Source organism: Salvia miltiorrhiza, chromosome 8, assembly GCF_028751815.1.
Source record: "Salvia miltiorrhiza cultivar Shanhuang (shh) chromosome 8, IMPLAD_Smil_shh, whole genome shotgun sequence".
NCBI lineage: Eukaryota > Viridiplantae > Streptophyta > Magnoliopsida > Lamiales > Lamiaceae > Salvia > Salvia miltiorrhiza.
In genome coordinates this window covers 25,722,641-25,794,729 of record NC_080394.1, presented here as the reverse complement: position 1 = coordinate 25,794,729, position 72,089 = coordinate 25,722,641, and the positions used below count along the sequence as shown (strand labels likewise).

The 72,089-nt window shown below is 38.9% G+C and overlaps 4 protein-coding genes across 4 annotated transcripts in view; 3 read left to right on the top strand and 1 right to left on the bottom strand.

The window, feature by feature from the left end:
* Positions 1 to 12,318: 12,318 nt before the first annotated feature.
* LOC130997274 (uncharacterized) lies at positions 12,319 to 13,950 on the bottom strand. Its single transcript, XM_057922540.1, has 2 exons — positions 13,600 to 13,950; positions 12,319 to 12,679 (listed from the first exon to the last, which is right to left on the bottom strand). Exons 1-2 carry the CDS (start codon positions 13,856 to 13,858, stop codon positions 12,519 to 12,521), a joined length of 420 nt encoding a protein of 139 aa, XP_057778523.1. The 5' UTR covers positions 13,859 to 13,950; the 3' UTR covers positions 12,319 to 12,518.
* A 6,312-nt stretch (positions 13,951 to 20,262) lies between these two features.
* On the top strand, positions 20,263 to 24,470 carry LOC130997273 (protein mago nashi homolog). The gene is made up of 3 exons (XM_057922539.1): positions 20,263 to 20,631; positions 20,728 to 20,904; positions 24,146 to 24,470. Exons 1-3 carry the CDS (start codon positions 20,413 to 20,415, stop codon positions 24,203 to 24,205), a joined length of 456 nt encoding a protein of 151 aa, XP_057778522.1. The 5' UTR covers positions 20,263 to 20,412; the 3' UTR covers positions 24,206 to 24,470.
* Positions 24,471 to 55,761: 31,291 nt separating this feature from the next.
* Positions 55,762 to 61,856, top strand: LOC130997272 (peptide methionine sulfoxide reductase A1-like). Its single transcript, XM_057922538.1, has 2 exons — positions 55,762 to 56,354; positions 61,190 to 61,856. The coding sequence occupies exons 1-2, from the start codon at positions 55,869 to 55,871 to the stop codon at positions 61,439 to 61,441; spliced, it is 738 nt and encodes a 245-aa protein (XP_057778521.1). The 5' UTR covers positions 55,762 to 55,868; the 3' UTR covers positions 61,442 to 61,856.
* Positions 61,857 to 71,573: 9,717 nt separating this feature from the next.
* The window catches only part of LOC130997271 (histone-lysine N-methyltransferase, H3 lysine-9 specific SUVH5-like), a 5,497-nt gene continuing 4,981 nt past the window's right edge, over positions 71,574 to 72,089 (top strand). Inside the window, 1 exon segment of the mRNA XM_057922537.1 lies at positions 71,574 to 72,079. Within this exon segment, the coding sequence (XP_057778520.1) occupies positions 72,048 to 72,079 (32 nt within the window). The 5' untranslated portion in view covers positions 71,574 to 72,047.

The following is a 72,089-nucleotide window of genomic DNA, read 5'->3' as shown; positions in this document are numbered from 1 at the left end:
TTGCCCACCGCCTTTAACGCGTCTGCTCTTTTCAATACTAGATCGCCCTTGACCAGTTTTCTTGCTCTGATCCTTTTGTCGTACCCTGCTTTGATGACACTTTTATATTTTGCTGCTCTGATTTGAGCTTCCTCTCGCTGTGCTTCCACAAGGTCGAGCTCAGTTCTTCGAAGATCGGCGTTGTGTTCCGTATCATAAGTGATAATGCGGTATGATTCCAATCTGGCTTCTGCTGGTACCACTGCATTGGATCCATATACCAGCGTGAAAGGAGCCTCCCCTGTCGCCGTCTTTGGGCTGGTGCGATAAGCCCAGAGGACGGTATCCAGTTCTTCAACCCACTTCCCTCTGCTCTGATTCAATCTCTTCTTGATCCCTTCACAAATAGTTCTGTTAGCCAGCTCCACCTGGCCATTGGCTTGTGGGTGGGCCACCGAGACAAAACGCTGTGTGATATCCATTCGGTCGCAGAAATCCGCGATCCTTTGCCCCGTGAACTGAGTCCCGTTATCAGATACAATGATTCTCGGTACCCCGAATCTGCAACAGATGTTTCTCCAAATAAAGCGCTCCACTGTGACTTCATCAATCTTGCCCACCGCCTCGGCCTCGACCCATTTAGAAAAATAATCTACTGCCACGATGAGAAAGCATTTCCCTCCCGGTGCTGTAGGCAACTTCCCGACTATATCAATGCCCCATTTGTCAAACGGACATGCCGCGTACATGACACCCATAGGCTCCCCTGGTACATTGATTCGCCCTGCATGTCTCTGGCAAGCTTCGCACTTGCGGACGAACTCTCTGGCCTCCTTGTTGATGTGAGGCCAATAGAACCCGGCCCGGATAATTTTGCGCACAAGATCCCGAAATCCCGTATGCCCGCCACAGCAACCTGCATGAATTTCTTGCAAAGCAAAATTAGCTTCCTCTGGAGATAAACATTTTAGCAAAGGTTGAGTGAAAGATCGTTTGAAGAGTTGATCGTTGATTAAGCAGTAGTTCTCATAGCGAGCCCTCTGATTGGATTCTCTGCTCAGCCGCTCCCCTGTCTTCAGAAAGTGTATAATCGGAGCCCGCCAATCATCTCTGATCTCTACTAAGAACACCTGCGAAGTTTCCATCTCTCTGGTATCACAGAGTAGAATAATCTCGTCGCTCCAAGTTTGCTCTACTGCGCTAGCCATGCGCGCCAGTAGGTCGGCCTTCGTATTCTCCTCCCGAGAAATCTGTTCGAGCTTAAATTCCATGAACTTTTCTTTCATTTCGCTAATTTTGGTATGGTACGCCTTCATCCTCTGATCCTTGATATTATAACTTCCCGAGAACTGTTGTGCAACCAACTGGGAGTCTGTCTTTATGATGACACACTCGGCTTTAAGCTCTGACAAGATATGAGCCCCTCTGACCACGGCCTCATATTCCGCTTCATTGTTGGATAACCGACAAGTGAATTTGATGGCGAACTGGTATGTCCCATAACCTGGCGAAGTGATATAAACCCCGATTCCACACCCTTCTTTTGTTACTGATCCATCCACGAAAGCAACCCAGAACTCTGGCACGGGACGCCGAGTTGTTTCTTGTAGGAAATCTGCCAGCGCTTGCGCCTTGATCGCCGTTCTCGGTTCATAATCCACGTCATACTCCCCCAACTCCACAGCCCACTTAACCATTCTCCCTGACAAATCCGGGCGTCCCAAAACTTGTTTGAAAGGTAAAGCAGTGCGCACCACCACCCGATGTGACAAGAAATAAGGTCTCAGTTTTCTTGCCGTAATCATGACTACCAGAGCAGCCTTCTCAATCTCTGTATAATTCAATTCAGAACCTTGAATAATTCGGCTGACGAAATAGATGGGCTTCTGATGGCTTCCTTATTCCCTGATAAGCACAGAGCTGATCGCATCCTCTCCCACCGTTATATACAGATACAACGTTTCTCCCGGGATCGGCTTGGTCAGAGTAGGAAGTTTCGCTAGGTACACTTTAAGATCCTCAAATGCCGCTCGGCATTCCTCTGTCCACAGAAACTTACTGCCCTTCCTCAATACTTTAAAAAACGGCATGCTCCGCTCTGCTGATCGCGAGATGAACCTGCTCAGAGCAGTGATGCGCCCATTCAGAGTCTGCACCTCCTTGATTCATCTGGGCGGTGTCATTTCCATGATAGCTTTGACCTTTTCGGCGTTAACCTCAATTCCTGCAGGCGTGACTTTATATCCCAAGAACTTCCCTGTTGTGACCCCAAAGGTACACTTTGCTGGATTTAACATAAGCCGATGGTCTCTGACCACCGTGAAAATCTCCTCCAGGTCAGAAACATGATCCTCTGCCCTCACACTCCGAACAAGCATATCATCTACGTATACTGAGATATTCTTAGCAAGTTGGTCTTTGAAAATTTTTTCCATCATTCGCTGATACGTGGCTCCCGCATTCTTCAGACCAAACGGCATACTCTTCCACCCATATACTCCACAACAGACGGCAAAGGCCGTTTTGGCGATGTCTCCCCTGTTCATCTTTACCTGATGATACCCTTGGTATGCATCCATCATGGATAATAAGGCACATCCTGAAGTAGAGTCCACCAATTGATCAATCCTCGGCAGAGGATAGTGGTCCTTTGGGCAAGCGGCATTTAAATCTCTGAAATCCACACACATCCTCCAAGTGTTTGTTTTCTTGGGTACCATCACCGCGTTTGAGATCCACTCTGGATATTGTACCTCCTCAATATGCCCGGCTTTTAGTAACTCATAGACCTGCTCTCTGATTGCAGCGTCCTTTTCAGCCCCAAAATTCCTTGTCCGCTGTTTCACCGGCTTAACCTTGGGGTCCACATTGAGGCAATGTTCTGCTAATTTTCTATCAATTCCTTTTAGATCTGCGGTGCTGAATGCGAATACATCCGCATTTCTCCGAAGACAGCTAATGAGCTCTTCTCTGACTTGATCACTTATGGTAGACCCAACCTTTGTCTGGAAACCCTCTTTTCCTGGAAATAATTCAATCATGTTGCAAACATCGCTGGTGGACACCAGCGCGGTTTTCTCTGTGGAGTCTCTGTCTTTTAATAAATCTGACAACTCTTGGCGCTCCTCTGCTGGGGCATGCACCTCGCCCACTTTCCCCTTCTTCCGGGCGTTCGACCCCTCTGTCCGTCTTTCCCTTTTCTGCCCCGCTGACTGTGTGAGCATTTGCACGTGGCATGCTTTTGATGTCGTTTGATCGCCATAAACTTCTCCCACTCTTCCACCCTCGATTGGAAACTTCATTTTTAGGTGAAACAAAGAGATAACCGCCCTGAACGCCGTCAAGGCGGGCCGGCCGAGTATGACATTGTACGAGGGTTTAGGCATATCCACCACTAAGAAACGTACCATCCTTGTTTTGTTGCCCGCAACTGTACTGCCAAGAATCAATGGCAGCTCTACATATCCTAGAGGCATGACCATTTCTCCCCCGAACCCAAACAGAGGGGCGTTTGTCGGCTCAATATGAGCGTTGATTCCCATATTTTGAAGACATTCCTTATACAAGATGTTTACAGCGCTGCCCGAATCTACGAAAATACGGTGAATAATGCAGCCGGCAATGTCTGCCGTAATGACCAGCGCATCATCATGCGGGTACATCAGTGTGCGTATATCTTCTGCTCCAAAAGTGATCGCAGGCTCTTCTGCTGCATTCGTAATTTCCATGACCCTTTTAGGATAGTACCCTGTTTTTACTGCTCTGACGACTTGTTTTTTGGCCCGATTTGATGTGGGCATCCCGTTCTCTCCGCAAATCATGTGAACTTCTCTCCTGTATGAGGGGGGAGGAGGAGCTTGCCTGTCTGCCCCCTCTCTGCGATTATCGCGATTGTCATCAAGCCTGCGATCTCTGTTGTTCCCCTGCTCTTGTCGCTGATCCCGGTTATTTCTTTGATCCCTCTGATCTCGCTGATCCCTCTGATCCCTCTGATCCCGCTGATCTCTCTGATCAGTCCTCCTTTGGCCCTCATTTCCTCTGTCAATGAAGTGGTCGAGATATCCCTGACGCACCAGTAATTCCAATTGGTGTTTAAGATGTCCACAATATTTCGTGTAATGCCCGAAGGAATTGTGATATTCGCACAATTTATTATTAGGCCCCTCCTGTGGCGGCCCCGTCCGATAGGTTCCCGGTGCCCGAAAGAACGGCTGATCCTTTATCAAATGAAAAATTTCTTCTTGTGGTTTATTCAAGGGGTGTGTACTCGGTAAACCGTGTAACTTCATTCACTGTGCGCTGCTGTTGAGACGGCATTCCTCCTTGGGGTGGCAATACCCTGGGAGGCAACCCTCTGAACGGGGCCCTTTCCTGATGTCTCTGTCTTTCGGGTGCTTCCTCAGCTTTCTTGACCCTATGCTTATCATTCTCCACTTTTCTTGCCATCTTGGCATCTTCCAACTGCAAATAACCTGGCAACCTTGCCATAATGTCATCAAAATCCCTTGCTGGCCGAATTTGCAATTCGTCAAAGAAGATTCCTGGCCTGAGTCCTCTGACATAGGCGCAATTCTTGATTTGCGATTCTGCCTCTGGTACCTCCAGAGCAGCGAGATTAAATCTTGCTGTATATTCCCGCAACATTTCACCCTGATCTTGCTTGATATCCATTAGCGAAAGAGCCGATTTCCCTACCCTCCGCGAACTCGCGAACTGACGTAAAAAACGAGTTTGTAGATCCTCAAAAGAATGAATAGAGTTCGGGGGAAGCATCCCAAACCACAACTGAGCCGGGCCAGTAAGCGTAGTTGAAAAGATGCGGCACTTGATGCCCTCCGTGTACATATGCAACGTGACTAACCCTTCAAACCGATTGAGGTGCACCTCTGGATCGGTAGTGCCATCATAATCCAGCGAGATAGGCTTGTAGCTTCTAGGTAGGGTATCTGCCAGAATATCCTCAGAGAAAGGACTACGGTTGCTGATGGGGTGAAATCGCGAAGTCTTGGCCCTCTTGTTCCCTGTATGCCTCCCCTGCTCCCTTCTGTCTCTGGGCGCATCACGAGCGTGGCGCTTGTGGATTCTATATTCAGGTCTACCAGAGGAGTACTCCGGTTCCCGTTCCTCTAATCTCTCTGTGTAGCGCGATTTTTCTGATCGATGGGACTTCTCTACCCGGTGCGATTTTCCTGACCTTTGTTCCCTATCCTCCCTTCGGGATTTCTCCCTCAGTGATTCTTCCAGATCCTGGAGTTGATGTTTCAGCTGGGACACTTGGTTTTTCAACCTTGCTTTTTCCTTCGGTCTCCCCTCTTCAAACACCAGGGAGACGGATTGATTATCAGACTCGTCAACCCGCTCTCTTCTGACCACACTGTTGAGTCTAACCCGGCTCCCCTCTGGTCTTCTTTCCACTTCCCTGTCAGCCGGGTCCCCTTGCATTTCCAGAGGCATCGCAGCCTGTTTGTTGATTGCTAAAGTGTTTGCCTCCTGGGCAGTTGGAGGTGGGGCCTCAGTGCCCTGCGGGTTTGCTGCTCCAGCCAGGGGAGCTACAGTAGGCATGATAGACAGCATCGAAGTTCCCATTGCCTGGCGCATGTTAGCGTAACTGAGCAAGGCCATCATCTGCTCTGCTAGCCCAAAGTTAATCGATCCCCCACCAGATGTGGGGGCCAAGCTCGGCACCTCTGACCCTGGCGTCACCAGAGCAGACCTCTGGAAGTTACCATTCAACCCCATCAGCGGAGTAACCGAAACAGCGGGGAATCCCGGTGGCGTAGCGAAGGTTGTGTTGCCCTGCAAGTTGTTGAACAATGAGGTAGGCACCTCAGTGGTAAGCGCAGCGGAGTCGAACTCCTTTTCTAGGTTGCGGTGTGCATCAGAGGATCCCATGGTACCTACACATAAACAAAGTGAGAAACCATTCTAACGACAAAAGAATAAACCCTCTGTTGCCGATTGAAATCCTGATATAAGAAATCCAATAAGAAATCCCGGCTACCAGTACAGAGACCGTTAAAAAATTCCCCACGTCGTAACTCTATACCCTGGGAAATAAACCCAGGGCATAGACTAAGAAAACAGAGCCCGCATAACGGTGGTTTCCCCCGTGAACCCCCACCAAAGTCCGGCGGAGAAAACAGAGCACTCAGAGAACCAAAATAGGAAATCCAAAGACAAGCAGAAACAGGGCAACCACCAACAAACTTATTAGCGTAATACGTTAGAAATGATAGATAAACGAGAGCTATGTAAGGAAACGAACAAGATTAACACGGCAATCAACCCAAGATTAACATGATCCTGTCTTATAATAATCACAAAGCCTATAAACAACAGGATTATCACGACCGTCCCCCAAATTATTAGCGTAAAGCAGTATTCAACGCATAGGACGAGAATTAGTTTAAGCAAGCATGAAGGACATCCATAATTATTCTTTTAAACGCAAATTATCCACCCATCAACAACACAAACCTCATGATAACAACACCAAAACACTAATCAACGTATTAATCGGTGCGAAACCCGTAAATCAACAGTAAAGAAGTTCATGAGACCAGAGACAAAGTGCGAAATAATCTTTCATCAGTTCAAAGCCCCTAATTAACAACAAACCCTCACATCCTCCCAAAAACAGAATAATACTCAACAGCCCGCAAGCACAATTCAAGGATTATCGGAGAAAACATGAAGATCACCCACAATTATCCCGTTTATACGTAAAACACCCGTAAACTAACAGCATAAAACCCAAGATACCGGCGATACGAGGTCAATCCACAGTTCATCGACGCAAAACACTAGATCCGTAAGAAAAAAGCACCCAACATAATCAAAACAGAGCCTCACACCACAATTTTCCCATATAAAACATTAGATCAGTGAAGAAAGCATCAATTCTACCAGGAAACCCTTCGTGCGTAAACAATTAACTCAAACAAACGGTGAATAAACGTAGAATTCCCCGATTCATGATTTGTGCCCGTCGCCACCTTTCCCCATGCACCAAAAACATAAATCAACGCACATCACAGCAGATTACCAGTATATTGAACCAGAAGACGCAATTAACCGATTAAAAACAGCTGGGTGTCCGAATTATCGGCTCGATTGGTGCCAGCGCCCGCAGATCCGATTGGAATTTCAAATCTGCGTACGCCGGCGATCGTGATCTCACATCCTAGCCCAGTAGCTTTCCCACAGACGGCGCCAGTTGGTGAATTACGAAACCAACACCTAAACTACGGAATGAAAGGCGTAAACTATACCTAGTAAAGTTGATCGGAAAGGATGAAGTAACAATCGGAGAATCGAGAGCAAAATATAACTGTAGTATTCGAGAGCAACTGATAGCGTCCAAAATGTAATACACGAGCACGAGGCCTATTTATAGATTACAATTGAGGGTAAAAAGGTAAAATCGATGCTAGTGCATGCGTTTGACGTGATTGAAGGGTATATCAGGAATTTCATCTTCACGCGGGAAAATCCTCCGCGTCTTTGGCGATCCTTCTGAAAGAGGCGATCTCTCTGGCACGGATGACTTCTCTGGCATGAAGGACTTCTCTGACGTGGATGACTTCTCTGGCGTGGAGGACTTCTCTGACATGGATGACTTCTCTGGCATGGAGGACTTCTCTGACGATGGTGACTTCTCTGAGGGGGATGACTTCTCTGATGGAATTGACTTCTCTGATGATGGTGACTTCTCTGATGGAATTGACTTCCCTGATGATGGTGACTTCTCCGATGGGGATGACTTCTCTGGTGAGTGTATTTCTTCTGCCATATTCGTCCCGCCAGTGGGGTCGATTCCTCTGATTTGTATTCTTTCCCTACTCTGCACATATTACTCCTCATCAATATCACTACAAGAAACTGGGCGATTAGCGACGGAATTTTCTGTTGCTAATCGCCAAAATTCCGTCGCCAATTTTGATCACCGACGGATCAACGACGGCCGCCGTGTGTCGTTGTAAAAGTGGTCGGTAAAAAAATTACCGACGGAATTTCGCATCCATCGCTAATTACCGAGGGACCGTAGGTAAGCACACGACGACGCCGGCGTCGTCTGAAATCAGCGACGAAATTCATTTCCGTCGCTATTTTTTTACGAAAAATAATATATATATATATATACATATATTTAATATCAATCTAGCTTTATTCTCCACAAGTATTTGGGTATTTCTAATGTATTTTGAACTTAATTGCATATGTTAAGACGAACTTCTCAGTAGGTCACCCATGTTAGTTGTGCTCTAATTCAAGCACGCTTAACCTTGAAGTTCTTTTCGAGTGGTCACCAATACAGAACACGCGTATTATTGATATAACTATCACCTATTAATTCATTTAAACTATATTTCAAAATACAATATCATTTATTCATAACCTTAGAATATGCTGAAATCATATCTAAGACTTGTGGTGCCGACGAAAGAATGACGGTAAATATACGATCGAATTTAAAATAATAAAAAATATTAATATTATAGTTAGTTAAAAAAATATATGATAATGTATCTTATCAACACCTAATTCTAAGTTGCGAGTTTTATCTAATGTTTGAGCGTAAAAGTTGAGAGAAAAAGCTGAATTGCCGAGAAAGAATGGAATTGTTGTTGTATTGAATGAAGAGCACATAGTCTACATAAAGGGAATGCATGGGGTATTTATAGAGTACAATAGAAGGGTAAAATATTAATTTCATCTCTGAAAACATGCTCCCCGCGTGGTCAGGGGTATAGTAGTAATTTTGCCCGCAGACGAGCGATTCCTCTGCTCTGGCGCTTCCCAGGTAAAACGGTCACTCATTCCGCTGCCTATCTTGAGTGATAAGTCATTCCTCTGTCTTTGGTGATTCCTCTGACTGAGCTCGTTCCTCTGGCGGAACCCATTCTTCTGACCATAGTGATTCCTCTGACTGAGCCCGTTCCTCTGGCGGAATCCATTCCTCTGACCATAGTGATTCCTCTGTCCGAGTTCATTCATCTGCTTTGCATATATTACTCTTCATCAATATATATACTCCCTCCGTCCGCCAAGATTATGTAAAAATTACTATATTTGGCGTCCGCCAAGATTATCTCACTTTCCTTTTGTGGCAATGGTCCCACCATCCTCTTTAATATTTTATCCTTACTAACACTATTTATTTACAAAAAACCCACTCAAAATTCAATCTCAACCACACATCTCATAAAGTGGTGGGACCTTTTCTCCACTACATCAAAATCATCACAAATTTTATTAAATCTCGTGCCCAAGCAATTTTACATAATTTTGGCGGACGGAGGGAGTATTATTGTTGAAAATAACAATAAATTTAAAATATTCTCAATAATTTAAAAATAAAAATAAATTAGAATATTAATTAAAAATAATAAAAATAACAAAAAAAATTAATAATATTTACCGACGAATTATTAATTAAAAATTAAAAAAATAAAAAAATAAAAATAAATAAATAATATTTAACGATGAAAAATATTCCGTCGTTAATAATTACGTCGCTATTTCTGTCGATAAATTTAAAAAAATAAATTAAAAATAATAAATAATATTTAACGACAGATTATTTTTCGTCGCTAATAATTTTGTCGCTATTCCGCCAGTAAATTTTAAAAAATAATTAAAAAATAAATTAAAAATAATGAATAATATTTAATGACGGATTATTTTTCGTCGCTAATAATTCCGTCGCTATTCCGTCGGTAATCCGTCTGTAAAATTTTGAAAACGTCTTCGTCGGAATTCCGCCGTTGTTCCGTCGGTGATTACCAACGGATTATTTTTCGTCGGTAATTCTGTCGGTGTCCGATATGCTTTTTTGTAGTGTATGTTTGACTATATTTAAATAAGGTTATTTTAATAAAAAAAATAAAATAATGCTAATTTAATTTAAAAATTGGACTCTATATTGGGACACCCCCTCCTCCTCCCAACGATTTTCAGCGCTTCAGCGATCAGCTGAATGGCTTCTTGACTCATTTTGACACTTCTTTTGGAGAGTTTCGCCAGGAGGTCTATGCTAGCCTAGACTAGTTCCGTGGGGATATGACATATATGTATGGCCGTATGGATGAGATGTACGGACAAATGAGTGATTTGACGGGTCATATGGGTCGACTTGAGGGCCAAGTCACTCCTTTCTCGAGGCAACTTCACGATATGTATGGCCAGTTCATGAAACTGTTGATAACTTGTATGAGTATACCTCTTCCTGGGATGATCACATGGCCTCCCTCCACAGTTAGATTGGCAACACTGATGCCCATGTCCTTCCCTGCAAGCTCGGTGGGATGCCTGGACCCTCAACGCTCATCCACCACAGCACCCGCCACCGAGGGATCCACCAGAGTGACTCGTGATTTATCACGACTGTTTGTTTGTACATATTTTCTTTCTTTAGAATTTTGTCATTTCATTTTGTCATGGTGGTTTCTTTAGTTTACTTGTTTTCTAGCATTGGTGTTGTGGTTCAGATTCATCACTGGTTGCCCTTAGGACGCATACGTCTATCCTGCATCCGTCACAGTCACCTCTCAGGGAAGTTTCTATTTCTTTATCTTTTGCGCTAAGGACATGGTTGTTTCTTTTTGTGTGGGAGTGGGAAATTATTGATTTAATGGTTGGGGGTTGTTTATGTGTTCTTTGATTGGGCAAATGGTCCCCTTGCACTTAGTGAATGCTTGAAATTGAGATTTTCTATATGGATCTTTTGAAGATGTGGTTCTCAAATGTGATATTTGAGTTTATGTCGTTGGTGGTTGTCTTTATTTTTCTTCTATGCATGTCTCTTATTGGGCGTAATTGTTTGAAATTTTTGTTGCAACACTTTTATAAGTAATTGAGACGTGATTTGTCCGGTAGATACTAGAGGGAGTGTTGTCATTGTGGTTGCCTACAATCTTAATTATCTCGATATATGAATTGTGAAGTTGGTTAGTTGTTGAAATTTCTAATAGCTCTGAGTCTCTACTCTTCTGGTTGTCTACTATGAGCATGGGAAACCACGTGAGAAAACTTTGGAATACCTCCAAAATGTTTGATCTCACGAATTTGGCTCACCTATTGGAAATCTAAGATAAGAACTTCTTTAAAAGATATTAGAAAAAATGGTGGAAATATGTTGAAAGCATGGGATATTGATTATAAAGGCAATCACATTAGGGAATTCACCAGAGAATTGGACCTGATCAAACCATTTTGCATTATGATTGTGTTGCTCCTAACTTCTATTAATCTATACCTTTTGAGAGATATGTGTTGTTTGAAAATTTAGGATTGGTTTGTTGGATGTTTGGTTGGAATTGAGCATTTAAGAACCTTCTCTTCGTTAGATTCATATGGATTTTTCTTGAGGACAAGCAAAAGACTAAGTGAGGGGTTGTTTTGTGCATTATTGTTCCTATTAATGGGTGTTCATCGGTTATATTAGAGTTTAAAATTATTTTAAGTCAACTATCTTAGGATGGTTTGCAAAAATTGGCCAATATTTTTCGCACTTGCAAAAATAGGTCAATTATTTTAAATTTCGGCATCCGTGAGCCACATTTGTACCTAATCAGGCATTTTTGGGTCACATTTTGACCCCAAAAAATTGCCTATAAATGCTTAATTGAGCCCAAATGTGGCCTAAGAACACCAAAAACTAAAATGATTGGCCTATTTTTACAAGTCCGAAAAATATTGGTCTATTTTTGCAAATCGTCCTAAGATAGTGACCTTAAATAATTTAAAACTCGTTATATTATTGATACATTTTTAGCATGAAGTGTATGTGATATACCCCCTCCGTCCCACTTCAAGTGTCTTGTTTCTTTTCGGCTCGGTAATTTAGAAAAATATTAATTAGATTATTAAATGGTGTAGTGTAAAGTTGAAAAGGTGATGTGGGCTCCAAAGCTTCTCACTTTTTGGAACTAACTTTTTCATAAAGAGAAATAAGACATTTGAAGTGGGACAATTCAAAAAGAAAAACAAGACACTTGAAGTGGGACGAATGGAGTATTATTTTGAGTATTAACTATTAAGTTGAATGATTTTATAGTGGGTGACATATCAAATGAATGATCAAGATGTTGACAAAACATTTTTATCCAATGAACGCTATTATCTATTTAAAATTTTCACCAAAATATCTAGATATTTTTTCTTTTAAATTTTATATTAGTGTAGAATGAGTTTTTGGAACGATTAATTACTTTTTATAAATCAATAGTATTTCACAACATATTTTTCGAGACGTTAATTGGTTGTAAATTCACAAACTATTAGGCCATTTCGAAATTTGCCCTGAAATTTAATGATATTCTTTACTGAAATTCAGAATGCAGATAAAGAATTCATTACTGATTACTCAAATAGGGCGCTTCGCATTCACAACATAGTTGGACAATTGTTAACCAACTAGTCTAAAACTAGATTGAGCAACACGACAAAACTGCCTGAATTTTATGAAATAAACCTTGAAAAAGTGCTAAAATGAAATTGAGAATCAAAGAGAGATAGGTAGAGAAGGATTGGTGATGTTATGATCTATTACGTGAGAAAATAGTATTGGTGTCTCTTGCGGTATGGGGCAAGTCTCCAAGGTGCAGAGGTAAATGGCCTGTATCATCGCTGGCTAAGTCACCTTTATTAGCCATTCCTTGAATTCCTTCTGCAACTGAACTTCCTCTTAAGTTGATATCTGCAAATTAATTAATAATTAATTAAATCAACTCATGCACTTTAACTTCGTAATATGCTCAAAATAATTAAATTACAATGACAAACATATCTTGTGCAGTGTAACCGATGTAAAAGATCGTAGGACTCAAAATTTTAGATGAAAATATACTTTTTATAAACGCGAACGATTCTTTTATTTTTTCTTTTCTCTTTTTCTTCTTTTTCGTTTTACGTATTCTATATTACTCACAGTCCCTAAAATGTGTATTCTTTAGATACTTTGAGAAATGAAATTCATCAATTTTTATCCATGAGATTCCCACTTCACTAATTTAGTTACTCCATGGGAGCTACTCACATATATGATCATGTCATTTTGCACTTCTTTTATTTTAGTTTCGGTAACGTCATTTTACAACACCCCCCCCCCCCCAACATCTAATATGTTTTTGGTAGTATTTATTAAATTATACTCATTCCGCTCATAAAAAGTGTATCATTTTTTTCATTTTCGTTTTGTCCCTTTAAAATGTACCACAACTATTTTGGGATATGACACCATATAACTCTTTACATTTTTATCTTTTAAAAATACCACACCTAAAAAATAGTGGCTTCTTTTCTCTACTCAACACGTTATCTATCAACCATTTTTCAAAATTCGTATCGCCTACCAAGTGATACATTTATCATGGATTGAGGGAGTTTATGATTAATATTGTTTGTTGATCTATATTATGTATACCATTTGGGAGGTGCTATATATGATATGTAAAATATTTTTGGGTCTTTTAAATTATAAAAGATCATATATTTTGTACGAGATATAATTTTAGAATATCATAGATATTATACACCTAATTACCGTTAGAGGCCTATGAAATGAAAAAACAAACACAATATATAACGATTTATTAGTAAGGAAGTAGAGTGATTAACCCGGATTAGAAAATATCCAAAGGATAAAAGCGCATAGGAGAAGCACAAAAGGGATGGCATGAACGGCCTTCTCTGCAAACTTGGCCCTCGATTTTTCCTTCTTAGCTGCCTCCGACAGCGGCTCGTACATCGGCAGCTCATTGCCGCTGTCGTCAGACAGCGCCCTCAGAGCCGTCGGGACTTTCGAGGACGGCGACGACGACCCATAGTAGCTGAAATGGTCGTCGGAAAACCTGTTCGTGCTGCCCGATCGATACATCTTTTCTACCTCTGCATGAAACACACAAATTATTGAAAGAATTCTAGTTTTCAAAAATCATGCGAGATCCTTTTGAAAATTATATAATTTCTAACGACTTTAGTTGTGGAAAAAGTAAAATTAAGGAATATTAAACATAGCGGGGTTTGTGGTTTTGACATTAAAATCGGGTTCAGATATAGATTTTGACTTTTATGATGTTTTTTTGGTGTTTGTTGAAATCCTATGGAGATTAATATGGAAACATAATGATTCAAACGCGATGTGTATCTATTGTTAGACTTGATATTGTACTTGACTACATAATAAAATTCAGTTTAATTTGTTTAATACTATTTCTTATCCTAGATTTTATAGAATTAGCACGAGAGTAATCTATATAGTATAAAGATGGAGTTTTTTTCCTTATTTTTTCTCACTCATCTCCCACTATTTATTCACAAAATCTTGGGTACACTTGGGTGTACAGTATAATCGGATTGACCCGTACCAAGAATAGTACTCCCTCCATCCTGCCGAGCTTGAGGCGTTTCTTTTTTGCACGAAAATTAAGAAATTGTAGATTAGTGTTTTAAATGTGTAGCATAAAAGAGATAAAGTAGAAGAGAGAATGTAATAAGCCCACGTTTGCTTGAATGTTTTTAGAGGTTGGAAAGAGAATCAAGTAATTGAATCCATTATTTGTTGTTTGGTTTGGGTAATGAGATAATCATTGCCCTTACTTGAGGGTAGGTAACTCAATCACCCAATTTGTTACCCCTCAAAATAGAGGGGAAACAAAAGAAAGGGAATCCCCTACTAATGATTCCTTTCCATTGTTAAACCAAACACTCAATAAAAGGGAATGAGATTCAGTGTACCATACTTTATGTCCCACTTTGTGTCCCATTTTCAATTTTATGTGTTTTCTTATATTTTTTTTTCTTCAATTTCAACTTTGTATACTTTAATTTAATTTTGTGATTATTAACTAGGGTTTATTCCATCAATCTAGGGTATATAATTATTTTTTATCATTTAATTTCACTTTTATTAGCTAATAATGGGTTGATAAATTCAAAATCACGGTATATACTTTTTTAAATTTTTAATTTTTTGAAATAAAAATTAAATATAATTCATAGTATTATAATAAATTTTATTTTTATAAAAAATATTTTTAAAATAATAGATATTGCATGAGACACAGTGGTATACATAAAATTGTGGGACACTGGATCTCATCTCCAATAAAAGTAATGGTTATTGTTACCATTTCACTCCTTTATTTGATTTCATTCCCTTTCCATTCTTCAACTTGAACCAAACGAGCACTAAAGTGATAAAGTAGGAGAGAAAATGTAATAAAGTGATAAAGTAGGAAAGATAAGGTAATAAGGGGTGCAATTAGTTTTGTAAATTAGTGCTTTAAACTGCCTAATTTTTGCCAAAAAAGAAAATGACTCAAGCTCGACGGGCCAGCCCGAAAAGGAATATGACTCAAGCTCAGTGGGACGAAGGGAGTATTATTTATATGGGTTGAGTCAAGATATGAGTTCAAATCAAGGTGCAGATCAAAGTTTAAATGAAGGTATAACCCGATTGTACGGTACACCAAGGTGTACCCAAGACCACCTCCTATTTGTTACACTAATGTTTTCTCTCTTCTACTATCAATTTTATATTGGAGAAGTAGCAAACAACCCCCTATAATCATATAACCTCCTAGCTTATTTACTTCCCCGTCTTTTGATTTTGGGTTGTCAGCCCCTCAACATCTTATAAGGAGTGCAAAATCCTCCTATTACTGACAGACACTTAACTTCGTCCAATATTTTAATTTTTTTTAATTTTGTATTTCTCAAGTGGGTCCCACTGTAATATTTGTCAATGTATTTGGAAGAATGAATTTTCTTTATTTCATATTTTTTTAATGAACTTTTATTTTGTTTGATATAATATACGAAACTGTTGTCTCAAGCTTTGTAAAAGCTGACAAGTTCCGTGCCTTCGATTTTTATTGCTTTATATAGCTTTTTTTTTTTCCCATTGGGTTTCACTAAATTTTGCTATGTTAAAGAATAAAAAATTTATTTTTTTTCTTTAATTTTTTTCTTTGTGCATTTGATTAATATGAATGCTAATAATTGAGCAGTTAATATGGATGCTAATAATTAGCAATTTTATCTGTAGAGTAGGACCGACTTGAGATGGAGAAAATAAAAAATAAAAAATATTGAACCGAGTTAAATGTCAGTCAAGAATAAGAGGGATTTTGCACTTCTTGAGAAATGTTGAGGGGTTAACAACCCAAAATTCAGAGATGAGGAGATAAATATGTTAGGTGGGTTATATGATAGGGGGTGTATTTGCTACTTATCCCTTTTTATTCATGAAAAAAAATATTAAATATGCAATTCAAATTTAAATTCATAATAAAATCTTGGGTTAAGTATTATATTGCCCCCTATCGATGGCGTCCCTATGGCTTTTAGCCCCCTAAAGTCAGGGGGAGAGCTGCCCACTACCTTAACGTGGCTTTTTTGCACCAATTTTCCCCCTATCGATAGGGGTCCCCCTCGCGTTTAGCCCCCTAAAGTTAAGGGGGAGAATTGCCTCCGTCGAAAGGCTTGGGGGGGGGGGGGAGAAATTGGTGCCAAAAAGCCACATTAAGGTAGTGGGCAGCTCTCCCCCCTGACTTTAGAGGGCTAAAAGGCATAGGGACGCCATCGATAGGGGGCAATCTGATACTTAACCCTAAAATCTTTAATATGGTATAAAAATCATAATAAAAAATAAATTTAAAATTAATAAGTTATGAAAAAATTAAAATTTAAAAAAAAAATATTTTATTTCTCTTCATTAAATTTCTAAGACCTTTTATTTTATCTCCTTTCTATTAATGTTGAACATACCAATTTTTGTCTCTCTTTTTTTCTTTTTTTATATTAATTGTATTTCATTTTCTATATTTAATATTTTAATTGTAATAATGTTTCAAACTAAGAAGAGTGAGATTATATTCATTCATTTTAGAACTCTTAATTTTTAAAATAAAATTTGAGAATCTATAATTTATATTAACTTTAATATTAAGATGAATAATTAGTTATATATCTAAAGAATAGAATTTCTTATTTGATTTATATTTTTTTTTGAAGTTATGTATTTCTATAAATTATTTATTTATATAAACATATTTTCTATTATATTTCAACAAATTCTGATTTTTCCATGAGCTATAAAATTTGAAAAAAAAAAATACACCACTTTTCGTTTTTTTCTGATTTTTTTCACGAGTATGAAATACCCCCAAATATAAGTTGATTTTAGGGTTTTTGACTTAGATTTTTTGATACTTAAGCGTGGGGGATTTTCAATTCACTGATATATCGTCTTTATTATGCCACTTTTACTATTCCTCACACTTGGGTATCAAAAAATCTAAGTCAAAGGGTCTAAAATCAGCTTCAAATTGGAGGTATTTCATATTTGTGGGAAAAATAAAAAAAATCGGAAGGACATGTGTATTTTTTTTTTCAAATTTTAAAGGTCATGTGACAAATCTGAATTTGTTGAAAGTTCGTCTATTTTACGGCAAATATTGCTTTTTAATAACTTATTTCGATTATATATATTAATTGTGGACAATCTTTTGTAATCTATATAATATATAAAAGAGGAGTTTTTTTCCTCCATTTTTCCCTCTCTTTTTCTCTCTCTTCTTCCACAAATTTTTCAATTATTTTTTTCTTTTTGTTTTTTATATTTTATTTATTGTGTAAACATTATCAAATTTGATTCATGAAAAAATATTCTTTTATCATTAAAAGTCATTAAAAATGAATTAATTATGAAAAATTTAAAATATTTTACTTTCTCTTTTATCATTAAAAGTTTACAACTTTTTATTTATATTTGCATATGAAAATATTTATTTATTTAATTATTATGATGCGTAATACTCTATAATAAAAATGTGTAATGCTAATTTTCATTATCATACAATTTTTAAATTTATTTAATAAAAATAATTATCATTATGCGTTACACAAAGTTGAAAATTTATATTTTGATTATGTTTAATATTTATATTTATTTAAATATATCGTTTAATTTTGATGTTTATCGTGCATCGCACAAATAGACATACTAGTGTTAAAGAAAAGGAGAGATGAGAGAGAAGAGATGATAAAAGTTAACGTGCAAAAATTTGAGAGATTAAAGACGAGAGGGAAAATAAAGTAGAGAGTAAAGAGAAGAGATAAAAATATTTTTGAAACTTTAAATACACATGTATTATTCATTTCAAATTTATTCTTAAATTTTCATATTAAATTAAATATTTTGTAATGATTTTCAATTTAAAATCTTTATTGAATATTTTTTCATTAAAATAATATATACAATATAAATATATATCTTACATATAAAAAGGTCATCTCCAAAAATAATGTTGTTTTACCATTTACTTCTTAAAAATTGTGAAATTTGATTTGTTAAAAAAATATTCAATATACATCTTAAATTAAATATTATGACAATTTTTTTAATTTGGGGTATATTTAACCGAAACTAAATTTAAAACTATTAAGTTGTGATTATTTTAAGATTTAAGAATAAACTTTTTCCTCTATCATATTACTTCTCTCCTTTATGTTGAACATAGTACTATATAACTTTTCCTTTAACTTTTTTTATATTAATTTTATTTAATTTTTTATATTAGTTTTTAATATTTGATTTTTACATATATTTTTACTACAATAATTTTTAGTGCAATTAAAGAAAAACAAATTATATTAATTCATTTTAAAACTCTTTAATTTAATCATAAAATTAAATTTAGAACGAACAAGTTATGGTAATTTAAAGTTTTAAAATTATTTTTTCTCTTTTCTCTCTACTCTCTTTAATATTTTTTTTTCTCCTCAATGACATGTTTACTTCTTTTTTTCTACTATATATATGTGTGTGTGTGTATATATATATTTTTTGTGTTTTTAAAGGGAAAATAAGTAAATATCATGTTTTGTGTTTTATACGTTTTTTTTTTAAATTATAATAGTTTAGAATGTAATAAAAGTAAAGGACAATATATTGATTTATTTTATAACACTTTTTAAAAATATTTTTTTGTATTAATTTGAATATAACTTTGTAGATGAATAATTAGTTATATATATATATATATATATATTAAAAATAGGTTTATTGTTAAATACATTAACTTTGAACTAATTTTGGTTTATGAAATGAACTTTAAAAGGTGTAATAATACACCAACTTGAGTGTAATAATTTTAGTTCTTCAAATTCAATTTTGTATTGTAATATCAACTAGGGTTTATCCCATTCAATTAGGATATATAATTTGATCGTTTACTTTTAGTTTTATTAGCTAATAGTAATTCATTATTAGGGTATATAGTTATTTTTATTTCAATTGTTTAAAATAATAATTTGTAACGTTATATTAAAATTTATTTTATTAAAATAATGTAATAGTGAAAAACAATAACACGTAAAATTATGAAAATAGAGTTAGAAATAATATTCTGACAAGTAAGTCATGGATTTTTTAATAAAGTCTACAAACTAGAAACAAATGTTTCTAAATAAATTATGATTATTTTACTGAAGTACGACAAGTTGTATCTATGAAAATTGATGCTATTTAACCAACTTTCAGTCAACTTTACAGATTAAACAATTGATGCTATTTGAAAATAATTTATAATCCACGTCTTATAAGATTAACCTAATCTTCACAAACAAGAATGGCAGATGGAGTTGATTTTTTTTTTCTCGAATTTTAAATTTCACGAAAAGTTAGGTGCAATCGGTTGCATCGTGCAACCAAATTGCACTCGCACTCAGAATCTTACCCGCGTCTTGACTCGAATCAACATCCTAACCCAAATCGTGCAAATGACATTATTCGGTTATATAAATGACACTGCCTATAACTGATAATATTCGGTTATACAAATAACACTAACCGTGTAAATGACACTATTTAGTTATACTAATGACACTACATATAATTAACACTATTCGGTTATACAAATGACACTATAACATTTTAAAATGTTATAACATTTTAAAATGTTATAGTGTCAGTTATAAACAGTGTAATTTGTATAACCGAATAATGTCATTTGTATAATCGAATAGTGTCAATTATACACAATATCATTTACACGATTAGTGTTATTTGTATAATCGAATAGTGTTAATTTAACACAGTGTCATTTACATGATTAATATCATTTATACGTAATATTATATAATTGAATAATGTCAATTACATATATTATCATTTATACAATGCAATCAAATACAATTCGATTGCATGGTGCAATTGGTTACACCTAAGACTACTTCTTTAAATTTTTTTAGGGATTGGGAGCGCAAAAATGTCATACTATAAAATGAGATGGCGTAACAATTTTCAGCTCAAAGGTGGCGGCCCAATTGGCCCATTTGGACAGCTGTAGTTTAAAGGAAGCCCATTTATAACATATCTAGAGCCCTTCCCTTCCCCGCAGTAGCAGAAATCTTGAAGCAGCTGCAATGGCCGACGGAGTCGACGAAGGAGAGTTCTACCTGCGCTACTACGTCGGACACAAAGGAAAATTCGGCCATGAATTCCTCGAATTCGAGTTCCGCCCCGACGGCAAGCTTCGCTACGCCAACAACTCCAACTACAAGAACGATACCATGATTCGCAAGGAGATCTTCCTCACCCCCGCCGTGCTCAAGGAGTGCCGCCGCATCGTCGCCGACTCCGAGGTGACGGCGTATTTCCGATTTTTTTTTCTTTCCAATTTTGTTGTCGCTGTTAGGGTTTTGGATGGGGAGTTTATTGGGGATTGATTCATGTTTCAGATAATGAAGGAAGACGACAACAATTGGCCGGAGCCCGACCGCGTGGGAAGGCAAGAGCTGGAAATTGTGATGGGGAATGAGCATATCTCTTTCACGACGTCGAAGATTGGCTCTCTGATGGACGTCCAGACTAGCAATGATCCTGAGGGATTGAGGATCTTTTACTATCTAGTTCAGGTATTATCTCCTGTACATTTGTCGGCTTGTTAAGATTTATTTTGACTTGAGAAGATGCTTCGTGGTTGAGAGTATATGGATGTGTTATTCGATGTTACCATAGGTACATTTTAGGATAAGTTATCGGAAAAGGTTGTATCAACTGGAGGAATTTAGGTGGGAAATGGTTGAGAATAAACTTGTGGAGGTTTGTGGATACCCATCTGTTCATTTGTAGATATATGTATATATATATATATATATATATATATATATATATATATTACTATTATGTGATTGAGATTTTTTGGGTTGGCTTGTGATTATATATTTGTGTGTATATATATATATATATATATATATATATATTACTATTATGTGATTGAGATTTTTTGGGTTGGCTTGTGATTATATATTTGGCTAAGATTTTTGGGCAAGATTTTGGAGTATTAAGGCTATGTTGTTACTTGTTAGAAGGAAGAAGCATATGAAATAAGAGGCTTTACAAGATTTATGGTATCTTGTCCCTTCATGTAAGAGGCTTGTTGTTCAGGTGCCTTTTCCGAGAGTTTGAATAAATTAAATGATGCTTGCAGTTTTACTTTCATATGTTCTGTAGATGGAGTCACAAGATGACTGTAACTGTTGGCATGAATTCATAGGTATTTTGCCATTCACTTAGAAAGACATGAGCTTGCATGGTATTTCAGATACTAAATAGCTTTACTGGTACTTCTGGTGGTGGTGGCTAGGATTAAACGGCTTTTTCGGCTATTTACTTGTGCAATTTTAAGCCGATAAAATTAAGTATGGTGGCAAAACCAGATAGGATATAGAGGATCAAGCCCTACTCTCATATGCTTGTGCTAAGCTCGTTAATAAATTATCTAGCCCTGGATCGATGCCAATGATCGAGTTCTGCTTGTGACAAGTTCTCAAGTTCGCCTCGTGGAAAGTTCATTTAGTATGTTACACAAGCCTAGCTTGAGCTCATTTGAACATGAAATTCTCAAGCTCTCGAGGACCGAGTTTGAAGAAAACCTCATTTACCTTAGATTACTATTTTCCCTTTCTTTATTTCATTCTTTTTCCTCTACTTCTTTATTTCCCTATTTTTGTGTAAATTTTTCTGACTTCATTTTATTTTTTGGTTGCCTTTCTTTTTTATCTATCAAGATTAAATAAATTTAATATATTGTATCATATTATTTGATGATATGTGTTGTGCATTATTATATATACAATATGATTATAAATTAGAAAATATATCAAACTTAAAGTTCAAAATGTTCATTAACAATGTCTAGAACTAGTAAATAATTATCACATAATCAATAAGGTATTTAGATGCAATATGAATAATTAATTGCTAGACTATGTGAAATTATTTAAGATACATAATATTTATATATTGCAATATTTTACAATCAAATGAACTCATTGAATTATATAGCACAATTAGAAAACACTAGCGTAACAACTATCATTTAGTTTAGCTTAGCATGATGTTGGTTTAATACTCCTTCCGTCCCATAAAAACATGCACAATATGGGACGGCATGGATTTTAAAAAATCATGTAAAGTATAGCTTGAGTGTAGAACAGGTCACATATTGATTGTGATGTTTAGTGGGAAAACTATTACTATAAATGGGGTATGCATATTTTTATGAGACGGACGAAAAAGGAGAACTATGTATGTTTTTATGCCATGGAGGGAGTATTGTTTAGTTTTTAATCATTTTTAATAATATACTTACACTCTTGTTTAATGTTTACTCTTTAGTCTTTCTTAGCCTTAACACTGTTTTAGTGTCATCGGTTTTACTTAGGATGTTATTTCTTATTTTGTGGAATTTCATTTGTAGTAATCTTAATTCTTAGAGTTAGAAATTATAATTTTATTCATTAAAATCGATTTATCGTCATTAGATACCTTTTATTAAGTGAACATTACAAATATATTTAGAATTAACTAATTAAATCATTGTTTCTTGTTTCTAAATTTACATCATAAAACATTACATTTTAAAACAGTTACGTAAACTATAGTCCTATATCTAACTGTAATCTAAATTTACATCATAAGACTTTATATACTTCTACTCTCCTTAATTATTCTTAATTTTTGTTTGTCATTCTTAGTTGAACTCAACATTAGTACTCCCTCTATCCACCAAATGAGTACTCATATTTCCTTTTTGATCCGTCCATCATATGAGTAGTCATTTTCTTTTTTGGTAAGTGTACCCCGCATAACACACTCATAATAAAAGTGGGACCCTCATTCCATTCACACACCCAATCAATTTTTTAAAACCCGTGTCACTCACTCCCAAATGGGTACTCATTTGGTGGACGGAGGGAGTATATCATAGTTGATTTTAAGTTAACTTCTATGGCGATTTTTGCTTATTACTCCCTCCGTCCCATTAGGCTTGTCTCATTTCTTTTGGGCACGGTTATTAAGGATAGTTAAATTATTGTAGTAAAAGTGTGTAAAGGTGTAGGGCCATATTGTTTGTAGTGTAAAATTATTACAAAAAATAGAAACATGACAATATCAATGGGACAACCCAAAAAGAAATACAAGACAAAATCAATGGGACGCAGAGAGTATAATCTTATTTCTTAGAATATGCTTGAAGATGCTAAATAAAAATAATAATTTGAAGAATGGCATGTCTCCTAGCCAAGCAGACTCGCGACTTGCTCAGTAATAGGCTCGTGAGTAGCTCAGGAGAAGCTTGATTAAAGGCTAGAGAGTAGCTCATTTCTCTTGACTGATGCTGCATAATAACTTTGTGGTTGAACAGTGTTGTATTAGAATATAAGTTGGATAAAGATTCTTCTAAGCTTGATCAGGGCCTGTTATATGTCATTGTGTGTAAATTGTATTTCATGGTGTAGCTTGCGAGATGTTCTGTTATAATTAACATCTCCTGTGAAATATTGCTCTTAATGATTCTGTTCATCATAGATGCTACTTTTCACCACTGGTGTTGTTTCAAAATTTTATGGCTTTTGCTTTCGTCAGCTTAGTAGATTCCAAATTCATTTGGGGAGGGTGGAATTTACTTTTAGTGATAGGATGGATAGATAAAATAGTCCAAGATAATCTACCATTTACTTTGATGAATTGATTAATTTTGAGCTTATTTCATCATCTTAACCTTAAGATACTTAATCCAATATTTTATCATATCACTCAAAGTAAATGCTCCCTTAGTGATGTTCCCTTTGTTGTCTTCTTCTGTTGCAGGACCTAAAATGTTTCGTCTTCTCGCTTATCTCACTACATTTTAAGATCAAGCCCATATGAAGACCAGACAAGAACTTGCTGATCTTTTCTTGGAGCTTAAATATCTTGGGTGATCATTTTCCAGTTCTCAATTGCTCATGGTTTACTTGAGTTGAGGAAAGTTATGTAGCATTTTAGTGCGCTGTATTAGGTTGTGTCTATTATAACAAATCTTTCTAATTTTCTCCTTCAACATTTGACTTTTGTTTTGGATGTGTGAAGTTAGTGACCTGTTTATTTTTATCATGTTACTAATGATTGATTATGGAAACCGTTTTGCAATTTATCCTATCAAGTATCAACATGCACATGGGCATATATTTATATAATTGTCAATTGTGCTTATATTTTTGGATATGGTAATTTCTACTTTGAGATTTAATCATTATAGTGTTATTGTCATGATATCTAATCATTTTAAGCTTATGTTTGGTTGGACGTTTTTGGAGGTTGGAAAGGGATTTAGTAAATTGAATTCGTTACTTATTTGATTTGGGTAATGAGTTAACCATTACTCTTACTTGATGGTAACTCTGACTCAATTAACCAATTTGTTATCCCTCAAATATAGGAGAAACAAAAGAAAGATAATCTGTTACTAGTGATTCTTTTTCATTGTTAAATCAAATACTTAAAGTAATAGATATTGTTATCATTTCTTTTTTCTTTTTTTTATTCTATTTTTTTTTTATTTCTCTGTTTGAACCAAACGAGCAGTAAATGTGATATTTGGTCATATTTAGAGCAGCAGGTACCAACAGATACATTCACTCAATAAGTCTAAGTGGAGAGTAAACTTTGGATGGGAAGGGGATCAACTTCCTCCTTACACGCCAATAGGGTATATTATTCGATTGAGAATTCGTATTTGGAATTATATGATTTCCATTTGAATGTGAATTTCTTTTATTTGATTAGTATTCAAATAGAAATACAAAATTCAAAAACGATCACCTACCCACCGTGGGCAAGCATAATGTGTCCACCACTGATATTAAGATAATTTTAATCAGAGTAAGATATGTTAATTCTAATTTTTTGGCCAAAATGATGTTTGTTTTTGGACGCATGTTTCTTAAATTTTCATTTATTTAACATACGATTTTCATGTCTGCAAAAAAAGTTATTCATGACATTTTTATTACTATCTCAATAGTTTGAGTCTTTTATTAATATTATCGATAATTAATGATATTTTTGTTACAATCTAAATAATTCAGTCTTTAATTGATATTAGGATATCATAAATTTTGAGTCTTTGATTGATATTTACTCTTAAAAAAAGATAAAGGAGACAACTAAAAAGTAAAATTAAAGAAAAACATTGAAAAGTAGCTAGAGGAAAAAAAGAATTAGCAAAATAGCCATTCCAAGCTAATCATGTGAGTTGCTTTTCATTAAAATGGGTATTTTGCTGTTGGAAAATTGTTAGTGGAATCACCGTTTAAAATTCAACTTTCGTAGTTTGAAAATAGTAGTGGATTGAAGTTACAGAAACGTTTGTGTATATTCAAATTTGTAACATTCGTGTAACGGCTCTGGCTTGAAAGACTAGTAAGAAATGAAAGCTATTGGTTTTCTCAGCAATGATGAACTCTTAAAAGCCTTTAACTCCGATCCAACAATTTCCTGCATGGGTGAGCTGCCCCTATTTATAGGCAGCTTACGTTTGCATTAGATACTTGCAGAACCACCCTAGCCAGAGCACTCATCACATTCCAATTCGCCGCTGTTTCATATTTCGAGACGACACACCAAACCTAGAGCACTACCGAGGCGTTTCTCATCTTGCAGAAAGAGGATTCTTGCTGCCGTTTGAAGATTTGCTGTGAGGAATTGGAGATGTCGTCCTCTGCTGCTGCTGTGACTATTCCCGTTTCAAAAGCAATCCCCATTGATAACTATACTGGTGTTCAAACCTCGAATCTGATGGGATTCAGCTTTGGAGCGTTTCATAACAGAATGCTGCTGCCTGCCGAGAGGCCGCCCAAGTTTGGAGGATCCGATTTCAAAATATGGCAAGAAAAGATGTTGTTCTACCTCACGATGTTGGGGCTTTCCAACTTCTTGACTGAAGATGAGCCGGCTGCGCCCAAAGAATATGAGACGACAAGTTTCGTGGTTCGTGCTTCTTATGACAATTGGCGTAACGACGACTATATTTGTAAAAATTTCATATTAAATGGCTTAGAAGATGGCTTGTACAATGTTTATGTCGTTCTAAAGACTTCCAAAGAAATTTGGGAAGCACTAGAAAAGAAGTACCGCAACAATGATGATGCACGTATGAAAAATTTTGTTGTAGCCAAGTATTTGGACTATAAGATGGTCGATGATCGACCTATTATGGACCAAGTGCATGAGTTTCAACTCATCTTGTACGAGGTGACATCTGAAGGGATGGAGCTATCAGAAGGATTCATCGTGGGAACGTTGATTGAGAAACTTCCTCCGACTTGGACAGATTTCAAGAGCTACCTTAAGCAAAAGCGAAAGCAGATGACTCTTGAAGACTTAATCGTCAAACTTCGCATTGAATCTGACATGAGAAAGCATTATCTCAAGCTAAAGGGCCCTATCGACACAAAGGCTAACTTGTTGAAGAAAGGCTCCAATAAACGTGCTCGCTCGAATGCTAAACACAAGGGCAAGGGTAAAATGGTTGCTCGAAAGTTTGAAGGGAATTGCTACAATTGTGATAAATCAGGTCACATGGCGAAGGATTGTCAAAAGCCAAAAATGAAGAAAGCGAAGCAAGACACATTTTCCTCTTTAGTTTATTCATAGAAAATTTATGTGCTAGCAGAATCATGTAAATTACAGTCAATTATCTTGATTCATGCTTTAAGGTGTTAGCTAATTTAATATAAGAAGCATCCAATATTGAACTCTTTATAAGCACCACCAACCTCAACTGTCTTGAATCTTGATAGCTTCACAAAAGGGAAATAAGTTGCTTATAATTCAACATTCCTCTTATTATAATTCTTAACACGTATATATAGATTATAGGGTAAGTATACTTGTCATTATATTAATGATAGATCCATAAATTTTTTATTGTGGGAGCATAAAATAACTATAAATATAAAAAATATTAAAAAATATTACTCAATTTGTTCACGAAAAAGAGTTTTATTGTGTGTTGGACATGGATTTTAATTAAGTTGTTAAAATTATTATAAGTAGAAATGTAAAATAAGTGTACAATTTGTGGGGGTAGTGTTAATACAAAAAATAGAATAAATATATATTTAACTAAAAATTAGAATAAAAGTACAATTGATAGATAAATAAGATATAATAGTTCAAAAGGTAGAGTGATTTTTTTTTTGGCGTAGACAAATAAAAATAACGTATACAAATACACACATATTTTTTTTGCCTCCGACTTTTTAATTAATGCATTTTTAGTTTTTCATCTCCCCGTTAAACAAGTGGGGTACCATCGCTTTATGCCATAAATAATCATTTCTTACTTTGTGTGTCCTAGTTCTTTGAGATGTTATTAATGGGACTGAGGGAATATAAAAAAATTTAATTCTTAAATTATAATTTAAATTTTAAATAATGTGATTATGATTAATTAATGTAATAATAAATAAATGAGCTATTGTTAAAACAGGACCGTAACTTTCAGTGTTTTTCAAAAAAAGGACTATACGTTACGAAATTTGAAATTGAAAACTATATATTACGAAATTTGAAAATGAGAACTAGAACTTTCATTTTTTACATTTACACTCCTATTTTGGCTAAAATAGAAATTTTATTAAAAAAAAGAAAAAAGAGGTTCAAGAGATAAAACAAAACAAGCGAAAGCACCCGCGAGAAACCACAGGTAACCGAAAAATGACCAAGACTATGAAAATATTTTAGAGGGTCGTCCTCGTCGTCCAACATATCTCCCCATTTTTTCTTTTGTGTAGAGACCACGGCCGACATGGATCGGGCTGCGTCGGAAGAGGAGTGAATCACAAAGTTTTGTAGAATCGCTCCTCGAGACTGAGCATGCTGCACTTTATTCAAGAACTCCACCGGCAACAGAGTGTCAAGAACGGCGCCTTGCAAAACGGCACCAGCAGCACGACCAACTGCTTTTTGGAAATCTGAAGACATAACATTCTTGATTATACGCTATAGTCGGTGCTTGATAGAGGAATCAGAAACCTTCCCTTTCTTGGTAGCACCTTTCGGACGCCCCCGACCGCGAGGTATGAGAGAATCCTCAATCACCGCATTTCCGGGCGTCACATCTGAATGATCAATAGCCAAAGGGGACGTCCCATTCGGGAACTCAAGTCGGCTCGGCTCCGAAACAGCCGGCGATTGCAGTACCAAAGATCCCGCGGCCTGCTCCTGCTGAGCACGATTGGAAGGCGCAGCCGAGGTAGGGACCTGATCCAGAGAAGACCGGATAGGCTCAGAAGCAACAGCCGAATTATCAATATCAACCCCCTCAGTCGCCAGAATGGCGAAGGCGTTAGTGCCACCAACCGGCGCTGAAAGTCGGGATCCTCCCTCGATAGTGTCTCTTGTAATACCATTGTCGGGTTGCACGGCATCATCAGTGTCTTTGGGGGGAATTTCCCGCCAAACAATCGTACGACCTTTAAGCTTCCGGCTCTTGTGCTTCCGTTTGTGATCCTGCTTGCCCTGATCGGCAGTCGGAGAAGAGGGATCTATGTCCGTACGATTCTTCCTGCAATCTTCAGTACAATGGCCAACAACGGAACAAATTCAACAGAAATATGGGAGATTTTCATATCCAAATTCAATCTAAAAAATATCATCACCACATTTCACATCAAGAAACTCAGGGATCTCATTAGCGACATTCATTTCAACAAGAACACGAGCAAAATAACCAACAAAGGCTCGAGTAGAACAACCATCAATGACAATTGACTTGCCAACATGTCTAGCAATACCAGTAAGGACCTCAGGATGCCAAAAATCATGCGGAATATTGAAAATGCGAAGCCAAACCTGGGCAAGAGTGGACGCAGCTTCGTTAGGATTGAACTTGGGAACCCAGGCTTGAAGGTGGAGAATGCCAGTACGAAGGGGCCACGAAGCTTTAGAGAAAGCAACAGTGTAATCTTCCTGCGAGGAAAACTTTAGAGTGAAGTATCATTTGCCAAGATGAATAATCTCCCACAGAATGTTAGGCTTCCATAATCCAGTGAGCTCATGAAAAAGATCAGCAGCAAATCACGGAGGATCTCATTTCCGGAGAAATAGTCGAGCATGGATGGCGAACTAAAACGAACGAACCTGTCCCTGGTGAAAGGTAGGAGAAATAGTGAGGCATGCACGATCGATCGTCTTCAACCAAAAGCTTGAGAACTGCGTAGTCGTGAGCTGGGACGTCGTCAGCCAGTCAACCTGCCCTTTGCTCGGTAGGGCGACCAGCCCTAGCTTTCAGCTTATCTACAAAAGAGGCCTTCGGCTGAGGTGGAGGCGGCACCTTCTGATGGATCAGACCAGATGGTGAAAGTTCAGTCATTTCCGAGAAGAGAACGCCGACAGACCCGTCTAGAGAAAGACCAACAAAGTTCGACTTGTTAGTCTCCGGCCTTTGTGAGAACATCGGCCCCCCAACCCTAGCCAAATTAGGGTTAGCATTCTGAAGCGGCTGCTGGGTCCGATCAGAGACACACGTCAACGGCAAAGAGCCGTGAAAAAACACCCCAGCAGCGAGCATATTGACATGAAGACTGGTATCTAGAGTATCAAAGGAAATAGCGTGAGTCATGGAAACCCTAGCCGCCTCACCAAGCAAAGACGACGGCTGTGACTTATCGGCCGAACATGGAACCCTAGCCACGGAGTTGGAAGGCGGCGATGCTAAAACAGCAAGTTCAGGGAAGAGAACTGCGGCGTTTGATGGGAGATCAACTGCCATCAGCGGCGGCAAAACCGTACCCCGGTGAGGGGGTAGTGGGGCGAAGTTATTTGACACGATTGGGAACTGTGGGTGCAACGGAGAGAACGCTAACATGGTCGGTCCGGAGAAGGCCAAAGCCGGACGGCCAAAGAGAGATGCCAGAAGAGCAACGACGAAAGGGAGGAGACGGCTGCCCTAGCAGGGCCGCCGTCTGTGAGAGATAGAGCTAGAGCGCATATCCAAGGGATTTCATCCTGCCCCTATTCCTGATTCGTCTACATTCCTATTTTGGGTCATAATGGAAGCTATAGTCCTCATTTTTAAATTATGTAATATATAGTCCTTATTTTTAAATTCTGTAACATATAGTCCTCTTTTTGAAAAATACTATATAGTCTTGTTTTAACAATTAGCTCAAGTATCATAATTATATTACACACCTTAATCATTTGTATGAAATAAGTCCTTGTTCGTTCCCTAGTTGAATGAATAAAGTTCAAACATGCGTGCGTGTGTTGGCCAAGCGGTAAGGGGTAATGCCTAAGGCCAAAGATTTTGGGTTTGAGTCTCTTGTGACGCAACCTTTAAATTTCTTTATTTTAATACTGTAAATTTATAAAAAAAAAAGTTCAAACATGTATTATACCTTCAATCTAATTGATCAATCAGCCATCTCAACTATTGACTTATATATAGACTTCTAATTGACGATCAATATTACCATCATCATTCATCATGTTAATATATATGTATGTATATATATATATATATATATATATAATTGCAATATTAATTTGTTTGACTATCCCAAAAATCAGAATGGTGCCAAACCTAAAATCTTGAAAATATTGCACCAAAGCTTTTCAATCGTCAATCAACGACCAAAAGCAAAAAGCAAAAATCATAAACAAACAACAAGGCATAAATGTTGACATGAACTGACCATAAGAAAAATAGGTCAGTTGGGCAGGTTTTTTTTAGAAGTGGAGAAACTGTTAGTCGACAATTTAACCTTTGTTTGAGGGCTTTTCTAAAGTTGCATGAACATTTACTTCACAAGACAACTTCAATTTCTGATGATTGTGAAGACAGTAGGTGGAAACCTTTCAAGGTACTAGTTATTTTATATATACCTACTATTAGCTAGATTCCCATTTTGTTGTACACAAATTAGTTCTTTTATATATACCTACTATTAGTTAGATTCCCATTTTGTTGTACACACCTAATTGTTGTGAAGACAATTAGGTGGAAACCTTTCAAGGTACTAGTTCTTTTATATATACCTACTATTAGCTAGATTCCCATTTTGTTGTACACAAATTAGTTATGTCCATTTCTTTTCTATCTTGTAGAATTGTTTAGGAGCCTTAGATGGCACTTGCATCAGTGTAAGAGTACCTTTACAAGAACGGGGAAAGTATCGCACAAGAAAATGCACATTTTCCATGAATGTATTGGGTGTTTGTGCATAGGGGTGAGCATTCGGATTTCGGATCGGATTTTTGCCTGATCCGATCCGATCCGAAAATCCGAAATTTTCCTAAAATTCAATCCGATCCGAACCGTATTATCCGAAAATCCGAATCCGAAAATCCGAAAAATTTCGGATAAAATCCGATCCGAACCGAAAAACCCGAAATGTGAAAAAAAATTCGAAATGTCAAAAAAAATCCGAAAATCGAAAAAATCCGAAAAATCCGAAATAGATGTCAACCTAACATATTAGATAATTACAATCAAATTAAGGTCATAATTAACAAGCCATAAATTATAATCAACCAAAATGGGAGTATAGGGTTAGAATTTAGAAATATTTAACTATTTAAAAACTAATAATTATATATATTTATTTATAATATTATAATATTAATTATATTATAAATATAATTCGGATTTCGGATTTTTTCGGATTTTTAAGGTGCCAATCCGATCCGATCCGAAAATCCGAAATTTGCTTAAAATTCAATCCGATCTGATCCGAAAATCCGAAAAATCCGAACCAAATTTTAAATTTCGGTTTGGTTGGGATCGGATATTCGGATTTCGGATATTTTGCTCACCCCTATTTGTGCACCAAATATGGAGTTTATTTATGTTCTTCCGGGGTACCTCGAGGTAAATCTAATGAATCTTTTTTGTATAAAAATATCATAGGCTAGGGCCATAATTGCACAGTTTACATAGCAATTGTCTTTTTCTTTGCCAAATGTAAAGGTAACTATTATTTAGTGGATGCGGGATATACAAATTGCGAAGGATTTCTTACTCCATATAGGGGGCATATATATCATTTAAAGGAGTGGACTGATCGACAACCCGAAAGTGCCGAATAATACTATAATTTGAAACATGCTAGGGCACGAAATGTTATTGAGAGGTGTTTTGGTTTACTTAAAGGAATATGGAGTATACTTAGAAGTCCATCATTTTTTCCCATTCGAACTCAAGGTCGAATTGTTATGGCTTGTTATCTATTACACAATTTGATAAAAAAAAGTCATGCCTACTGATGATATAGAGGAAAGAGAGTTGAGTTCTAATGATGATTCCAACAATGATTCTGATGATGAACTGGAGTACATTACAAGTGTCTCAACTTCGGATCATTGGAAAAAATTTAGAAACAAATTAGCCCAAGATATGTTCAATGGTTGGAGAGTGAGAGGTAGACAAATTTGTTAGTGGGAATTGTATATCGCACCTTTATGTGAATTTTATTTCCTTTTAGATAAATTAGACGACAACTGGTTCGAGATGTAAAGACTGCAATATCTTAATGGCTGAGTTTGTTGTTTTCTCTAGTTTATTTATAAATATTTACAGATTTTCTCTAGTTGTTGCAGCACTGCCATAACCAGAAATATCGCCAATAATCTTCTCAATTTATGACTTGATATCTGCAAAAAATAATGGTTATATTATGCATTCTTGCCTGACATATTCCATAATACTCTAGTAGAAGGAAGTGAATATGTTGTGTTGCTTACTTAGCTTAAACTGAGTTTTGATTTTATTGCACTGAGTAGGCATCGGATCTTTATTGGTTGTTTTATAGTTTCTCTTTCTACGCATGTGTAAACATGTTTTATTGAATAAAGAAAACTAAGGCAGAGATAGGATCAAATAGTTTTACATGAAAGAATAGTGTTGAAGGGAAATAAATATATAAAGTTATGTATGATGAGGAGTGATATATGCAGAGTAGGGAAATGATGCAAATCAGAGGAATCGGCCCCACTAGCGGAACAAGTAGGGCAGAAGAAGCACACCCGTCAGAGGAATCATCCTCACCAGAGGAGTCGTACGTACCAGAGGGATCATTCCCACCAGAGGAATCTCATTCACCAGAGACATCTCATCCACCAGAGGAATGGCTCTTGCTAGAGGAATCATGTTCGCCAAAGAAATCACCCTCGCCAGAGAAGTCATCTCCACCAGAGGAGCTACATCCGTCAGAGAAGCTGCTCTCGTCAGAGGAATGCTCTTCAACAGCAGAGTCACTAGAAAGCGCGGGGAGGTCTCCCGCGTGAAGGCAAAGTTACCATTCTACCCTCAAACACGCAAGGTGCATGCAGCACAGACGAATTTACCGTTTTACCCCTAATTTGTAAATCTATAAATAGAACATACGTGCTCTCTTGTACTTACGCTATCTCTCATCTTCGAATACAGCAGCAAATTTTCTCTTGTGTTCTAGCTTTCCGATTGTTTTTCTTCGTCTTCTTCAGCTAATCAAACTAGGTATAATTTAGATTGTCGTTTTAGCTTAGGTGTTGGTCCTTGATTCACCAACTGGCGCCGTCTGTGGGAAGGCTACTGAGTTAGGATGTGAGTTTGTGGACGCCGGCGTATGCAGATCTGAAATTCCAATCGGGTTTGCGTGTGTCGGTACCGCTTAAGCCGATAATTCGGACACCCAGATGATTTTGAGCTGCTAATTACGTTTTTCGGGTTGATGTGCTTTTAATCCTTTACGATCTGTGTTTAATTATGTTTTTGGTGCATGAGGAAAGGTGGCGAAAGTCGTAAATCATGAATTGGGGGAATGTATGTTTATTTACCGATTGATCGGTTCAATTATGGGTGAATACAAAGTTTCTTCGTAGAATCGGGATTTTATTTATAGATATGATGTTTATACCGGTGAATTGTGGAGTATCGCTCTGTTTCTACTTGAATTGGGTTTTGGTTGACGATTTATGGGGTTTCGCTTCGGTAGAATGTTGGTCAACATTCCATTTTTGCTGCGATTGAGCTTGTGTTGTTGATTTGTGGATGTTTTTCGTTTAAGGGTAATAATTGTCGATATTTTTCGTGTTTTTGTGGCTAATCTTCGTTTTCTATCGGTGGATTATGGGGTAATGATCTATTTCTGTGATGATTGGGTTTGCACTGTTAATTTGCGGCTATGTTTCGACTGAGGGTGATAATTATTAGTGTGCTCCATGTTTTCTTCGACTAATCTTCGTTCTATGCCCTGTTTAGCGCGTTATATTACTAATTTGACTGATTGCCATGATAACTCTGTTGTTTTTTGGGTTTTTGCGGTTAAAATAGCACACGATCGTGGTAATTTCGGGTTATGATGTTCGTTTTCTTGCAAATTCTTTACTATATATCATGCTTAACGTTTTGTGCTAACAAGCTTCTTGGTGGTTGTTCTGTTTACGTCTATCTCTGGATATCTTACTTTAGTTCTCTGGACACTCTGTTTCTTCTACCGGATCTTGATAAGAGTCTACAGGGGAAATTTCTGTTGTTCGGGCTCTGTTATTTTAATCTATACCCTGGGTTTATTTCCCAGTGTATGGAGTTACCTTGAGGGAATTTTTTAACGGCCTCTGCGCCGGTGCTTGGAATTTCTCATATTGGGTTTTCAATCAGTAAGGGAGGATCTATTCATTGGCCGTATGGATTCTTTCTCACTTTGTTTATGTGCAGGTACTATGGGATCCTCTGATGCTCACCGCAACTTGGAGAAGGAGTTCGATTCTGCTGCTGTCACTACAGAGGTGCCTACCTCACTGTTCAATGGCCTTCAGGGTAACCCCACTTTCATTGTGCCACCGGGTTTTCAGGCTATCTCAGTCACTCCGACAACAGGGTTGAACGTCAATACCCAGAGGTTTGCTCTGGTAACACCGGGCTCTGATCTGCCAAGTCTGGAGGGGGATCGCTTAACTTCGGGCTGGCAGAGCAAATGATGGCTTTACTCAGCTATGCTAATATGCGTCAGGCACTGGGAACTCCGATGCTGTCTGTCATCCCCACTGTAGCTCCCTCGGCTGGAGCGGCCAACCCGCAGGTCACTGAGGCCCCGCCTCCCGCTGCTCAGGAGGCAAACATTTTGGCAATCAACAAACAGGCGGTGATGCCTGGGGAAATGCAAGGGGTCCCTGCTGACAGGGAAGTGGAAAGAAGACCAGAAGGGAGCCGTGTTAGGCTCAACAGTGTTGTTAGAAAGGAGAGAGTTGACGAGTCTGATAGTCAATCTGTCTCCCTTGTGTTTGAGGAAGAGAGACCGAAGGAGAAGGCACGGTTGAAAAATCAAGTGTCGCAGCTGAAACACCAACTCGAGAATCTGGAGGAATCGTTGAGGGAGAAATCCCGGAGGGACGACAGGGGACAGAGGTCAGAGCGGTCGTACAGGGCAGAGAAGTCCCATCGTCCAGAGAAATCACGGTACACCAAAAGATCAGAAGAAAGGGAGCTGGAGTATTCTTCCGGCAGGCCAGGGCACCGGGCTCACAAGCGTCACGACCGTGACGTGCCAAGGGACAGAAGGGAGTAGGAAAGGTACAAGGAGGACAAGAGGGCTAAGACTTCAAGGTTTCATCCTATCAGCAACCGTAGTCCTTTCTCTGATGATATTTTGGCAGACACTTTACCCAGGAGCTATAAACCCATCTTGCTAGATTACGATGGCACTACCGATCCAGAGGTCCACCTCAATCATTTTGAAGGGTTGGTCACACTGCATATGTATACTGAGGGCATCAAGTGCCGCATCTTCTCCACTACTCTCACTGGACTAGGCCAGCTATGGTTCGGAACGCTCACCCCCAATTCTATTCACTCATTCGAGGATTTACAAACCCGCTTCTTATGTCAGTTCGCAAGCTCGCGAAGGGTGGGGAAGTCAGCTCTGTCGTTGATGGATATCAAACAAGACCAAAATGAAACATTGAGAGAATATACTGCCAGATTTAACTTAGCCGCTCTGGAGGTGCCAGAGGCGGAATCTCAAATTAAGAATTGTGCCTACGTCAGAGGGCTCAAGCCGGGGCTCTTCTTCGACGAGCTACAGATCCGACTTGCAAGGGATTTCGACGATATTATGACAAGGTTGCCAGACTATCTACAGTTAGAAGACGCCAAGATGGCGAGAAAAGTGGAAAACGATAAACATAAAGCTAAAAGAGCTGAGGAAGCACCAGAGAGACAGAGACACCAGGACAGAGCACCATTCAGAGGGTTACCTCCGAGGGTACTGCCACCCCAAGGAGAAATGCCACCCCGGCAGCAACGTACCGTGAACGAAGTCACGCGGTTTACTGAATACACGCCTTTAAATAAACCACAGGAGGAAATCTTTCATTTGGTAAAGGATCAACCATTCTTTCGGGCACCGGGAACCTACCGGGATGGGCCGCCACAGGAGGTGCCTAATAATAAGCTGTGTGAGTATCACAATTCTTTTGGACACTACACAAAATATTGCGGACATCTCAAGCATCAGTTAGAGCTACTGGTGCGCCAGGGAAACCTCGACCAGTTCATTGACAGAGGAAATGAGGGCCAGAGGAGGAATGATCAGAGGGATCATAGGGACCAGAGGGATCATAGAGATCAGAGAGATCAGAGAAATAACCGGGATCAGCGACAAGAACAGGGGAATAATAGGGATCAAAAAAATGACAATCGGGATAATCGTAGGGAAGGGCCAGAAAGACAAGCACCTCCTCCCCCGTATCGGAGGGAAGTTCATATGATTTGTGGAGAGAATGGAACGCCCACATCAAATAGGGCTAAGAAACAAGTGGTCAGAGCAGTAAAGTCAGGATACTACCATAAGCATGTTATGGAGGTTACAAGCGCGGCAGAAGAGCCGATGATCACCTTTGGGGCAGAGGATCTACGTACACAAATGTACCCGCGCGATGATGCACTGATTATTATGGCAGACATTGCCGGCTGTATCGTTCACCGTGTCTTCGTAGACTCGGGCAGCGCGGTGAATATCTTATATTGGGAGTGCCTTCAAAACATGGGAATCGACGTTCATATTGAGCCAACGAATGCCCCCTTGTTTGGGTTCGGAGGAGAAATGGTCATGCCTCTGGGTTATGTGGAGTTACCGTTAAATCTCGGCACTACAGCTGCTAATAGCAAAACTAGGATGGTGCGGTTCTTGGTGGTTGACATGCCAAAGCCCTCCTACAATGTGATACTTGGCCGGCCTGCATTGATGGCGTTTAGGGCGGTGATCTCTATGTTTCACTTGAAAATGAAATTCCCCATCGAGGGAGGGAGAGTGGGAGAAGTTTGTGGTGATCAAACAGCATCGAAGGCTTGCCATGTACAAATGCTTACACATTCAGCGGGACAGAAAAGGGAAAGAGTGACAGAGGGATTGGATACACGGAAGAAGGGGAAGGTGGGCGAAGTGAATGCCTCGGCAGAAGAGCGCCAGGAATTGGCAGACATATTGAAAGACAGGGACAGTACAGAAAAAACCGCGCTGGTGTCTACTAGTGATGTTTGCAACATGATCGAATTGTTCCCAGGGAAAGAGGGTTTTCAGACCAAAATTGGGTATTCCATGAGTGATCAAGTCAGAGACGAGCTCATTATTTGCTTGCGCAGAAATGCGGATGTGTTCGCATTCAGCACCACCGATTTAAAGGGCATTGACAGAGAGTTGGCAGAGCACTGCCTTAATGTGGATCCTAAAATTAAGCCAGTAAAGCAACGAACAAGGAATTTTGGGGCCGAGAAGGACGCTGCAATAAGGGAGCAGGTCTATGGGTTGTTGGAAGCAGGGCACATTGTGGAAGTGCAATACCCAGAGTGGATTTCAAACGCGGTGATGGTACCAAAGAAAACAAATACTTGGAAGATGTGCGTAGATTTCAGAGATCTGAACGCCGCTTGCCCAAAAGACCACTATCCTCTGCCGAGGATTGACCAGCTGGTGGATGCCACTTCGGGATGCGCTTTACTATCTATGATGGACGCGTATCAGGGATACCATCAGGTTAAAATGAACAGAGGAGACATTGCCAAAACGACCTTTGCCGTCTGTTGCAGGGTTTACGGCTGGAGGAGTATGCCGTTTGGCTTGAAAAATGCGGGAGCCACGTATCAGCGGATGATGGAAAAAGTCTTCAAGGAACAGCTCTCCAAGAATATCTCGGTGTATGTGGATGACATGCTTGTGCGGAGTATAAGGGCAGAGGACCATGTCTCTGATCTCGAGGAGATCTTCACTGTGGTTAGAAAGCATCGGCTCATGTTGAATCCAGCAAAATGTACTTTTGGGGTCACAACAGGCAAATTCTTGGGCTACAAGGTTACCCCTGCAGGGATCGAGGTTAACGCAGAAAAGATCAAGGCCATCATGGAAATGACACCACCCAGAGGGATCAAGGAAGTGCAGACTCTAAATGGGCGCATCACTGCTCTGAGCAGGTTTATATCACGGTCGGCAGAGCGCAGCATGCCGTTTTTCAAAATCTTAAGGAACGGCACTAAATTTCTATGGACAGAGGAATGCCGAGCGGCATTTGAGGATCTCAAGGTATATCTAGCAAAGCTCCCGACTCTGACCAAGCCGGTCCCGGGAGAAACGTTGTATCTGTACATAGCAGTGGGGGAAGATGCAATCAGCTCCGTGCTTATCAAAGAGGAGGGAAGTCACCAGAAACCCATCTACTTCGTCAGCCGAATCATCCAGGGTCCTGAATTGAATTACACAGAGATAGAGAAGGCTTGCTCTGGCGGTCATGGTCACGGCGAGAAAGTTGAGGCCGTATTTTTTGTCACATCGGGTAGTGGTGCGCACTGCCTTGCCTTTTAAACAAGTGCTGGGGCGCCCGGATTTGTCGGGAAGAATGGTGAAGTGGGCTGTGGAGTTGGGGGAATATGATGTGGAGTACGAGCCAAGAACAGCGATCAAAGCACAAGCGTTGGCAGATTTCATCCAAGAAACAACTCGCCGTCCCGTACCGGAATTTTGGGTTGCCTTTGTGGACGGATCAGTGACAAAAGAGGGATGCGGAATTGGAGTATACATCACATCACCGGGGTATGATACATATCAGTTTGCAATCAAATTCACTTGCCGACTGTCCAACAATGAAGCGGAGTATGAAGCTGTGGTCAGAGGGGCGCACATTATGTTAGAACTCAAGGCCGAATGTGTCATCATCAAGACAGACTCCCAGTTAGTGGCCCAACAATATTCAGGGGGTTATAGTGTCAAAGAAGAGCGCATGAGGGCGTACCACCGCAAGCTCAGCGAGATGAAGGATAAGTTTATGGAATTCAAAATCGAGCATATTTCCCGGGAAGAGAATACGAAAGCAGACCTACTGGCGCGAATGGCTAGTGCAGTGGAACAAACCTGGAGTGATGAAGTTATTTTACTCTGTGATACCAGAGAGATGGGGACTTCACAGGTCTTCTCCGTAGAGATCAGAGACGACTGGCGGGCTCCTATTATACATTTTCTCAAGATAGGGGAGCGGTTGAACAAGGAATCTAATCAGAGGGCCCGATATGAAAATTATTGCTTTCTTAATGACCAACTCTACAAACGATCCTTTACTCAGCCTTTACTAAAATGCTTATCTCCAGAGGAAGCTAACTTTGCTTTAAACGAAGTTCATGCAGGTTGCTGTGGTGGTCACACGGGATTCCGGGACCTTGTACGCAAAATCATTCGGGCAGGGTTCTACTGGCCTAACATCAACAAAGACGCCAGAGAGTTCGTCCGCAAGTGTGAGGCTTGCTAGAGACACGCCGGGAGAATCAATATTCCAGGGGAGCCTATGGGCGTTATGTACGCTGCATGTCCATTCGACAAGTGGGGTATCGACATAGTCGGGAAGCTGCCAACGGCACCAGGGGGTAAATGCTTTCTGCTTGTAGCGGTGGACTACTTCTCTAAGTGGGTCGAGGCTGAGGCTGTGGGAAAAATCGATGAGGTGACTGTGGAGCGCTTCATTTGGCAGAATATATGCTGCAGATTTGGCGTACCCAGGATCATCGTTTCTGACAACGGAACCCAGTTCACTAGGTAGAGGATCGCGGATTTCTGTGATCGGATGGACATCACTCAAAGATTCGTCTCGGTAGCTCATCCGCAAGCAAATGGCCAAGTGGAGTTGGCCAACAGGACAATATGCGAAGGGATCAAGAAGAGGCTGACTCAGAGTAGAGGCAAGTGGGTTGAGGAGCTGGATACTGTACTTTGGGCCTATCGCACTAGCCCAAAGACAGCCACGGGTGAAGCACCGTTTACTCTGGTGTATGGATCTAATGCAGTAATACCAGCGGAGGCAAGATTGGAATCATATCGGATAACAACCTACGACACTGAGCACAATGTTGAACTTCGTCGAGCAGAGCTAGATTTGGTGGAAGCACAGAGGGATGAGGCCCGGGTCAGAGCAGCAAAATACAAAAGCATTATCAAAGCAGGATACGACAAGAGGGTCAGAGCACGGAAGCTATCCAAGGGCGACTTAGTCCTCAAAAGAGCCGATGCATTGAAGGTAGTGGGCAAGTTCGAAGCTAATTGGGAAGGCCCGTTTATCATCACAGAGATCCTGGGTGGTGGAGCGTATATATTGTCGGATCCAGACGGCAGAGCTCTTCCTAGACCATGGAATATCAACAATCTCAAAAAGTTCTATGTATAACTGCTACTTAGCAGCACTAATTCCAATGTAGACCGGATACTCTTTTTCCCCACAAGGGTTTTAACGAGGTCCGGGGCCATAATATCAATAAAACAGATATGTGGTTCTAGGGAATTCCCTGGTGTTGTTTTATTTACTTTAAATTATCGCTTTTTTACATCACATATGCTATTTAACATGTTCATGCAGAGCATTGCACATGTCACCAGAGGGGGGAGTAGGGTGTATACCCCTAGCCCACAATTTACAAATTCAAAATACAAACTGCTTCTTAGCAGGACAAGAGAGAAACAAATACAAAAACTGCTTCTTAGCAGGTCAAAGGGAAAGCAAACATCAGGGATTGACGACTTCTCTTCCATGCGCCAACACTTCAAGCTCTTCTTCTCCGCTGAAACATGCCCACTTCCCAGATCTACTCCAGATCTACCTCACGCCTGCAGAGCACCAAGAAAAAACAAACAAGTCAAAATGCCAAAAAGAAAGAGTACAGAAGAGGAACAGACCAACCAACATCCAAATCTCAGGAAGCCGAAGATAATGCTCCCGATTGCCGGAAGCCTGCTCCTTGCAACCACAACACCGGAGATCTACCCCGGAGACACAAAGGGAAGGGCGGAGCCTTCAAAGATGTGGGTGCCCTGAACAGGACTTCCCGCAATTGGGTGCTTTATAACCAAACTAGGGATGACGAGAAAGCTTTCTTCAGGAACCCTGGAGATAAAACTCTCAGGCGGGGGAGAGTCCTGTTTTTTCAGTCGCCAACATTGTGCACTTTCTTAACAAGACTCACTCCCCCGACTGAGTGCTTTACAACCAAGATAGGAAGGGATACATGGAGATCAGATTGGGGCGGCGGAAAGAAGATAAGGGATTCTAAGCTAGGTCATGAATGGTGGGGAGTATATATAGAGATGGTTTTGGGCTTAAGAAAAGGGCTAAGAGGTAACGGGCTCACGCGAGTTTATGGACCGGAGATGGAATAAGGAGTAATTGGGCCAACATGTTCATAACAGAGTATTGCACATATCACCAGGGGGGAGTAGGGTGTACACCCATAGTCCCCAATTTTCAAATTCAAAAATCCAAAAATTGCTCCTCAGCAAGTCAAGGGAAAAGTAGAGGAATCACGCCGCCATCAGAGCAGAGGGAAGCTATCGTAAGCCGCGAAAGTTGGTTGTGCCATCCGGGCCCTCCATGCTCCGCGCAGAGGGTTACTATTTAATCGTAAGCTGCGAAAGTTGGTTGCACCCCCCGGGTCCTCCATGCTCCGCGCAGAGGGTTACTATTTAATCGTAAGCTGCGAAAGTTAGTTGCACCTCCCGGGTCCTCCATGCTCCGCGCAGAGGGTTACTATTTAATCGTAAGCCGCGAAAGTTGGTTGCACCCCCCGGGTCCTCCATGCTCCGCGCAGAGGGTTACTATTTAATCGTAAGCCGCGAAAGTTGGTTGCACCCCCCGGGTCCTCCATGCTCCGCGCAGAGGGTTACTATTTAATCGTAAGCCGCGAAAGTTGGTCGTGCCATCCGGGCCTTCCATGCTCCGCGCAGAGGTTGCACATAATCGTAAGCCACGAAAGTTGGTAGCACCCCCGGGTCCTCCATGCTCCGTGCAGAGGTTGCATTTAACCGTAAGCCACGAAAGTTGGTTGCACCCCCCGGGTCTTCCATGCTCCGTGCAGGGGGTTCTTTTAATCGTAAGCCGCAAAAGTTGGTCGTGCCATCCGGGCCTTCCATGCTCCGCGCAGAGGTTGCACATAATCGTAAGCCACGAAAGTTGGTTGCACCCCCCGGGTCCTCCATGCTCCGTGCAGAGGTTGCACTTAACCGTAAGCCACGAAAGTTGGTTGCACCCCCCGGGTCTTCCATGCTCCGTGCAGGGGGTTCTTTTAATCGTAAGCCGCGAAAGTTGGTTGCACCCCCCGGGTCTTCCATGATCCGCGCAGAGTGCTCAGAGCTTGGATGGGAAGCAGCAAAGGAATGCTTGGATGGGAAGCAGCAAAGGAATGCTTGGATGAGAAGCAGCAAAATCCTCGCCAGAGGAGTCAGCAAAATCCTCGCCAGAGAAGTCATCAAAATCCTCGCCAGAGGAGTCATCAAAATCCTCGGCAGAGGAGTCATCAAAATCCTCGCCATATGAGTCATCAAAATCCTCGCCAGAGGAGTCAGCCAAAATCCTCGTCAGAGGAGTCAGCCAAAATCCTCGTCAGAGGAGTCAGCCAAAATCCTCGCCAGAGGAGTCAGTCAAAATCAACAGAAAGGTCATTTAGATTTCAACAAAGACAAAAATCAACATCAACACCAAAAATATACACCACAGTTGGAGATCCGGAAATGCAAGTTTAACGTCAACAGGTAATAAAAATAACATGAAGTACGAAGGAAAGAAAGAAGCACGAGCAGGGAAAAAAAACTTCATTTAAACATGCGCAAGAGGCAGAGTTGTGCACCAAAAATCAAAAGTAAGTATTGAGTTTTTTACAAACTAAGGGGTTACAAAAATTTTTGAAAAGTCAGAAGGGAGATCAAAGCCATCAAGCGGGAGGGACAGAGGAGTCTCCAGCAGGAGCAGAAGAAGCGGGAACAATGGCAGAGGAAACCGGGGGGGGGGACGGCACTTGCGGGGACCTGGCTAGCAGAGGCTCCCTCTATAAATACCGGCAGCATGCCAGTTTCCTTCACCTTCGGGAGACGGGACTCCACGTCCAGCAGCTTCACAGCTTCTTGTACGTACGTTTTTTCGTCTCTATACAGGGTAAAAAGCTGCTCCACTGCGGAGGAAGAGGAAGCAGAGTCTTCAAAAGCTGAGGCCGCCAAGTCAGAAGGCAGGGGAGGCACCATGCTGTATTGAGAAAATTTTCGGGTGCTGTTGCCAGTAGGATCCCGCAGCCGGTCCACGAAACCCACCAGGGAAGCAGAGAAAGCAGGCATATACATGGGAGCAGAGGGTAGTGAATCAGACCCGACCCCAAAGGTAAAATAGGGAAGGGCCTTCTCCAGCACCGGATACCACCACCCCGGCTTCCCCGGGGCATCCGCAGGGATCCCCATCAGCTTGTTTATGTCTTCATCATTGAGGTTCTCCATCAAGGCTCGCAGATCCAGGGTAGCAAGCTGCTCCGGGGTCACCCCCGCCATCTCTAACGCCTTCATGGCGGATTGCTTTATCACGTAAGCAAATAGGGGCCCGAAGTCCTCCAAATACTCCGGAGTTTGTTTGAAGGCCGCCAGGGTGTCCTCCAGCATCACCCTCAGGAAGTGTTGACCTTGAGGAGACAAGAAGTACTCCAGACGCTGGTCTCGTGCCCCCAGGACATAGGCACGGTTCTGAGCCTCCACAAGTGTTTTCCTCCATTCACGCCTGGCCTCCCTGTAGTCCTTTTCGTACCCCGCCTTGAATCTGATAAGGCTCTCATGACTCTCCCTCGTCACCCTCGTCAGTTCGGAGGCCAGGGACGACTTTTCCACCTCTACTTGGGCCAGCTTGGCCTTCAACTCAGCAATTTTCGCCTCAGCTCCGCTCAGACGTTCCACTACCCCTGCGACGTCGTCATCACGCTTGGCTACTGCAGCCTGCTCTTTCTCTCTCTCTTTCTCCAACACATCATAATCGTGGATACGCTGGATAGCTCCTCAGAGCTGAGATTCCACCTGCAAGGAAATAGAATGGATCATGGCAGAACAAAGAGCTAATCTTCACCAAAGGAATGATTTTCTTCAGAGAAATGGGTTCTACCAGAACAAGTCAAGAGGTTAATAACTTAAATTTTTAGATAAGAATACAAGCTGCAAGGTACCTGAAGAGCCAACTGGCCAAGCCGACTTGCCAGAGCCCCTCGTGTCAAGTTTTCTACTTTCTCCTTGTCCTTAGAGTGGACACGAGACGACAAGGCATCAATAAACCCCTGCCCCGACAAACTCGAAATCGGGCCAGGAATAGTATCTTCTGACTCATCAACAGGGGGAAACCACAACCTTGCCCTTGCCCTTTCCCCCAGCAGAAGGGAGGACTTTCGAACCACCAGCAGACTTCTTTGCTGGGTCTTCTTCAGGCTTTCTTGCCTCTCCTTCTCACCCACGGAGATCAGAGAGCCCCTCTTCCGCTTCTTCGAGAGCTCGGGAGTGGCGATGTCCTGGGTTGAGTTGGGAGAAGGAACTTCATCAGTAATGTCCACAATCTGGACATCTTCTTCACCAACACCGGATGCATCACCAGTACTGGGGCGTCTGCGCCCGCGAACAAGGCTACCTGCATCAACCTCATCTGCATCAAATGTGCGTGAGGCTTCCGCGTTTCTCTCTGGGACCCCTGCCACAGGGAGAGTGGTGACCATCTCTGACCCAGTGGGTTGTGCTGAGGGGCCCGTTCGGGAAGCAGAGCCTCCTGAGCCATGTTCCCTGCTGCGAGCGGGAGAAGCAGCGTCATCCAAATTGACCCCGCACTGTTTCCTCCAAGACATGTCTGCAAATAAAAATTCTACACCGTTAGAATCAGGGTAACAAAAGTTAATATATTTTCTAACCCATATTTTTACCTATTGATTTCTTTGGATATAGGGGAAATAAGCCATTGTATGCCAGGGCCGAATTGTTCTCAGCGAGATATCTACAGGATAGGGGCTCAGCCTTATTCATGGCATTAAGGTGGGCTATGACACCCAGGTCAAAAGTGGAGGGAGCAGCTTGAGAGGCTGGTTTATAGGTGGTCCGAGGACTATGCCACTCCAACTCCAAGGCGCCGTAATCGCGCCAGGAACCAACAAGGTTGCGCACGTAACAGTAATTAAACAAAAAATCATTGTCAAAAGAATTTAAGGAGGAAAGGAAGGAGGTGGGATATTTTTGAAGACCGGCAAAGCTATACAAGGGACTGCCCTGCATGCGGAGAGATTGGGTCTGACAGAATAGTTTGGCAGGTGTCCCCAACACCATGGGCTCGGCAGAGAATATGGAAGGCATATAACCTCCGGATGGCAGAAGGGGCAACTTGATAAAAAGGGATGTGAAAATGATTGCAGACGTCAACCAGGAGAGGCGGAGGAGGAAGCCTTAGGCCAGTGTCTATCTGGGCTTGCCAGATGGCTATTGTTTTGTGGTCACGAAGTTGTTCCGGAGGTTTCGAGGCTTTAGAGAAGGCCTCGAATCTTAAGCCGTCGGGGCAACGACACTTGCTTCTCATCTTTTCCATCGCCGTGAAGCTAAGGCGAGAATTGGGGACAGGTTTAGGGGGTTGGGGAGCCTTTTTAGTTTTCTTTTTGGGTTGAGAGGGACTGGGAGTAGCCTGAGAATCACGTGAGACGGAGGGGGAAGGAAGGTTTTCAAGACCTTGAGGCTGGGGGGAGGAAGATGAAGAATCTCGGGGAGAGGGCGAACGCGAGGGCTGGGGAGCGGAAGTGGAAGCCATTATTAGAAATTTTAATCCTAGGGTTTCTAGCACGCTCAATCAGAGCACCAACAAGTACACCACTACACTACAACTAATCACAAATATTGGAAGAGGAGGGTACGCGAATTACCTAGGTCAGGGAAAGATTGACTGTAAATACCGGAACGAAAGGGTCGCTGGAAGTACGTCGGAACAGGAGGGAGGATCGCCGGAAATTGCAGATGAAGAAGTTCGGAAAAATTGGAGAAGAGGAATAGTGGAAAGTAAAATTTCAAAACTGAATATGTAACGTACGCGGGCAACTATCAGTATACGGGATGAACGACACGTGACCCTAAAAAACAATCGACGGTCGAGGATTTCTATGGGGAGGCGAAAGGACGCGAAGGCTGAAAAAGTAACCTCGGGATACGGAAAAAAGCATTGTAGAAGGGACAGGCAGTTAATGCTGGTGACGTCATCCACGCGGGCGAATCCTCTGACTAGTTGCACCGTTCCAGAGCGAACTAGTCAGACCAGAGGGGGGAGTAACAAAAATGCCAGAGAACAATTTACAGAGATTACCTTTATCTTATTACAATATTAGAATTCTCGTGTCTTCATGATTTGCAGGGACCAAAGAAAACAGCATAGCGCTAGCTTTAACAATACTTCACTGGTTGAACACGAAGAATACCCGGTTCAACCAGACTAGAGGGGGGAGTGGTTGATGAGGAGTGATATATGCAGAGTAGGGAAATGATGCAAATCAGAGGAATCGGCCCCACCAGCGGAACAAGTAGGGCAGAAGAAGCACACCCGTCAGAGGAATCATCCTCACCAGAGGAGTCGTACGTACCAGAGGGATCATTCCCACCAGAGGAATCTCATTCACCAGAGACATCTCATCCACCAGAGGAATGGCTCTTGCCAGAGGAATCATGTTCGCCAAAGAAATCACTCTCGCCAGAGAAGTCATCTCCACCAGAGGAGCTACATCCGTCAGAGAAGCTGCTCTCGTCAGAGGAATGCTCTTCAACAGCAGAGTCACTAGAAAGCGCGGGGAGGTCTCCCGCGTGAAGGCAAAGTTACCATTCTACCATCAAACACGCAAGGCGCATGCAGCACAGACGAATTTACCGTTTTACCCCTCATTTGTAAATCTATAAATAGAACATACGTGCTCTCTTGTACTTACGCTATCTCTCATCTTCGAATACAGCAGCAAATTCTCTCTTGTGTTCTAGCTTTCCGATTGTTTTTCTTCGTCTTCTTCAGCTAATCAAACTAGGTATAATTTATGATTGTCGTTTTAGCTTAGGTGTTGGTCCTTGATTCACCAATGTATATGACAGATGTTGAGCACCCCTGCAAGATTTTTCACTATTTACTGACGGGTGCTATAATAATTCGAAATATATATAGGATGGAAAATGACCGAGCTAGTCAAGTTAGCGAAGAGGGAAGTAATTGAGGAAGAGGTAAAAATAAACGATTTTGGACATTTGAAGAAGATACCATGCTCTTAAAGTGTCTACATGGGTTGTCTTGTGATCCTAAATGGAAAAGTGAAAGTGATTTCAAGAGTGGTTACATGAATAAGCTTGAAGAGATGATAAAAGTTGTGCTTCCTACTTGTGGCTTGAGAGCTAATCCACATATTGAGTCTCAGATTAAACATTGGTCCGAGAAGTAAGTGCACTTGCTGAATTGCTATCTACTTCAGGCTTTGGGTGAGATTGTGATAAGAAGATGTTGCAAACAGAAAAAAAAAATGTGCTTTATGAATGGGTGAAGGTAATATTTATTTCCTTTGTAGGCTTTGACTTTTTGCTTCTCAAAGTTTGGTAGTGTTATATTTATTTATGGATGCGTCTATATATATGTGTGTGTTTTTGTGTTTTCAGGACATGATCTGAAGTGGGGTGTCTCATCATGCTTGTTTTTATTTCTCTTTGATGTGAATTGAGATAAAAAAAAATAATTTTGCAATCATCAAAGAATCTCCACTTTTTTACCAAATTTGTAAATACTGCAATATGTAGTAGTGTTAAGAAATCATGTTTCTATATTTGGGCGGGAGAGTGGTTCTTTATTTCAGAGGCGGATCCAATGATGGGCGGTGGGGGTACTAGCATCTCCGGTCGCTTTATCTTTGACATAAATTTCAACAAGTGTATCATAACGGGGAAATGGAACCCCATATACTTTGTAGGAGCTATCAACAACATGGATGTTGAGTTTACTAATGAACCATTGATGATAGAGAGTGATGAAGAAGATGATGCAAATTCAGTAACTCATTCCAGAAAGCGTCCACTAAAGAAAGAGTTTAATGACCCAACTCCTTGGAAGAAAACAAAGCTCAAAGATTTGAAGGGAAAAAGAAAGGGGCAAAGTAAAGTAAGTGATATTGATGGATTAGTTAGTTCTATTCAAAGTGTTTCAACCAATTTTGAGAAGATATTTGAGAATATCAACACAAACTTGGGAACTATGGCTTGTGCTTGGGCGAAAGCGGAAGAAATGGAACAAAAGTTGGATGATAAGTCGAACAAATTGCTAGAAGAAGTGATGAAATTAGATGGGTTTTCCCTTCCGAAGCTTTGGAAGTGGCTACAATTCTCATGGCGGAAGAATACAAGCGTCACATATTTTATCAAGCTCCAATGAACTTGAGGAGGCAATATGTCATTGATCTTCTCAATAAAAAGTAGAGCTAGTATAAATTCTAACTATATGAGCAGCCAACATGTCATTTCTTATCAATCTCATTACTTAAAAACCGTATAAACGTTTATGTTTTTGCTTTGATCCGTCATACTTTTGATCATATCATAGTTGTTGATTATGCAATAGTAGTTAATTATAGCAAGGGACCTTTATTAGTTGTTGAATTCTTTTAATTTTATACTAGTTTTTATTCTATAGTGGTTATATATATTAGTTAAACTTGAAAGTTTGATTCCTTGTTCAAACTTGTACCAAACAAGAAGAAATGGAATCTCTTATTAGTGTTTCTTTTCCATTGTTGAACCAAACACTCAATAAAGGTAACACTTATTGTTACCATTCCTCCACTTTATTTAATTTCATTCTCTTTCCATTCATTTACTTGAACCAAACGACCACTTAAGAAAATGAAAGACAATAGTGTTAAAAACCATAAATAACATATATGCATCAAATCATCTTCGTTATATTTTGGGGGTAACTAAATTTTATTGAAGCAAAACCGAAGACATAAGATGTACAAGTAATTGAAAGTTTCAAGTTTAAAAAATTAAATAAAGATAGCATGTATTATACTATACCATATCATGCAGAACATGGTCCAGAATCGGCCATGCTAAGAAGAAAATCCCACACAAAACAAAATCGAGTAAGCACACATCTGCATGCCTAGCAGAGCACATGGGATAATGTTTTCATATCGATCTTTTTTACTTTTGTTGATGGAGTACTAGTTGTTGTTCCCGCAAAATAGAGCATGTTGAATTAATTGTTTGAATAAAGAATCTAGTGATTATTTATGTAAAGCAGTAAATCAACAGAAAAATAAAGTGAACACAATAAAATAATTTTATACTGCAATTGATTAATTTTAGTTGTGAGTTCACTATAAAAATCTTTTTTAGAATGAATTGCACGATCTTATTAAGCAGATATGATAAGAAAAGATTTTTCTTTTAATCTTATCGTGAATGCTACCAACAAGCTAGATTTACTGGAGCTAATATAGACTTTACTGACAAACAAACACTTTCAACTAATTCTAAATTCACGAGTCACTCGCTCAAGGTAAGCTAAAACTAGATGGTTTGTATGTTGAAACAACACAACTCAAACAGTCCTACTCTTCGATACTTATGTTATTGCTTTTTCAAATTGGTACTGAATGCAGCGACTTTCCTCCTTATTTATAGACTTTTTGAAACTTGGAAATCAAGGATAGAAGGCTGAGAACGTGGCTGAAAACGTGAGTTTAAGTTGAAAACTTGATGCCAAAGAAAACTTGGTTAACAAACACTTTAACCACTTCCTATTATCAAGATTTAAATAGGTCTTGATTGTTATGCCCTCTCATATTCCCGTTGATAATCTACATAATTTAAACAAATTATTCTCCACAAATAATAATTAAATGAAGAAGACAAAATTTAAGAAAAAAATCTAAAATAGAGTTAAAATATTAACTTTAGCAATCTCCTCATTTTTGTCTTTCTTCATCAAAACATACAAGGCCCAAGTATAAGAATGAAATAACATTAGCAAATTATCAACTCCTCATATGTTATAACCTCACCCAGCTAAATCATATACTCCCTTCGTCCTTATAACAAGTATTCATTTCCAAATGGCACCGATTTTAATTAAGTAGTTGAATGTATTGTGAGTGGAGTAAGATTCTCATATTATTGTGAGTTGAAAACTTACCAAAAATAGATTGAATACATTTTATGAGAACGGACGAAAATGACAAATTGGATACATTTTATTAGGATGGATGAAGTATTATATAAAACCAATTCATATCAAAACTCCCCCCAGTATGTAGCAAATAACATAAATGCCAGCAAGCATAACTATCATATGCCAAAAAACAAAGTAAATGCAACACCACCAAAACAAAATATTTCAACATCTAAACTGTAACACCCTTATTTTTCCATAGGATAATAGGAGTATTAGATTATTTTCTAGAATATTTGGTGAAATGTGAGAGAAATTGAGACTATAGCTATCAAATGAGCTAGGTCAGACCGGGCCGAAATCCGATCGGACTGCAAATTAACAAGCCCAACCCAATCCTCTTAGGCCACTACGCATTCCGGCCAAATCGGGCCAATAATTTATTCTTTTCCCTTAAATCCTATTTTCTTGCTACAAAAATTATAAAAATAAAATAAATTAAATCGACTAACATCAAATCAAATCATCAATTCACAAATATAATTAAAAATAAAACAAGAATCTTAAATCATACAGTTGTAAGTCAAAACACAACGAAAAATAAATGAAAATTCCATAATAGATAGTTTATTAAATAACACTTCAAAATATTTAAACAAATTTAAAGTCTTAATAGTAAATAGTAAATACTAAATATAATCAAGAATCAAGATTCAAATGATTGAACATTAACAACATTTGTCCTTGTACAATCATATTTTTCATCATCATGCGCAAGTGTATCACACTTTAGACATAGACTTTTAGCTTCCTTTACTAACTTCTTCAATATCATCCTCTTTTACACTTTTAGTAATTTTAGTACCTAAAGTGCTCTTAAAAGTCGGAGCATTAACCGATTCCACAACTTACACGTCATCATCTGTATTCTTCAATTAATTAGAAAATTAATCAACCAGAAAAAGGAAACAATGTATCTCAAATAAATGAGATAGTGAGACGAAAGCAATTGTGGCAGGTTAGCTGCGATATTTTGAAATAACTAATATATTAAAGTTAGGTTTTATGATAGAATGTTAGTTGAATGTTATATAATCTTATTAAAATAAGATTTTATTAAAAGAAAAAATAGAAACCCTAAACCCTTGAAAGCACAGAGAAGCAAACTAAGGGCCGAGCCTCATTAAAACCTCAACTCGAGGAAAAAGAGTACTCGTCTACCGAAAAAATCACAAACTGTGAGGGAGCGGAGTGAGACCACCTCAGAGACTCCGGCCTAACCATTGTCCCTAGGTTGTCTCGGCTACCCATCACAGAGACAAAGCAAAAAAGACGAAGAGAAAACCAAAACAAAAACCAGCGAAAATGCCAACAGAAAATCCAACCCAAGTATCTGCTAGAGAACAAAAATAACTTCCAACAGCCAAGAAGCTTTATGTCACAATCATCCGAAGACCACTGCTCTAAAAAGAGCGAGACACGGTGTATCAACGACCAAAACTCACCGCACTCAAGATCTCGACGCCAAACGGTAACGGTCCCGCCGGCGGAGCAACCGAAATAGGCCAAACTCTCCGACCCCAGCCTTGAGCTCACCCAAGAGCTGAAAAAGAGCCTGAGAGCAGCCCCCCAAACCCAACAACTCTTAAGAAAAACCGCAGCAACCCACATCCCCCAACTGTATGACGAAAAGCCCAAGAGAAAAAACTCATCAAAATTCAAAAGAGGCTCCAGCCACCTCTTAGCACAAACCAAATCCAGCCAAAAACTCGCCAAAGACCACAACTCCACCCACCATCTGTAAACGTCGAGGCCCAAACTAAAGAAGAACCGAATCAAACCAAAGAACTCAAGCCAAAGAAAATCCAACAGAAGGATCTGTCGCCACACCCCCGAGCAACCCAAACTCCGCCAATTCCAGTCAAAAAAGCAACCATAATGCTCATAAAGTCGAATGTTATATAATCTACTATATACTAATAAGATAATATTATCATGATTGTCTTTGTGCGCAGTTTAATTACTGTTTATTTATTTATCGCTCAATGGAAAGTGCATGTAGTCGATCCCTCTTGGATGTTTGACCAAAGCTCTCATGAACATGTTGGTACTATGACCAAAGCTCTCATGAGTGAGCTGGTTGGTCAACTCCTTTTGGCGAGGTAGATTTGGGTTGCCCCATCATTTCCTGTAATATTTGTTTATCGCTCAATGGGGAATACATGTAATCGGCCCCCTCTTGGACGCTTGGCCAAAGCCATCATGATCATGTTGTGGAAATGAAGTTTTTTCTTTTCTTTTCTTGTCAAACTTGCTTTTAATGAGACATGTCAGTCTAGAGTTGGTCGAAATTTTGACACGAAGTTTTTGGACGCTGGGTGTGCGTTGGCGTCCGTGCCCCCACTATGGATGCCCTAATACTAATTGCTTGAGGGGCATAATCGGACAAAAAAAACCTTTGTACAAATCATAGAATTAAATTACAATCATTATCCTTCCGCTGACGACAACTCAACACTTTAAAGTTTTTTAAATACAAAATAAATGTTAAAAAAAGAGAATGAATATGCGATGCATTGTAGAGGCTAAAATCTACAATTGACTGAATTGAGGATGACGTTTGCACGTTTGAATAGATTTGGCACTAGCAACCTGTCAACACAAAAACACGTAAGAGCCCTAGGTTGAGCACCGGGAGGGGGTGTCAACCGTAGAGCCTATGACGTTCAAGTCAGTAACGGAATAGTAAAGCGGAATGACAAATGAAATGAAATGAGAGAGAAAGACAGGTTAGAATGCGTGGTTATTTCAAGCTGTCGGAGGGTGGAAACGGTGATAGTGGGTTGTGATAATGGACGGTTGGAGGTAGTTTTTTAGACATTTTTTTAGAGTGGGGTAGTTTTGCAAATGCCCCTAAAAATAAATAGAAATTATATTTAAAATTAGCATTTGCACCCCGTGCAATGCACGAGAAACATTTTTATATTTCTATATTTATATGAAATTGATACCAAATCAATTATCATATTTATAAATATAATAAAAATAATAGTTTTAACCGAATATTGAAAAATAAAAAAATAAAGAAGAATTCACAATAAAAAAAATTGATATCATGAAAAGGCAAAAAAAATTACAAAATAAAAATAAAAAGATACGAAAATAGATTTATTCAAAAAAGGATGAGAGAGAAAAGAGAATCTTTTTAAATTTTAATCTTTTAAAAAATGTAACTTTTACATTTTAAATCAAATATTTTGATAAAATATACTTACTTCGTCCACCAAAAGTTTGACACAATTACGAAATTACCCGATTGAGCGTCTATAAATAGTGTAACACTTTTCTTTTTGGGATATGGCCTCACATTCTTCTTTTAATCACAACCACTCATTTCTTCATTGCTCCTAATTTAATTCAACCATAACTTCTCATTCCTACTTTAACTTACATTTACCAACTAGTATTTTCTTAAAACCCGTATCCTCCAAAAGTATTACACTCTTGGTGGACCGAGGAAGTATCAAATTAAAACTCTTATCATGATCTTTAATTTTATATGCATATTAAATATTTTATAATTAGTCGAATTTCACAATTTTAGAAAGAAAAATAAAACAAAACAAGAAAAAGAACAAATATAATTTAAAAATAAATCTTTAATTTTATTATAATTATAAGGGTTAAATGCATGTAATATCATGAACTTAAGCCGAATTCCAAATTTAGCACGGATTTAAACAATTTAAATTAATATGGCTAACTTTGATCCGTGTTCAATTTTAGCACCATTTTTTTGACGTGGCTTGCCGGCTCACGCTTCGATCCTACGTGTCATTGACGTGGCTTGCCGGCACAAGTTTCCGGCTGCCCCTTCTGCCTCTACGAGCGCCTATCCTCCTCCAACACCCCTTCCTCTTCCCACCGCCCCTCCTCATCCGCCGCCGCTTGCATTTTTTTCATTCGATTCCGGCGATTGTAACGTTGCCGGTCAACTCTTGCCCTCTCTCTGAAACTAAAACTCGCGCACCCATACCAAGCACGACGCACAGCTCGCGTCGCCAACTCCCCCTTTCGTGACCTCCGGCGACGACACAACCTCAAACTGTGCCTCTGCCCTTCGACCTCCCTTCTTCCTCACTGAAAATTCTTCCATCTCTGGCTCCAATTCCGAATGGCAAAGGGGCTGCAGCCAATCGGAGCCCTAACTCCCCAAACTCACTGCCTCTGCAAACCCTACCCCCAATTCAAGACGAGACGAGCAACTTCTCTCGTTCATCCAGCCGCCACCACTCCAGCCACCCTCAACGCCATTGTCGTCGTCTCAACTGGAGAGACACCGCCACACAGAAACGCCGGAGGACGAACGCTTCCGCCCTCATCTCCTCCACCGCGCTGCGTCCACCTTCCCTCTCCAGAAAAATCCACTGGTAGCCCCCACCCACCAACTTTTCTTCTTCTTTTTCGATTATTGGGTTTTTTTAGATCTATGGGTTTTCTTAGATCTGCTGCCTCTCTGGAGGAGACGAGACAAGTGCCGCCGCCAGACAACGGCGGCCATTCGCCGCCAGACACTTTCGTCTCTCTCTCTACCGCTCGAGAACAAAATTATGACGTGTCCGCCGGAAGACACGTCATTGCCACATGGTTCTGCCAGAAAATAAATCGGTGCTAAAATTGAACACGAAATAAAGTTACCCATATAAATTGGAACTTTTTAAATCCGTGCTAAATTTGGAATTCGACTAAAGTTCATGATATTATATGCATTTAACCATAATTATAAATTACCACTTAATTAAATCAATTTTAAATTAATTTCAAACTAAAATCTTAACTTCATAAATTCGAATTAAAAAATAAGCATAAAATTAAATTTCGGCTGCAGTTTAATAATTAAACCCAAATATATTTCAAAAAGCACACATAGAATAAATAAAAAAAAGATAAAAAACAAAAGTAGAAAAAGAAAATAAGATTTTATGATATTTGTGCTCGCGCTAAATAAGAATTTGTTTGAATATCGACGCGTAGAAACCAAACCCCAATACGTCATCTCTGTCTTCTCAAAACGACAGCTACAACCACCATGTCCATAGCCACACCCCAACTCTCCTCCCTCTTCAAACCCCCTTTCTCCATCCCCAAACTCAAACCCTTGAATCCCCCCCTCAAATTCCCCGCTCTCAAACCCTCTCCCCTCACTATGAGCTGGCTCAACAAGCTAGGCTTCGGCGTCCGCTCCGCCGCCGACTCCCCCCTCGACTCCTCCTCCGCCGCCATAGCTCAGGGCCCCGACGACAACATACCCGCTCCCGGCCACCAGTTCGCCCAATTCGGATTGGGCTGCTTCTGGGGCCCCGAGCTGGCCTATCAGAGGGTGCCAGGTGTCACCAAGACCGAGGTCGGTTACTCGCAGGGCTATTTGCATAATCCCACGTACGAGGATATATGTTCGGGCAAGACCAATCATTCCGAGGTTGTCCGGGTTCAGTACGACCCCAAAGAGTGCACCTACGACGCGCTGCTTGATGTTTTCTGGGCCAGGCATGATCCTACCACTCCCAATCGCCAGGTGGGTTTTCGTTTCTTCTCCTTTTTGTGTGTGCTTAAATTGGTAATTTTTTTGTTTTATTTATGTGGGATTAAGTTTAAGTTCATTCTAGATGAGTTGATTGACTGGCTATCCCCTTTTCTTTTTTTATGTCTTTTGTTTTGTCCTTCGACTAACTTGATGATCCTGTTTGAGTTGTGTGTGTGTTTGTGAAAGAGATGTTACGAATTAAGCACAAAACATATCTAGGAAGCAAAAGATAAACACGCAAATTGTTTACCCTGTTCCATTCACGTCTGGGGCGCTGCCAAGCCATGAACTTTTCACTATAATATTTTGGATACAAATTCAATCCTAATCTAACTCTGATACGGTTTCTGCCGAAACTAAATAAAACACCCTTACAATAAACTGGGCCTTCTACCGGGTCCGGGGCCACTTGTGCATAGTACTTTCAGGCTCCATCACTCAACAAAAGAGAGAGAGGTGTGCATGTGTAGGTGGGGGTTTGGGGGTATCATTTGATCTTAGAGATTCAGCGTAAAGGGTTATTGGGTCTTCTTGTGTGTTTTCTGCGAAGAATGCAGTGTGTACTTTCATATGATTTGTTTGGTGTATGGATTGTATGTTTGGGGGGGGGGGGTGCATGTGTGTGTGTAATCTTGTTTAAAATCTTTGGATTGGGACCTGGTGAAAGATCTATGATGCTCCGTATGTTGTTGAATTGAATATTTTGTTGTACTAATTCATATCATCAGAGTTCATCTGCTTCTAAGCATGAAGTTTGATCCTAAACTTCCACCAAATTCTTGTTCATAATAGCTGCATACTTGAGATAGGAATTATCTTTTGTTGTTGACTATCAGCTTCATCTCCTAAATTTTATAATACTATAACACTTCAAAACTCTCTCCACTCATAGTAGATGGTTTATTTCTGAATAAGTCATAGATTGGGGTTGAAGACATAAACACTTTTTCTGCACATTTTCCCACCTTGAACATACTCCTGTTGCCACTTCCATCTATATTCTATTTGTAGTATCAGAACTGCCATGAAATGTCTGCAAAATCGGGCCATAATGGATCACAATGTATTCATTCTCAGATAGATGATACTGTTACGTTCTCCCAGTTGGTTGATATGTCTCGATCGTATCCGGCCGATTATCCTATCTATAGTAACAATTACATGAATCAGCCTTCGGAAACGTTTTGGTTCCTTGCATGTTGATCCTTATATGGCATTGTACCTAAAAAATAAGCTTTATGGTTATGTTTGACCTATATAAATTGCTTTTCTCAGTTTAAATCACAGATGATTATAAAGAAACATCAGAAATGTATAGCTCATTCATAAATTGTATGTTTAACCATGAGATAAAAATAAGTTCCTTTTTCTCCAAATGAACTTTGAGTTTCGGTGGTAGCATGCGCTTAGTTAGAAGATTATCATTGAGTGAAGCCATTTCCATTCCTGTTTATGTATGGTTATGTGATCGAAAACCAATTTTTCGCTGATCCATTCCTGTTTGGCTGACTAAATGATCAATGTGATTATTGTAATTGCCATTTGTTTACTTGTTATCAATAAAGGTAACTACTATTGTCAAACAGAGCACTTATTTTCCTCGACTTATAAATTGTATCTTAACTAGTGTGGTTGTAAACTACTTAACTCTTTAACCACGAGTGATGCCTCAAAATATGAATTTGACTTACACAATTGACGTCCTAATCAAGATCTGCTTGAAAGCTCCTTGATGAGTGAAGAAACTGATCCACATAGGATAGGACAACCCAAAATGGATTTTGTGCCATGCTTAGTGGGACGGAAGGAGTATAAATTTTACAATCTCTTGCTTGAACTTTTGGAATTTAGCAAATCTATACTCAAATCTACCTCAGACCTTGGTTCTCACCATTGCCTATTTTGCTACAACCATGTGAAAAAATAGTGAGTGTCAATTTTTATGGCTCCATATTAGAATTTAGAAAGTAACATTATTATATTATTATGCCTATTCGACAATAATTTAATCATTATATTAATTCAATTTATATTAATATACTAAAATATCAATAAGCCATTTATATTATGATATTAGGTCCACTAAAATGTCAGCAAAGCAAAGGCTCTGCTGTTTGAACTGTGGAGGAGACCAACTAAATACTGTTATTATCGATGCCGCACTGAGCAATGGCTCCACTATGTAGGATGTTTTTGCCAAATCCCAATTAAGTAGGCGATATGGCGCCCCTCCTGCATTAGTAAGAGTGTAAGTCACCTAGATGGCTAGACCCTGATACCCTGTCTGGAAGCATCACACTCAACCACAAACGAGCATGGAAATACTGGAGTAGGGAGCACCAAACTGTCATTCTTCAAAGACAATTTGACCCTAAACTCCATCAAATCTGCTCAGTTTATTTTTTAAAATGGCTCTGTGAGTGATGAGCTAGCTGAACATACACTTGGTAGACCGGTGGTAATAACTTGTGAGCCATGAAGCCCTTGATAAATGTAGGGATTGGCCAATGCAGAACAGCTAACACCGTTACTGCATGCCCCAAATACTCCACATTAGTTTGACCTCAAGCACACTTCTTGGGTTTTACAACCAAAGATTGTTCTGGCAACAAATCCATTATCATTAGTAGGTGCTGCAAATGTTCCTTCAGAGCACACTACAAACTAAGATGTCCTCAACAAAAACCAGAACGAACTTTTGTAAGTGTGGTCGAAGCAAGTTCTTCATGATAGGAAGACTGAAAAGTTGCCGGAGCATGGTAGAGTTTTGGCAACCATCTAAGGCACATCATCGTGGGCAATCTGGATTTCGTGGTATCCCAAAGGCAAGTCGAGATTGCTAAACCATCCGTGGAATTCATCCAACATTTTGTGTATCATTTGGATTGGATATTTGTCTGGTATTGTGTGTTTATTTAGCTCCTGATAATCAACTAAACCACCAGCTACCATCTTTTTTCTTACTAAAAACACGGGACTTCAGCTAGGCTCCATTATCACTTATACTAACCGCTCCAGTTCATATTTTGCTGTGTGGCTGTAGCAATATGGTCGAACAAAAACCGGTGGCACCCCAGATTGGAACGGAATATGGTGATCCACCTGTTGTCTTGTCGGAAGACCCCATCGCAGAAGCACAACCGTCGGAAATTCCTTCCCCATCCGATGTTGAAGCATGGTGCTGGAATCTGTTGGAGTGAAGTCTATAAAACACAAAAACTATATAACTAGAAAGAAAGAAACTTCTCAAATGAGGCCACAAGAAGACTCTTGCCACAGCAAATATGCTGTCAACTCTAGGCGATTAAATATCATTTCATAATCTGAAAAACCATATTAAATACTTACTATGTCCAGCCCATGCAAAGGCCTACATAAATAAAACACAGCTGATAACTTATTAAAACTAATAATAAGTCTGTAAAAGATAGAATCCTCTCAATCGCTTAAGGAACGCCAGCACCACCTTTCTTCCACAGTCTTGCATACACATTTGAGAACGGATGAATTAATGCTCTTGTCGCACTTCTATCAAATGCCCCTGTTGCACGGTTGTGGTCACCTCGGAAAACTTTACATCTCCAATTACCCTAGACACCCATACCAATCACCACCTAGAATCAACATCAGAGAGCTGGCATACATATTCTGGCAGCCGAGAGCTCTCGGCGAACCTAGGCAGACTTGCTGTGAAGTGTCGCTCTTTCACCCAAGTAGTCAAATCACATTGTCATTTTACCCCACTTTGCGCTAACTTCTCCCAATGTGGCCAGCCATGAGACCCCTAATGTTTGATGTCTGGGTGTGTTTGGATTCAGGAATTTGAACTCAGGATTTCAAAGCATGGTTTTGAAGTCCTTTAGATTTGAATTCCCTTGTTTGGATTCAGGGTGGATTTGCATAAACAATTTATGAACATAGCTTCTAAAACGTTGTAATGGACTTATTGTGTATTATCATACTTTATCTTGTGCTAACCTTCATATCATATATTATTTTAATTTTTGTATAGTAGTATATCTTTCTTTTTCATTGTGTTATTGTTGTTGTTGTGTTGTGTTGTGTTAGTACAAAATATTTTGTGTCTACATATTCTTGTCGTCTTCCTGAACAAACTTATTGTGTTATATCATTATTGTGTCAATACGAGCATGACATGCTTATTCAGTTTGACAATCTTTAATGTGTGTAGTGCATGGTGTATGTCTTTATGTGCATAGGGTTTGCAGTATGCCTAACGCGTGTAGTGAGCATGGCAAGTGTATGTAGCATTGTAGTGTGTCTAACGTGTTGGTTTTTGTGTAATTGTAATTGTATTTGTATGTCTTTATGATGTTTATAATCCGTGCAGTGTGTCTTATTCTATTAGCAGAGTATGTGCAGTGTTTGTAATGTGTTTGTTGCTCGGTAGTGTTTGAGTGCATTATCCAAAATGAACTAAAACTCATTTGAATCCATGGATGTAATTATTAGTATTTTTCTGCCAAAAAAGATGCGCGGATTTAACTATGGATTCCAAATCAGCTTTACAAATCCATTCTTGAATTCCTCAACCGGAACACACTGTAAATTGTTTTCTTGTTTAAGCTCTTCATCCTAGTACATCGGCCTTTTTAGCCATTTCAGGCTTCCACCTGGGCATTAATTTGTGTGCAATTGACAACCTTGTGAAAAGTTGGAACAATTGAAAGTTCGTATATTTGGAGGTAGAATTTGTAGTTCATGTGCAAATTTAGATTTGGGTGAAAGTTTGTGTATCTAAGCTCAATTACCCCTAATACTTGTTTTAAAAGTTCCATTTCTTACATTATGGTGCCAAAACTCAGGGGAACGACGTAGGAACTCAATACAGATCTGGGATATACTTCTACACACCCGAACAAGAGAAAGCCGCGTTGGAATCGAGGGACAGGCAGCAAAAGCTTCTGAACAGGACAATTGTTACTGAGATATTGCCTGCCAAGAAGTTTTACAGAGCTGAAGAGTATCACCAGCAGTACCTTGCAAAGGGCGGCCGATTTGGTTTCAGGCAGTCATCCGAGAAAGGCTGCAATGATCCAATTCGTTGCTACGGCTGAGGTTCGTAGAATGTGAGTTGCTACTATTCAAGATCCTACTTGTTAATAATGTCTGCTATATATTTTTACTTAAAAAGAAATTGAACGCTCATTAACTGGTGCATGTATTGTAAATGTCTGGTGAATTGATCAAGCTGTGACATTTTGAAAGCAATTCCCCCCCCCCCCCCCCCCCCCCTTTCTATTTAGTAGGTATCCGATCTAGATATATTGTGTGGTGACGAATGTATAATTTGAGGCTTTGCGTTGCGAATGCTTATGTGATGAAAGACGCAATTATGAGGGTTTGTAATGTATGCTTGTCGAGTTATGTTCATGTCATTGTAACAGCTTTTTGGTGTTATCCATTTTCTGTCATCATAAACAATAGAACATTTTAACAAAAATAGTTCAATGTAAGTTTGAAATTTTGTTAGTATTTTGTATCTTTTCTATTTTTTAGATGAATGGATTGATATTTTAATGTGCGTTGGGAACATTTGGGGGAAGCAATTGATAGAGTAAAGAGGTTGAGATAATAAAGAATGATGAACAGAGAAGAAATACAGATAGAATGCACGAAGAAAATAAATTGATTAAATAACTCACTTCAGACGACGCCCTGCGATAGGAATTGTCCTTTGAACAACGTAATATCTTCAATGAATAAATTCTAGCTCAAAAATTTATTTGAAGACCTAAAAACTTTTAAGTTCAAATAAGTAATTTGGAGCCCACACAAAATTTGATCCATTAATTTATTCCAATACTAAACAACTTGAAATTAAGGTCAAGGGCAATAAGCGAATATCAAGGTCATTAGAGCGTAGTAGGTTGTTTGTTTGTTCGTTTAATCTTAAATTAATCTATTGTTAATATTATGTGTTGAATCGACATTGATAGGTGTAGTTTTAAGTATGTGTTCTAATCTCAGGTAACTAATCTGTAAAGGTTAATCACCAAAATACCTTGTATTATACTCTCTTCTTCCCACTTCAAATGACCCAAAAAAAAATGGGCACTGAGATTAAGAAATGTGTGATAAAGGTGTAAAGTGGTGGTGGGACAACCCAAAAAATAGTGTAAAATGCCCAATTTTATTTCTAAATTTGAGTTGAGTCATTTGAAGTGGGACAATCCAAAATAGAAATTTGGTCATTTGAAGTGGAACGGAGGGAGTACCTTATAATGTTGGTTAACATAGTGAATTTGGTCATGAGTCATTCACATGGTATATTTATATAAAACATGAAAAGTATACTCTGTGTATTTACTTTCCGTTGTATGTTAACTTGAATGTTATTCAATATTTTTGTAACATTATTCTTACAAATAATACATTGTTACTTATGATAATTTGGGGGTACTAAACTCTTTCATTTCCCAACACAGCTCTAGAGGCATTTGGACTTTTTTTATTTCCCTACTTCTAAATAAAAAATGAGGGAGTTTTATGTGCAACAACTTACAATATAAATCTAGAAAATGAATTAATTAGCATCGGTACTCGTCTTACTTTAAAATCATGGAAAATTCTCAAACAATAGCATCAGTACTCTATACTATCTAAATCTTGGGATGTCAATCGGGTTTCGCGCTAGTCTTATTAGGTTATCGGGTAATTCGGGTGAAGACTAATCAGATTGAAAAAATTTCGAATTAAAAATTTTCAACTCTAACCTTCAACATTTGGGTTTTAGGCTAGTCGGGCTCGATAATTTATTTTAAAAAAATTAACTAATATTTCTCTTGACAATATTATATTTATTAAAATAAATACACGCATAAATAAGTGACATTTCAACATCAACTTACATAATAACTAATATGCAACTCTTAAATATATAAAGATGCAATCTTTTTTCTAAATAATTATCATTTATTAATTTTTACTTCTAAATATTTTATGTTAACTATTGAATTAAAAATACAAAAAAGTGAAATGATTAGTATAACTTTTTTTTAAAAGATAAACAAACACGCGAAGGGTGAGGGGTTAGGCAGACCCCCAACCTGTAAATAAAACATCAGTCAGTATTTCATACACGACGCTGAACGCCCAGCTGAAGCAACAAGGAAAAACAAAATCAAACGAACTAAAGATATACATAGATGTAGCCCAAAAGTGACTAAATCCAGAAGACAAAAGGAAACATCATAAAAAAGGAAGCAAATCAAACAATCTAACTATCATCATGAAATCTGAATCTAGAGTTAGGATAACTAAACTGGTACATCCTAACCAGAGCAAAAAAATAACGTGGAGCTAAAAACAGTCGAAAGTAGTCAATGCCTGGGCCTGATGCCCTCTCTTCGCCATAAAGTGAGCAGGTCGATTTCACTCACAGTGGATGTGAGTGAAATGGATCCGTTGATGCTGGATAAGCCGTCGAATCCAAGCAACAATATGTCAGATACTAGCAAAACCGTGATGCCCAGCAGACATGAGCAAAACAATCGTCGCAGCATCCATCTCAACCTAGATATGAGGCCAACCTAAGACTCTCGAGCAGAGCAGATAACTTAGCCTCAAAATTGGAAGTTGCAGCACATGGGGTACAAAAAATAGTAAGGAGGGCTCCAGTGTATCACAAACCACACTTCCACCGACACCACACTGCGTCTGTGAGTCGTAAGATCCATCCATATTCAGCTTTATCCATGGGGACTCCGGGGGAGCTAGCACACCATAGTGGAGCGAATAGTCCTCTTCATAGGGGGAACTGATGGCATGAAGTCAACCGAGGGAGCGAATCCTCGTCAATTAGTGTCGGTGAGTGTCCCCGCCGCAACAAGTAGACGAAAATGATGAGTAACCTGCCAAATCACATGAGAAGCACGAAAAAGAATAGCCCTGTGCTTACGAATATTCCTTTCCGTCTAAAGACACCACATATCAAACAAGGAATCAGAAATAAAATATGCCTCTTAGCCGCCATAGGGAAGGCACGCCGCCACTAATATTAAATTAAAATATATTTTACAAACTTTTGAAAAAGTATCCCGGCATACTAATTTTCAGAAGCAAAATAATGAAGTTAAAAAACAAATAATGAGAAAATTTTCATATAATCAGACGGACACATTATTTTCAAGTCAACCCTATAGGTTATTTTTGGGCCATCCCTATGAGGTGTCGAGCTATTCAGTTATGAGCTATTCGGACTGTAATTTTATCAGGTTAAAATTTTTTAATCCTAGATTGGCGGACTAAATCGGGTCAGCCCACAAATTTCAGGCAGGATTGACATCCCTATCTAAACCTAAGGATCTTTGTATGAAGTATATACAGTTTATGATATCTTTTAGATAATAGTAAATAAGTTGGGTATCAAATTACTCCCTCAGTCCCCCATAAATATGCATAGGTGCTTCCAGCACGAATTTTAACGAACAATTGTTTAGAATATTGATATGGATAAATGGTCTCACATTAAGAGTATTGTTAAATATATTGTAATATAAATAGTAGAGCTGTCAAATGAGCCGGGTCGGGCTAGCTGTAAAATTACTCCCTCAGTCCCCCATAAATATGCATAGGTGCTTTCAACATGATTTTTTTTTAAATTGTTTATAGCATTGATAATGGAGAAATGGTCTCATATAAGGGTATTGTTAAATAGATTATGAATAAATAATGTAAGTTACAAAGATAAAATTATAAAAAATATGTGTAAAATAGTATAAAAAAATAAGGTATGTATAAATTTGAGAGATACATCAAAGAAAAAAGATATACATAAACATGAGAGACAGAGAAGTAATAAAAAAATTATATGCATGATCTGGAGTTGATAACTAAAAAACAAATAAAAATATTTAAAAATATTATTTTCATAAATAATAAAATAATTTTGAGGGAAAAATCATAACTTAATAAGTTTGGAAATAGATCTACTTTATAGGAGTATAAGTTTTTTTTTTCTTGAGAAGATAGATGAAGTTTTTTGAATACGAGAAGATAGATGCAGTTAGTAATATTACTTTATTTCTTTATAGGCTTGATGAATCATGCCTAACCTTCGTAGGCTTCGTGATCACAGCTTAATATTCCTCCACGTTTCATCCATCTGGATATGTATTACATTATATATATATTTTTCTTTTTCCTACATAGATTAATATTTTATTTTAGTACTTTCTTTTAGTTTAATTTATGTTAGTTAAGGTAAGTTAGGTAACTATGTATATATTTGTATTGCTTAATTTCTAAGAATCATATTCATATTATGCGGATTTTTATATATAGATATAATCCATTAACTCTTAGAGCACTCCCATCAGAAATCCCAAAATTATGCTCCTATATTCCTCCCTAAAGCTTCTCTATTTAATTTTAGGATCCCGATTTTATAAATGCATACACCAGATCTCCTATTTCTACATAAAAATAATAATTATGTGTGGGCCCTATTAATTATAAGCTTAAAATAAATTTAGGGTGGGTGTAAATTTAAGATTGAATTTAGGTAGGTGTAAAATTTTTTGTGGGCCCCATCCAATTTAGGGGATCTGCTGGATGCATTTTTTATCTCATTTTCAATTGTTTTAGCCTAAATTTAGAGTTAGTGATGCATTTAGGTGATCTGCTGTGATATTTCTTAACCTTTAAAACTTAGTTATATTTATATATATATAATTCTACTTATGAATGTAAATTTTGTTGGGAATTATAGACGCCAATAATTCCGCCCAGGATCAAAGATCAAATGTGACGCAATATTTTGGATATCGACCGATATGAAACGACAAGAAAAAATGACACCGATATTTTTAACGTGGTTCGGCCAAACTGCCTACGTCCACGGACCCACACCAATATATTAGAGAATCAAAAGGAGGAGTACAACAAAAATACCACACTGTATTTTGTATCTGCCTACGCAGAGGCTATCTCTCAACTCACTTTTATCACTCGTGTATAACTTCCACACTGAAGTTTTCTCTCACAAGATTTTTCTCTCTCTCTCTAGCAAATAACACTTCTGCTAGGTGGTGTTGGTTGTGGGGTGATTCAATGCTGCTATGAAGCCCTCAATTTATAGGCATGAAAGGTTAAATAGTGTTAGCCACCAAGTTTGAAAAAATGTTGCAGCAAACTTTGAAGATATTGCTGCAATGGTTGAAGTTTGGTGGTTGCAATTGTTGAATGGAATGGTAGCAAAGTGGACATTGAGTTGCTTGCCATTGTTTGACTAACAATCTCCCACTTGAAGACTGATTTCAATCTGTCTTCACACCTCGATCAACGCAGCAGCCTTTCTGTCTTAACTGTAAAGACATAACCGGTAGTGCTTCTCCTGCGATCTACCTCACCGGCAAAATCTGCATCTACAAGACCTTGTAGTGCTACATCACCTCGTCGAAAGCACAAGCATCTATTAGTAGATCCACGTAGATATCTCAATATCCACCTTACTGCTTCCCAATGCTGCTTTCCAGGATTTGCCATAATTCTGCTCACAACTCCCACTGCATGAGCGATATCTGGTCTAGTACAGACCATGGCATACATCAGACTTCCAACGGCTGAGGCGTAAGGAATTTTAGCCATGAAGTCTCTTTCATCCTTTGTCTTTTTGAGAGTGCTCTTTGCATAGGCGGAAATAGTTAGCTAACACTGAGCTAACTGGCTTAGCACTGCTCATGTTGAATCTTTGCAAGATTCGATCAACGTATTTGGCCTGAGACAACTGCAAAACACCTTTTTGCTTGTCTCTGTAAATTCTCATCCCGAGAATTCGCTTTGCTTCTCCTAAATCCTCCCCTCAAACCAAGGACCACATCATGTCCTCCCTCGAACGACAATTCGTACATCTTGCACCGCCGTTACCACTCAACGGGACTCGCTGCCTGACCACAGTATCAGGAAGACTTTCGATACAAGGAACCACCGGATTCAATCGTGAGTTCACTGGGGGTACACCTTCGTATATCTTGCACCGCCATTACCACTCAACGGGACTCGTGCCTGACCACACTATCAGGAAGACTTTCGATACAAGGAACCTGAGGTCGAGATGACCTCCTAGGAATAGGAGTTAGAGCTGGTGGAACTGGAGACTGTGGTGGATCAGCCTCAGAGTTGGGCTCCTCCGTCTGCAAACTTCATCTGTTTGCTTCGATGTACTGCACTCTGCAGTATCATCTGGATCAACATATGTTGGATCCTCCGTTGTTGTGTCGGTGAACTGCACTGCATTCATGTCCTTTTACAGCACATTTTCATTGAATATTACGTCCCTGCTTCGAATGACCTTCCTGTTTTTGTCATCCCAAAAACGGTACCCGAACTCATCTCCACCATTATCCAATAAAAATACATTTTAGTGATTTGGAGTCGAGCTTACTCCTGGCAATATCACTAATGTGTACATACGCGAACAACCAAATACTTTTAAGTGAGAAAGTTTAATTTCTTTGCCACTCAAAACTTCCTCCGGTATTCTGTACTCCAATGGTACAGATGTTCCACGGTTAACGAGATATGCCGTTGTGTTGACAGCTTCTGCCCAAAATTGTGTTGGCAGTCCTGCATGTATCCTCATGCTCCTAGCTCTTTTTGTCAACGTCCGGTTCATGCGTTCTGCGACTCTATTTTGTTGTGGGGTCCCTGGCATTTCCAACTTGATGCCATTCTGGTAACAAAATTTCTTGAACGCCATATCTTCGTATTCTCCGCCATTATCGGATCTCTTTATCCGTAAGCCAGTTTCATTCTCCACCATGGCCTTCCACTTCTTGAACGCCTCAAACACCTCTGACTTTTGTCTCAAAAAGTAAACCCACACCTTTTTTGAGTGGTGAAAGTCACAAAGGTAAGACTTTCCGCCAACGGATGAAACTGCTACTGGGCCCCAAACATCTGTGTGGACTAACTCAAGCTTTACTTGCTTCAGAGTTCTACCACTTGTGTTGAAACTCACCCTCTTCTGGTAGTTTCCCTTTCGAATGCATATACTTGAGCCCTTTCTGGCTCATGTGCCCAAGTCTTTGGTGCCACAAATTTGCATTCTTCTTGCTATCAGCAACTGCCAATTGTCACACACGCATTCATCGTTGTGTATAGGCTGCCAGTATCCTTGCCACGTGCAAAGAATCATTGCGCCCCTAGTGATTTTCCAACAATCACCTGAGAGGTGTGTATCACATCCTTCTCTCGACAATTGCTTGACGGAGATCAAGTTATTCCTCAACTTTGGAATATGTCTCACATCCTTCTCCTTCATACAGATTCATTGAGTTTGATCTGTACTTCTCCTTCAGCCACAACATTGGCTTCGGTCTTTTTCTCGTTTCCCTTTGAAGGTACTTTACACTGCGTTCTGTAGTGCCCGACCTGACCACAGTTCCAACATTCAACAGACTTTGATTTGTTGAAATTCTTGTGGTTCGTGGAGCTCTGCCTGCCATTCTTTGACTTGCTCCGTCCATGTCCTTGACTTCTGGATTTTCCTTCAAGGGCTTATACAGGTCCTTCTGGTACAAGTAATCCTCCATTTGCATTTTCCAAAAATCCAAAATTCACACCGTTGAATTTATCAATTTTGGAAATTTTATCGTCTGTCGACATTGCTCCCACTCGATCTGGACTCCTTGGATCGTTTCTGATTTTTCAGCTAACCACCGTGTTTAGAACACCTTTTGTCGACAAATCGGAACCACCGACAAATTTCACTATTCACGAAATTCACTATTCACATGAATAGTAACAACGAAAAAACATCAGAAAATATCTGCCACCACCGTGGCTCTGATACCAGTTGTTGGGAATTATAGACGCCAATAATTCCGCCCAGGATCAAAGATCAAATGTGACGCAATATTTTGGATATCGACCGATATGAAACGACAAGAAAAAATGACACCGATATTTTTAACGTGGTTCGGCCAAACTGCCTACGTCCACGGACCCACACCAATATATTAGAGAATCAAAAGGAGGAGTACAACAAAAATACCACACTGTATTTTGTATCTGCCTACGCAGATGCTATCTCTCAACTCACTTTTATCACTCGTGTATAACTTCCACACTGAAGTTTTCTCTCACAAGATTTTTTCTCTCTCTCTAGCAAATAACACTTCTGCTAGGTGGTGTTGGTTGTGGGGTGATTCAATGCTGCTATGAAGCCCTCAATTTATAGGCATGAAAGGTTAAATAGTGTTAGCCACCAAGTTTGAAAAATGTTGCAGCAAACTTTGAAGATATTGCTGCAATGGTTGAAGTTTGGTGGTTGCAATTGTTGAATGGAATGGTAGCAAAGTGGACATTGAGTTGCTGCCATTGTTTGACTAACAAATTTTATTCTGATGCCTAATTTTTGTTTTAAAACCATGTTTTTTAATTAAGTGTTAAATTAATCATAAGTAATATATGAAATATTTTTTGAATAAAAAAAATGATTTTAGGTTGTGAAAAAAAAAGTAGATTTCCTGTAAAAGGAAAATTCCCGGTACGTTTAGAGTTATAATTTGAATAGAAATCTCATAATTCAAGGCACTTAATCAGGGCAATTATCCTTTTCTGCTGCCGTCTTCACTTTTTTACGATAAGGAAAAATCCCTATCCGTTTAGATTTCAATTTGAATAGGAATCTCATAATTCACTATAAATAAGCCTTTGGTGACATACTTTATTTCTCACCACAAAGGTTTAGAGTTGTGAATGGCTTACGGAATACAGCCATCAAGTACACTTCTTCAACCCTATTTTCCGTTTTAGTTTTTTTTGTTTTCTCTTTTGTTTTGTGTTTTCATTACTAGAAAAAAACTTTTGAATTAAAAAAAGTTTGATTTATTCCACCATGTTCTCCTTTCTAGTTTGTTTATTATTCTTTTGTTTTGTGTTTTCATTACTGAAAAGGCATTCAAACTTTAAAAAAAAAATGATTTGTCTCAAACTTGGAATCCTCTTATGACACTATATACACATACGACTAATGTGTAACAATTTTTATGAATCTTATATTGATGATGCATTATCTGTATATAAGGTTGAGTTAAAGGGAGAATTATCCCTTAAAAGAACCAAATCCCATTGTTAATTAAATTAGATTAGTTGGACATGATTAATAATTTAAATTGAATTGACATGACTAATCTTGGAATAAGGTATCTACGTTGATTAATAATTTAAATTGAATTGACATGACTAATCTTGCGAGATTCCTGCGAGTGATTTAAACTTTGCAATACCTTATTTATATGCACGAATCATAAGGTAGTCATTTACGGTCCGCTCCCTCTTTTCCAAATAAAAAATTAAAATAAATTATAATAATAATTGTATTAAGCGTATTACACATAACTAATTTTTAGGATCCTTACCTATGTATTTAATAATATTTTTATTATATTTATCATTTTATTTAGTAGGTGTTTATTATTATTATTATTATTATTATTATTATTATTATTATTATTATTATTATTATTATTATATAAGGAAATTTAAATTTAATTTTAGAACCACATATCATATAATTAACCTTCATAATGTATAATGTTGATACTAACAATTTAATTCTTTTATTGGTGAAGATGGTTTTGACCAACACAGATTTTAGAAATAGTTTATTGTAGAGGAAGATATAGTTTCTCATTTTTTGTATTCATTTTTTGAATGGAGAATGAGTTTTTTTTTTTTTTTGAGAAGAAATGGAGAATTAGTTAATGCCTTATATTTGAATATTTGCAAATCCTCCTAAACCTAGCTAAAACCTAATACTGAAGGTAGGTTCGGCCCAGCCTCGTTAAAATTTTTCTTGTTAAAATATTTTTAGATTCAACAAGAAAAATAGTAAAGAAAAACGAGTACTTGTTACCACTTCTTTTATTTTAACTATCCTCTTTAGATCTGATGTCGAAATATAATTTTATTTTGGAAATAACCTTCCTATAGTAATATACTACTATTTTTTTTCTAATCCCAACAAGATGATTTATGTTCAAATTTCGTATATACTGACATTCGATTTTACCGCTAGATCGGAGCGAGAAGAGTTAAAAAAAATAAACATGGTGAATCGAGCTATACTTTGGTGAAAGTTAGAAGCATTAAAACAAGTTCCAACATTAGTATATGAGCGCCACATCAATTCCAAGCCTTTTAAGGTATGGTATCTTTATATGTTTTATATTGGGCCGAAGAAGAAGAAGAACCGGCCCTTTCCTTCTTCTCAGCGCGGCAGCTTTTCGCTCCTTTGCTACTTGAATTTATAATTCGGTTTAATTTGAATACTATATAGTTCCTCTCACTCATTCCATATTTTTTTATTCATTTAGTTTTCCGATGAAATAAAATACTAATGCTGTCTTAAACTAAGAAGTAGGAATTCTCCTCCCTCTGAAAAAGAGAGGAATTTTAATCGATATAAAAACCACCAAGTTCGTGGAACTACCCAGTAACCCCACTACGCCTCGTTTGCTCTCACAAACCCTTTGCATTCAACAACCGCATATGTTGTATATTTTTAGCACTCTAATTTGTGAGATCATCCTTTGATTTTCTTGAATAGTGTTCTGGAAATTTCCTCCTCTTGTGTTTTTCAAGTGTTAATTTGTGTGAAAAATGGAACCGTGGAAGTTCGAATAATCGTCAGGTGAGTAAGGGTTATTTCTGGAAATGGTGAACTCATTAAGTTGGTCGAAAGTTTTGTAAGTCTGT

Excerpts from the sequence above, each read along its gene's own strand:
- LOC130997274 (XM_057922540.1), bottom strand. The coding sequence starts at position 13,858 with ATGTATCGATCGGGCAGCACGAACAGGTTTTCCGACGACCATTTCAGC. Across the intron at positions 12,680-13,599 it reads TTGGATATTTTCTAATCCGG|ATATCAACTTAAGAGGAAGT; the intron begins GTTAATCACTCT and ends ATTAATTTGCAG.
- LOC130997273 (XM_057922539.1), top strand. The coding sequence starts at position 20,413 with ATGGCCGACGGAGTCGACGAAGGAGAGTTCTACCTGCGCTACTACGTC. Across the intron at positions 20,632-20,727 it reads GCATCGTCGCCGACTCCGAG|ATAATGAAGGAAGACGACAA; the intron begins GTGACGGCGTAT and ends TTCATGTTTCAG. Across the intron at positions 20,905-24,145 it reads TCTTTTACTATCTAGTTCAG|GACCTAAAATGTTTCGTCTT; the intron begins GTATTATCTCCT and ends CTTCTGTTGCAG.
- LOC130997272 (XM_057922538.1), top strand. The coding sequence starts at position 55,869 with ATGTCCATAGCCACACCCCAACTCTCCTCCCTCTTCAAACCCCCTTTC. Across the intron at positions 56,355-61,189 it reads CTACCACTCCCAATCGCCAG|GGGAACGACGTAGGAACTCA; the intron begins GTGGGTTTTCGT and ends GCCAAAACTCAG.